General features: G+C 43.1%; 2 protein-coding genes across 5 annotated transcripts; one reads left to right on the top strand and one right to left on the bottom strand.

Moving 5' to 3' along the window:
- The first annotated feature begins 31,810 nt into the window (after positions 1-31,810).
- CRH (corticotropin releasing hormone) lies at positions 31,811-33,711 on the top strand. 2 transcript variants are annotated; one of them, XM_032126739.1, is made up of 2 exons: positions 31,811-32,140; positions 32,688-33,711. In XM_032126739.1, exon 2 carries the CDS (start codon positions 32,703-32,705, stop codon positions 33,228-33,230), a length of 528 nt encoding a protein of 175 aa, XP_031982630.1. In that variant the 5' UTR covers positions 31,811-32,140; positions 32,688-32,702; the 3' UTR covers positions 33,231-33,711. The 2 variants fall into 2 exon arrangements, with proteins under 2 accessions (XP_031982630.1, XP_031982621.1); XM_032126730.1 differs by lacking the exon at positions 31,811-32,140 and adding an exon at positions 32,147-32,509.
- Positions 33,712-34,849: 1,138 nt separating this feature from the next.
- TRIM55 (tripartite motif containing 55) lies at positions 34,850-71,154 on the bottom strand. 3 transcript variants are annotated; one of them, XM_032126706.1, is made up of 11 exons: positions 70,661-71,154; positions 70,089-70,261; positions 61,701-61,866; positions 59,905-60,000; positions 55,836-56,069; positions 54,723-54,745; positions 54,502-54,626; positions 53,465-53,688; positions 51,310-51,597; positions 48,925-49,015; positions 35,876-35,962 (listed from the first exon to the last, which is right to left on the bottom strand). In XM_032126706.1, exons 1-11 carry the CDS (start codon positions 70,847-70,849, stop codon positions 35,952-35,954), a joined length of 1,620 nt encoding a protein of 539 aa, XP_031982597.1. In that variant the 5' UTR covers positions 70,850-71,154; the 3' UTR covers positions 35,876-35,951. The 3 variants fall into 3 exon arrangements, with proteins under 3 accessions (XP_031982588.1, XP_031982606.1, XP_031982597.1); XM_032126697.1 differs by lacking the exon at positions 48,925-49,015 and having other exon boundaries at positions 34,850-35,962; positions 70,661-71,141; XM_032126715.1 differs by lacking the exons at positions 48,925-49,015; positions 51,310-51,597 and having other exon boundaries at positions 34,850-35,962; positions 70,661-71,146.
- Positions 71,155-71,395: the final 241 nt, after the last annotated feature.

Raw genomic sequence — 71,395 nt, 5'->3', positions numbered from 1 at the left:
ATTTTGGGTACCAGCTTTCTTTGCAAAACCCAGTTTCCGGTCATTTCTTTGGCAAGCTTTGAAACATCCTGGTGTTTGGAGTAATTTTAATTGAGCATTCCAATAACATTAGACACATGAACAGAAACTAGCCCCTGTGAGTAAAGGTGTTTGGCTCTGATGTTCAACGAGGCAAAAATTTTTGAAAAAGCTGGTGAAGCCTTTAGTAAATATTGCATATCTTAACACTGGCCAGGGACCCATCAAATAATCAAATAATCTGAACAAGTTGCAGACCTATTTTTCTGTAAAGTGCTGTGTGCTGGAAGTCTGTAAATACACTACTGTTGTTCAAATATCAGGAAGCATTCCTGAACATCATGATGATGGGTCAGGAAGAAATGGGAAACTGGGTCTGAATAAGGAGTCAGCTAGGGAGGGAGTCCTAGAGGATTCATTAACTTCAGGACATGCTGAGTCACCTGCTTGATTTCTGTGGGTATAAGTGAGAATAAAGTCTTCCCAGTATCTTAAAAGGCAGATCAGTGCTGAATGTGCCCAAGGAATCTGGGAAACTTTGTGTTTGGGTTGGGAGAAAAACAGTAAGGACTTGCACAGTCTACAACACATAGGTAAGTTCTTCACCCCTCTAACCCTAGATGGGAAAGAGAAAACCATTAGACCACTGCAAGATGTTCCAGATATATTTAAAGTAAAGGTCATTGATTTGATTTACTTCTGTTGAGGACTGAGACCCCTTCCTTTCAGAAGTAGGTACTGTAAAAATCAGCTTGAGCCTTTCAGGTATAGGCTCATTCTGAGAAAAGGTCAGGGCAAGCAACAGTTCCTCTCCTTGAAAGGTATCAAGAAAGAAATAGGCTTCTATTAAAACTTGTTCTGCAAAGTTTTGCCTAGAATTTGAGCAGAGTATTCTTAGATGTAAACAGGAAGTTTTCCTCATGGGAAAATTCTGTCTTTCAGGTGTTCTAAGGTATGGTGACCCAGCCTGTTAAACAAGAGCTGTCTGATGATAAACCAGAGCTAAACCATTTTAAAATGAGAACCTAATAGTATTACTTACTAAAGTTACATTTATTTTTCCACCAGCAAATGGCCATGAAAGTTTTAAAAATTTTTTTAAATCCAGATGGAGCCATGAAAATTAAGGATTAACGGTGCAGTTTATTTTCAATTTGATGCAGCTGGCAGAGTTTTTTTTACTTCTGCTGTAGACTAAATAAATATTTATTAATGAAATTCATGAAGTATTGGAGTACTTTCTATGTCAGTGGTTACTCTGTTCATTTAAAGTCATAATTCCACTACTGCCATTTTGTAACATTAAAAGTAATGAGTGATATTAAAATGGTAATCTGGAAGCGTGCCCACAATTTGGTATAAGCACATAAAAAAATGATGAGAATGTGATTCAGAGGTACAAAAAACAGTCTGAGAGAAGGGTATCTGTCAACCTGTGCTTTTTTATATATAGATTAGGAAATTTTGTACACAACATACAGAACCGAGTATTGTGAACTGGTTGTTGTTAACTAGATTTCTATGTTAAATACAAATGATATTCAAGGTCAAATTTGGAATCTTTCAGGGACATAATTTATAGCCATACACCAGTAGGTTTTGAGTGCATCAGACCTCATTTGCTGGGTAACTGTGGAGACTATTGCAAAGGAATAGGGTGCAAGATTCTAACTAATCTTGTACAGATATTTACATCAGATGGAATATCTATATCTATATCTGTATCTATAAATATAAATATAAATATAAATATAAATACAGAATTATGGCCCAATAATCTCCTGTTTTAGTCCACCATCAAGGAGTAAAATCACATGCTATTATCACTGGACTGTTGAGGCAGAGAATCCAGCATTTTTCCTGTTTACATTGGGTTCAAACACAACATTTCTGGCAATATGGACCATAAGGACTCTATGATTTGCTGATGATCAGGTTATGCCAAAACTAACAAAGAACTAGTCTGGTTATGACTTTTAACTGAAAGAAGAGCAAGAAATCCCTGCAAGCATGTTTGTTACTTGATGGTCAATCTCTTGTCTCAGTGGAGTTGATTTTACTAAAGCTGAGTTTCCTTTTTGTCACATCCTTCTTTTTGCTTCAGACTAATACACTCTCTGAATGAATGATGTCCAGATGTGCCATCAGAGCCTGCCCAAAGGCAGTTGTTCTGGTGCAATATTTATTCTGGTGAGAAGTCATCCACCTTGGAAAACTGTAGCTCTTGAGTAGTAACTCACAGTAGAGTTACAGTGACAAGGTGATCCTGGCGTAGTTGCAGGTGGGCTGATGGAGACATGCAGGTGACTGGAGAGCTTGTCCTGAATCTGGAATAGAAGTAGGTGGCATTTGGACCAGGTATCTTGAGTAAAGCCAGCCTGTATCCAGTCATTTGCATCACTTAATGGGTGTCCCATGATTTGCTGCTGAGCTCTTCTGTCATGCCAGCTCTTTGGCACCTTGTTCCATCACTTACAGCTTGTCTGAGGGATTGGGTTAATCCAGTCCATTTACTTGGCAATCAGTGGGCACGGGTTCTGAAGGAGCTTTGAGATACCCAAATCCTACAGAATTTCCTTGGAGGTTGGGCGTCTGCCTCCCACAGGCTCTTTTGAATATCACTGCCATAACTTCTCAGTCAGATATAAGGGTGGAAGGAGTGGAGCCCAGAATTGGCTAAGAACTGTGGTAATAACTTAAGTAACTTCAAGTGAGGTAAATACTAAATATAAATTTCCAGTTTGACACAGAATCCACTGACAGCACCATAATCTCAGATCCTTCCATCATGCATGATTATAAGCACTCATTGGCATGAGGCACCTATCTGTCACATTTATAGTTAGAAGCAGTGGAGGCAGCTGACATCTGACAGGGATGAGGCAGACCTGACAGGCACCCCCATCTTGGCTTGCTGCTCCTCTGCCTTTCATTCCTGTCTTTCAGATGCTGGTATGGCATCTCCCTATGGCACAGGCTCTGCTTGCCTGGGTCTCACTGCCACTGGAGGGAAACATGCTTTTATGGGGTTATTTCACAGCCTTGCTGCTGTTCTGATGGCAGCCATCAGGGCACGGGTCTTTGAAATGGGCAAGTAAGTTCTGCCCACATTCTGTTTACTCATGGTCAGGGACTTCTCTGTTTACCCTTTCAAAACTCAGCAGTAGGGGATTCTTCCTGAGCACAGGCTTGGGAATGGAGATTGTTTCAGTCTTGTGTATTTACCAGCTCAAGAATGCCATAATCCTTCCAGACCCAGCTTGGTGCCAGATGCCTGCTATGAGGAGCATGCAGTCTCTGAGCTGGTTAGCACTAAAAAAATCAGTCCTACATTATTGTAGAATAACTGAATAATGACTAAAGAAGTGCTTTAGGCACTGCTTCTTTTTTCCTTCCTTGAAGAGGATAGTATCTGCCTGCCCTTTTCCTGGCAAAGCTCACCTCTTCCCTCACACTTATTTACTGCTCGAAGTATCACCTTGGTGGAGGTCATTGTCCATCCACACCCACTCTCATGATTCACACAATTCTCATCAGCAAACCGAGAAAAGAATCAGAAGCTGGTAGTATCCTGCTCCCTGAACACAATTAATATAATTGTAGGAGTTTCTAACTTTGCTCAACATACATATAAAATTGTCTGTAAAATAACTTCAACAAATCAAGGGAACACAGTGAATGCAGTCGGTGGGTGGATGAATCAATATTCAAATCAACATTCATCTTATTTCTAGGATATCCTTTAATTTTTTGCTAAAATTTGCTGTGAAAATGACCAGGAATTTCTAACAGTTTATCTCACTGTATTAGACTGACGTCTATAGCTGAGAATTGTCAGTAAATTTTGTCTTTGATACCTAACAGGCAACAGTCTTATTTATTCTCTGAACTATGCCACAACCATGACACTTTTATGGTCTTCCCATTGCTGAAACAAGGAAATATATTCCTCTTACTTTCTTACACCAGCATAAATCTAAAATAACACTACCATTGAAACCAGTGGCAGAATTTGGCCTGTCAACATTTTATGAGTTTTAAAAACAGCAAGGAATAGAAAAGAAGTCTGTTGCCTCCAACTTTAGTAGAGGAACTTTATCTATCAGGCAGCTTCTGTAGTCTACCTGCAGTTGATTGATGTTAGCTTAATAATGATGATCGATTAGATCATCAGTGTCATCCTTAGAAAGAATGTACTTTAGCTAATGACATCAGTTGACTAATAGATTCCTCTTTAAATGTCAAGGGGCCAGAGAAAGACACTCTGCTAAGTACTTACATTATACCTATTGAAAAAAATCACATCAACTCTACCTTACAAAGGACTTTTGTGCTATAGTTGTAAGTCTTCTATTTCCTCTACTACCCACAAGCAAATGCTGCTCTAAGTTACAACAGTGTAAATCTGAGAGTCACTCCATTTATCTTTAAGGTTTGGATCAGTCTTTCTAGACACCACAAGTATAAATCACTAAGCTGTCACCTGAACACTTCTTTCCCTGCTGTCATTACAGAGGGCACATATCCAGCCCTGAAACCAGAGGTGTGGAACCTGGCTCCTTTGTCCACTGTTTCCTCAGAAAAAAAATATTTCGGCTTAAATTTTTCTCTTCCAGTCTGCTTGCTTTTGGATAAATTCAAATTCCCTTCCACAAATTATATACAATTCCTATGAGCATCTAGAGACTATCTTCCATCACTGTTGCTGTAAACAAACTGCTTTTCTCCTTCGCCTCAAGCAGAAGATTCCAGATGGATTTTACATTAATGTTATGCACAAGTTAATGACTCCAGTCAGCTATATTATGCAATGAAATTTCCAAACATAACATCCAATTGATTGAAAATTAGCATTCAAGGAAATAGTTGCTTAATGCGATTAAGAACACGTAAATATGAATGGGAATGCCATTCAATTAATACCTAATTTATGGATTTCTTATGGAGAGGTACAATTTATGACAAGACATGGCTAACTTTCAGCTAATACAAGGAGGTGGTTGAATAAAGGGCATACTATTCAACATGGAGATGTGTAATTGCACAGTAGAAGAAAAATTTGTACTTTGAGCTTGAATTAAAATCTACAGAACTGTGAGCAAACCACTTTATTTTGATGGTATGCCTAAAAGCTTTCTTATCCTGAAATTTATATAGCAGACAGATTTATTCCTTTTCAGAAAATCACTGCCAGTGTAAAAGTAAGGTGCAAAGCTGATAGAGGCAGCGTTACAGATACATATGTAGATTTCATTGTTCCCTAACATGTATGCATTAAATTTAGTTGCCCACCCGGCAACAGTTGTCTTTTTATAACTGGAATTTGAATGTGCTTAAGTGAATGTATTATTTTCACAGCTCTGGCTCCTCACTTGAGTCAAAAAACTTCATCAAAAGTTGACTAAAGATACTTCCTGAGAGAAACAAACAAACGAAAATTACTGAGCAAGGATATTTGCTTAGAGATCATCACAAATTTAATTGCTGCTGACATTCAGTTCACTTGACCATGTTCCTTCTGGAGCAGGCTGATTTGAGAGGACTGTTGTAGGCAGTGGCAAGGAAAAAGTGAATTAGCAGTGCTCATTCCCCAGAGAATTAGAGGAGAGTCTCTGCCTGAAGCATAATCTTTAACTGCCACTGAGCTCTCAGGGAGGTGGAGCGGGGTGAGAGCTTTGTAGAGGAGAGACACTCTTCCTTGTTCATGACTGACCAGGGCAGGGGAGGAAGGATTCCAGGGAAATAAATATGCAGGACTATATTCCATCATGCCAGCAAAAATCAGGAGGATGAAACACAGAGGATGGTGTGAGTAGTCACAGCATTTAATTTTACTTAAATAACCTTATAATAACTTAAGTTGATAAGGTTATTCAATGCAGGCTCGCCCCAAAAGTCTTTTATTGGACTGCACCCTGACCAACAATGCACAATCTGCTACCTCCTGAATTTACTCCAAGGTTTTTCAACTGGCGTCTTTGGCCCTCAGTCATGCTCCATCACAATGTATGAGCATTACAGATTGGTGCCAATTTTTCTTTTCTTGCATCAAACTATCTTGCACTGCTGAGAAGGCAAAGACAAAGGCAATCCAGGGACTAATGCAGCCACAAACTTCCTGGATGCTGAGGAGGAATTTTTTTTGTGGAGGTGTGTCCTCTTCACAGTGCTATGTAACCTGGAGAGACCTGAGAAAGTTTTGAATGAGCTAGAAAAGCTCCTTTCCACTCCCAGAAAAGCTTAGGTACAGCAGTATGACACTCAGTAAAAAGGTTGTGGGAAATTTGTCCAGGATGTGACTCTGCCAGTAGAAGATGTATTGCCCCAGCTTTTCAGTGCTACCCACTCAGAGGCTATGGCTGTGATCTGCTTACCCAACTAGCTGTGCAAGAGCTCCCACCTCAGTGAAACTGAGCAAAACAAATCCAAACCTGATGTTTAAATGCGCTTTTTTCATTGACTTGCCTAACACAAGCAGCTCTGTGGGCAGCAACACAGAAGCCTTTTCCATGACCTCCCGGTCTCTGTAAGCTGGGCAGTCATGGAAAGTGGTGAGCTGTACTCACAGCAGTGGGCTGCAAGGAACTTTGTGTCTCTGGCTCCAGCATCCCCCCCCACACAGACACTGCTGTGCTTTCTGTCAGAGAAGGGCTGCAGCTCTCTAAAGGTACTTCATCGTAGGCTGGAAGAGTTCAGAGACTTATTTGTAAGAGTATAATGTATGGTTTGTACGTGTCTGACTTCAGCGGACATTGAGCTGAACCAAAATCCAGCTAGTTTTGATTCCAAGGTGCTGCGATGCTCCACAACACTAAACTGCTAGAAAAAACAGCTGTGTACTTGATGCTGCTCAGGCTCTGCTGTGACCCAGAAGAGTTCAGAGAGGAGATAAAATACTGCTATGAAGGTAACAACTCAATAAGTGTTGTGGGTTTGAAATTCAACCAGCTATCATTATGAAAGTGATACAATATGGCTTAAAAGACCTAGCAAAGAGCTGTTCTCTTTGCAATTTCAGGATAAGGAGATGCATTCATTGGCTCATTGAATGTTGCAGTTTGCTCAATTTCACCTTTATCTTGCCTAGGAAATAAAGATATACTCAGAATGTCTTTTTGCAAGAAGAAAAACAACTTGAAAAGAACATTTCTCTTGCTATCTAACTATCTGTTAATTTAAGTCTTTAAAAGAAAATCCTACATTGCAACCACCAATCTAGACCTACATAACATATGAAGAAGAATTTGGCATATTTAGAAGGTTTTTTTAATTACTATTTTTTTAGCATTTTATTTCCCGAGTTGAAAAATTAACTCTTAATAGTGGATTTTGCAAAAGCGTTATATGCAGGTTTCCTGCTCAACGCCTCATGCTGTGACTCACAGTGTGCAGTTGTATAGGTCACATCAGACTCCTTTCTTTAAGGAAAACATGATGTCACATGTATGGCCCAGTGGGATGTGTCAGAACACATGAGGGGTCATGCCTGAAATGTGACAGAATTAATTCTCAAATTCGTTTAAAATCTAGGGACAAACAGCAAAGTGCTAGACAAAGCTGTCACATGATGTTAATAGTACTAATTCTTATGCTTTTCTATAGCACCTTTAATCCTGAAGTGTGACCAACTCTGAACAAAGAAATTATTTTCTGTTTTAGGTATGGTATATTTCTTCAGGATTTTTTTTCCTGAAGAAATAATGAGTGAAATTGAATCTCTGTTTTAGTGACCTGTGTAGATTTAGTCTAAAACATAAAAACTTGTGAGCTTAGTTTAGCATAAACCTTAGGTTTATGTATGGTTTTCATTTCACTTGATGTGGTACTGTCACGCCGAGTTCTGCTTCAGTAATAACACAAAAAGGAAGGTGCCACCTATGAATCTCTCTCCTTGAAGATGTTCAAAAGTTGCCTGGACACATTACTGGGCAACTGACTCTAAGTGGCCCTCCTGAGCAGGGGGGTTGGACCAAATGCCTTCCAGAGGTCCCTTCCAGCCTCGACCATTCTCTGCTTCTGTGAAATCAGCAGCAGTACATTGACCCACAGCTACAAACATATCCTGAATCCACAACTAAAGACACTTTAAAATATTTTTTGGGTTTAGACTCTGTTTGGTGACCACCAGCCCTGTGCAATTCTTGGGCCAGGTGTTAAATACCTTTTACTGTGGCTTCCCAAGCACTTTGAGCAATGTGTTTGTCTGCTTGCAGGTTGATTTTCTACAGAGTAGCACAGTGACAAGAAAGAGATTTGGGTTAAAATAGGCTGACAATAACAATATTTAAATTATTCTCCCTCTGAAACTATGAGCACATGTATATACATGCATTTCATGAATTAATAAAAAATTTACTTTTCTTTTCCTAAGTATACTCACATAGTTCTCCATAATATGCCTTATGAAAGTGGTTGCTGACATCATCTCAATGAGAGTTTATGATTAATATTTAATCCCAAAGCTTCTTACAAAAGAAATGAATCCATTTTACAATATGCCATTCTGATAAATCTTTGACCAGATCTGCTCAAAAGTCTGGACAACATTTGTCTTTGCTTGAGTCCAGGCCTGCCCTGTTGCATGCATGCTATAGATTAGTTTCTGTATGTGGTAATTAACTGTTTCTAATTACTCATCTATATAAACCACTGCAGCTCTGTTTTGTCTCTGTTGTGTTGCATTGGTGCAATATTTTTTCCTCTGTGCTTGCACCATGACAACAAAATTACGTATTGTGCCCATTTCGTGAGTACATCCAACAATACAGCATTATTGTCTTCATCTTTAAAAATTTCACCCAGGATTTCTAAATATTCCTTAACACAGCAGCTCTTAATGGGAGCAGTTGTCAGATGAAAACTATTATCTCTAAGTTCTGTGCTTATTAGCATTTAGCGGCCTCTTTGGAGTAATTAATTGTCCTTTCCTATTGAAAATCTCCATTGTTTGGTAAAACTGCCAGGTTTTTTGAAGTATGGGACCAAAATTCATTTGATCTTGTTGCCTAAAAAAAAAATCTTTAATTTCCTGACTCTTCTGTGAGAACAAGTGTGGTTAAAAAGGGCTGATTGCTCTTTTCTAGTACTGCCATTGGAGTTATGTTCAGGGAGATGCAAGTCATCATTTCTTCTTCTCCTAAGCTCTTCTAAAATGTCACTCTTGACATATACTGTATATACACTGCAAAGTGTGCCCAGATCCCAGATCCAGGCTTTTATCCAAACCTCTGGTCTGGCCAAGTTTTTGGGGTTTTTTGCACACTATCCACATTCTTTGCTTCTATTCTGGCACATTAATTCAGAGAGAGTTTGGTGCAAAGGAGTTATAGAAACATATCCCAGAGTCCTTAATACTCCTTCAGTAGAGCCACTTGAAGGACTAGCTGATGGGAGAACCTGTCTGCCTATCAGCCACCTCAGCCTGAGCCTGCCTCTCGTGTGTCCCAGGCTGAACTCGGGCAGGCACGTGTTTCCCATGGGAGGCGACTGGCTTTACCGGGCTCCCAGCTGTCTCCTGCTTGCTGAGACAAGGAGGTGGTGTTCTGGTTCTATTTCACTCTAATGACATCCAGGTTTGCTCCAGTTAAATCAGAAAAGGTGCAGAAAGGGAAAGCCAGGCTCTGCAGAGGCACAGGGGTGGGTAGGCTGTGGCACAGCTGATGGTGAGGCTGAGAACGAGAGTGGGACTTGTCTCCTCTGCTTCCTGGGTATTGCACAGAAAACATTGCATATCTAGGTGTTAACAAATAGATGTGTTCATACAGCACAGGCTCAGTGAGAAACCACCTGGGCCCATGCCCAAGGAGCAGCAGCCAGAGCCATACCCCAGTTTATAGGTGAGGAAGGACCAGTGCAGGCACATTTGGCCAGGAGACAGGGAGTTCTTGGGCTACAGACTGAGTCACCAACAGGTTCCCCTCTGACCAGTCTGGCTGCTGTGGGCTTTGTAGTTTTATAAAGCCAGGTTACAGAGTCAAGGAAGGTTAAATCCCAAGCAGAATACATTCCCTCCTTTTCAGAAGTACATCAGCCTTCCTGAAAAACATGCCTTCCTGAACAACATGCCTTCCCAAACCCTTGTTTCTGTTTGTTCCCTGCTCCTATCTATATTCAGAAGAAAGGGGAAGCTAGCTCCTTAAAATATTTATAAAGCATTTTGTGCATCTAGTCTAAGTTCTAAATTTAATTTTCCCCCTAAAGCCACAAGACACTTTTGGTAATAAATTCGCTCTTTTTTTCCTATTTGGGAAGGAAAAAAAAATTGTTTATTTTTAACAATTCAGTTCAGAGGAAAAATTATAGCATAGTGAATAGCAAGTAAATTAGTAATTGTCTCTATTATCCAGACCAGCAGGTCTTCTATTAACAAGGGCAATTTGTGGCCCCTGGATTATAAGATCAATCAGGCAGTTCATTTTTCTTTAATTTCAGGGAATTAAGTAATTATAAATGAGTCAAACGCTGCATGTAGGACTTGTATTTACCTGTGCTGCATTGATTTGGCTGATTTAATACCACTTTCTTGCTCTTTATGATTTATTTTTTGAAGCTGGGGTTGTTGACTTTGTGTAATTTATACCAAATTAAGGACAGTTATTAAAGACTCTCTCCAGCAAATCTGATGCAGACACCACCTTCATTCTTGCTTTAAGAAATGTGCTTAGACAGCCTGACACTCAGCCAAACTGGGAACACAGGCTGGCAACTACTGCATCTATTCTGTTTTGTCTGCAGATTTAATGGAAGACTTCTGGTTTTTTAATCAGGCATGTATGTTGGCACATGGAACAGCTGGTGGGTCAGCTGGACAAGGCAGCTCAAATGAAACTTAAATATAGGAGTTAAGTTTCATGTCCTGTTTCTCAGTCTAGATTTTATTCAATTGTAGTAGAAAGGTTTAAGTAGTACACAGCAGAGGCTACCACTGTGCACCAGCTGGGATTGAGGAGGAAATATCCGTATCCATATTTTGCCTTTCTAAAAGAAAGAGACACAACTGAGTTTTTCTTTACCAGTAGGTTATTACTGTCTGATGGCCATACACAGGAAGCAAGAAACCTTGCATTTGATTTCTCCTAGGTCTCTTGACTACCAATAAATATTTGCTGCATGTCAGCCTCCAACTTTGTGATCCAAAGACAGGAGCAGCTACACGTGTACCTGCACCTCAAGATCTTGTTCTGAGTTGGTGCTATTAAGTGGAGTCAGATTCAAACCAGTCAGTGCTAGGAAGACAAGAGTCTGAGCCAAGGAGAAGAGGAGCATGAAGAGATGATATTACAGCCCTTGGCTTTACCAGCTCCCGCAGCCCTAGAGGCACACAGAGCCCCACAGATTTCAAAACTGGCTTGAATTGTGCCATGGTCTAAACCAGTTTCTTGGAGACATAGGAAAACTGAGTAAGTGTGAAGGTATGTTGGTAAGCTCTAGGGTAATTGAAGGTCTGTTTTATGACATAGGTGCAGGACTATAACTCTTCCTCATAAATTCAAACAGCAGTCAATGGTGCTGTTGCATTGTGTCGTTCTGCCTTTGAAGATTAAAAGAATTGGGTGGCTGAGATTAAAGTATACTTTTACTGTGTGAAGGCATACAATCCACCTACTCAAAGAATTAGATGAGTCATTCAAAAATTCAGTGCATCAATACATTACTTTTTAAACACAAACAAATTCTGGATTAACCATGGCAGTGAGTTCAAAAAGACTCTAAATGGGCAAATGCTTATGAGCATTTTGTTGAAAACATTTTTGGTGAAGTTGACTCGGTATCATCAAGGACAAAAAAATTATGAAGAGGGGTGTGAAAATGGGGAATGAAGATGGGTTAATGAAGATGATAGGAAAATAGTCTGAAGATTTAAAGCCAGAAAACACTTTTAGATCATCTAGCCTGAAACCCTTTGTCATCACATGCAGGTGCACGACATGCAGGTCATCATCACCTCGAAGTTGAATTCAGTAACAAGTTTAATGAAAGACCTTCCAGAAATACACTGAGTCCTGTTTTGAAAGCACTTGAGAATTTGGGAGCCTTGCTCTTGACTAGTCAGTCTAGGACAATGGATACCTGGTTTCATGACAAGAAGAGTGTGTCTCTGCTCTGACTGGGAGTAGTGTGGCCCATGTTTTCCTCCAGTGCCAGCTCTCAGCAAGGCGAGCACATGGGGGTGTAGTGCGTGCGCTGCTGCCTGTTCCCAAACGCGCTCAGTAAGCACCATCCCAGGGGGCTACATACCCTCAACAAAGCATCTAAATTACAGGTGTACAAAAACCGGTGCTCAAGCTTTTGGTCTTGTAAATGTCAGCAGTCTGCTGTTTCTGTGATGAGACGTGTTGATTTGGAGACCTCTCCTAGCCTGTTCTCTTTAAGACACTGCATACATGGACTACATTGCCTGGGCCTCATCTGGAAAAGAAGAAATTCAGTTGCACACGTTCCAGTGCTCCTTCAGCTCTGCTGCCTCATCCCTGGGATGACACACATTGCAGGTGATATAATGTTTTCTTCCAGACCTCAGGAGCAGACTTGTTAGTCACTGGAGAACTCAGCACAACTCAATTAAATTTCTTCCACTACTTAATTGACATTTAGTCAGCTGGGAAGCAAACAACACCAACAGAAAACAGTCCTTCCCTTCAGTTAAGATGTTATGAAACTTCATAACATTCCAACTGGCCAAATGTGAGGAAGAAATGAGGAAAATCTAATTAGACATTGCATGGCCTCTCCTTCACGATTAAATGTAATGAATTTGTGGTTACAGCTTCCCTGAGGATCCTCCTACTCATGTCAGGCATGCAGAAGTGTTAAAACATCTGTGACAGAATGGTGCACAACATAATATGTAATCTGTGGTCACAAGATTGGGGTTAACTCTTCCAGCTAAAGAAGGTGATTTGTCTGCTGAAGGCTTGAGGCTCGGAGCATCTGTGATAACCTTAATCTCTGAAAGTGAGATGGGCATGCACAGCCATTGCCACAGTAATGCAAGGCACACCTTGGCTTTGGCTGTCATAGGAGATTGGTCTTGAGAGTGATGCAGGGCACTGTGCCTGTCTTTGGGAGCAACACCTTCTTATAAACAGTTTCCAGCATGTAGCAAATAACACCGTTCTTTGAGCCATTGTGTTTTATTTCCCAACAGCCCCTGAAATCATGCAAACTTAAGAAAGCATATAGTTATCAGGATCCTACTGCCTCTTAGCCAAAGTACCGTGATGTTGGGACACAAAAAGTATGAAATCTCCCTTTTCTCCAGAACACGGAGAGGGACTTAATCAGGAAACAATAGACGAAATTTGACTCCAACATACTTTTAATACTCTCTCAGGGGTGTTTGTCTTAAGCAGTGTAGAGGAACTTGGTCTAGTGCAAGTTTCTTTCTGGTAGTCTGTGGACTGATCTGTAGCCTTTTGTAATGTACCAGAGGTGAGTTGCAAAATGGATGCTAACAACAGTTAAAAAGAAATGTGTGCACACTGCTTGTTTGTTGGGAATGCAACACAACAAGGGAGGACAAAAATGCTTTCACCCAGTTTTCACCACACCTAACTCTCATGTGGTGTCATTGCACAAGATGGTCCATGGATTTTTATTTTATTTTATTTTTCAGAAGGCTTGACTGGTTAAATTAGGTTGAAGAAGATTGCTCTAAATGAAAATGCGACACAGAGAGTGCAAATCTGGTTTTAAAAATCTTGTTCAGAGAGATGTTATGATTACCTTTCCAAATGAGAAGATGCATTCAAGGACTTAAAACCTGGGCTTGATATTAAGTATGTCATTAGTAGTTTGGATGATGGAATAGAGAACCTACCTGTTAAACCTGCATATGACTCCTATCTGGGAGGGGCAGCATGAACAACAAAGGACTGAAGTGTTCTTAAGAAAATTTTAAAAAAGCCCCACACTGGGCTAAAAAGCTACAGCCCAATAAGCAAAATTTTATTTGTAGGAAGAAAAGACACAAACCTAAAATGAGAGTCTTCAGTAGATATATATCTACTGAAAGAAGCCTAGGAATTACACCAGATCTCTACGGAACTTGTGTGACAGTTTTTTGGATTAAAAAAAGCAGATATCATGCTGGGATGTGTGACAAGGAGTGTTTTACTCACTCATGATAAGGTGTCACTTTCGTCTTGTGTCCAGTCCCGTGTCCACCATCCTGCGAGAGAGATGTAGAGTCTAGAGGAGAATAGTATGGGGGATGCAGTCCTAGGAAACTGTCTGTGGGTAGATGAAAGCAACCTAGAGGGGTTAATACAAAGAAGACTGAGTGAAACACAGTCACAGTCTGCAGGTAATGTTTTGATAGGATGAAGACTCATGGGCTGTGTTGATGTTGTGGTTAGGTCTTGGGAAACCCTGGCGATGGTAAGGAAAGATTAATGTGAGAGGCTGCAGAGTGTCAGTGATCCTTCCTTGATGCAAGACAATGGTCTGGTGTTTCTCAGCCATCAGACAGGTGAGGCTGTGTGGATGCACAGCTGCCAGCAGCATAGGTGTCCTGCCCACCTTCTGCTTCACCACAGTCAACAAGGAATGATTGGTGATTTATTTCGTATATTCTACCTTCCATTTTCACTTGGGTTGAGCTTCCAATATCCAAGGCACTGAGTTTTCCATCTCACACTTCCACTGCTTGCCTCTATTTTAATTGCTAATAATCTGTTTGAGAACACTTTTCTGTACAAATTCTTTATGGTTTCATACCAAATAGGACTTTTGAACTCAGTTTCTGAGGCTGAATTAGCAGCAGCAGCAGCAAGGAAAAAAAAATCTGTCTTTCACCTCATGGTTTAGAAAGCACAGAAGGAGAAGGCCTCTGCCACTCAGGTATTAGAGGGCATAGTAAGCATTACTGACAGAACTGAGATTCACAGTGCCTGTAAATCAGGTAGGACTCCTGAGTATGTAGGAATCAATAATGAAGCCAAGTTGCACTATGCAGGAAGTGGCAGTAGTCCCTTGAGATAAGTACATTTATGGTGGTGTGAGCCAGGTCTGGCTGAGGGGAGAAACAGGCCCAAAGAAACTTGACTCATATTACATTATCATAACATCAGCTTCAGCCCCAATGATCTTCAGCTTCTCACACTGATATTGATTAAACTCTTGTCACATGAAATATCGATTTCAATTGAATTATTTTTGTTCAGACAATATGAAGGAGGCGATCTGTCCCTATGAGTATAGAAGGTCTGTGTGTCCTTTGGAAAATATATAGAAGTAGCCTGCCCTTCCAGCATTGATTATTGTTTCAATACATGCACGAACAGGAAAGCATTATGCGTGTGCATTTCCCAATGGCTAGTTTCAGCACTAAAGGGAGAAGTAACATTTGCATTCCTTAAAGAACTGATTGAGATTCTAAAAACAGATTGGAAACTTAATGGTAAGAAAGGCACAGCTTGAAAGTCTTTACTTTTTGGCATGAAAGTGTGGACCAGATTGACACAATCTGTGACGTAGTTTCTAATGAAGCATTTGTAATGAGACATTTAAAGCAACTCAAGAGGCCTCTCTATCCTGTTAGGGAAAGAACACAAGGAGCACATATTTGAAATTCATTCAGCAGTGAATACATAAGCTGATCTTGACATGAATTTAGAGTAGGATTCAATTGTAGATAGGTGCTTGGGGAAGAAGTTGCTTGTAGAAAAAAAGAGAAGAAAAAAGAGAGAGATACAAATTAAGGGCTAAAACAGTTGGAGGAAACTCTTGGGAAAATTACCAAGAAGAGAGAGAGAGGTGTTTCTGCTCATTGAACTGTTGAATCATGGAACTGATTTCAGTTGGAAAACTTTGTGCTGAAATTTCATGCAGAGACAAATTTGGTTGTCTTAGTAGGTAGGTGGGAAGGGTGAGACCTTCTGATTTCTGTTTCTCATTCACGTCTTGTTTACCCCAGGCAGGGAGATGTCTTTGATGTTCACTAACACACTGTAACAAGCCCTTTTAAAACTTCTGATGTAGCTGGGATGAGTATGATCTACAGACTTTTTTCCTTGGTGTTTAAATGTTTATTAATTAGGCAACTCAAAGCATCCCCCTAGGTCTGACCTTGACCCACTAACATCTGTTAAAATCATAGCTTACCTTATTTCCCTACTGAAAAACACCTGTTTCCCTACAGAACACCTCAACAAATGAATGGCTGTGCTCTAGCGATCTGACCTCGATTCTGTAGCTCTGCTTTCTGATCCTAAAATATTGTTATTGCTTGCTTCCTTTGCTAATTAGTTAGGGATTAATTTTCCACCTAATCTGCTTCTGTAGCTTTTTGAATATAAAGTGCTTATAAATGCCAAATATTGCTGTTACTGCTGATTAGGTTATTAGGTAATAATCAGTAGCTGAAATAGGACTTCCCAGGATAAGAAGCAAGCATGGCACTCTTCCATCTTCTTTCCCATCTGTGGAACGGCTGACTCGCTCTGACACACCCCCACAACACTCTTGTGAACACCTTGCTGAGGTGTCTGTAGCTAAGTGACACAGATGAATTCACAGGTGCATTTTAATACCCCATCACAAAATTAACTTTTGGATGCAGTGGCAGCTATGGCTTTCAGTGACTAGTCACATGTGCCACTCTATAGCTGTCCTTTAGGACAATAATCCAGACATGTGAGAGCCCGAAAAGGGTTTGGTTCACATGGCCTGACTTTTGACCCACTTTCTGTGCCCAATATTTCCTTTTGGCTGGCTGTAGGGCTTCAGAGGTGCTAATTGAAAACACCAGGCAGGAGGAATTAGGTGGAAGCTGGACCAAGTGAACCCGGGCATGGGCTGTCTCCAGTAGCATGTGAACGTCAGAGAAATGTCTAATTACAAAAGCTGTCATCTTCCTCAGTAGTGATGGGCTGACAACTAGCATGGGCATGAGGGGAAATTCTTGTTCTGGATACATTTTGTATTGATTTTTCTGTCAGGATCTAAGTCAGGAAGTCATCCCCAACTCTACCCTTCAAGACTGGGTCTGCAGCCTCTTTTATATCTGGGCTGATGTTACTCTGCTGAGCCGCGTGAGAGAAGGAGCTGGCTTTATGTTGTCAAGTGTAATAAACCCAAATGTTAGTATGAATTTGCTAACAAATGAAGGTAATTGGGCTCTTTAGGAGGGAATGAGATGACAGCTTTTACTGTACTTCAAATATCAGTCCCAATTACTGTAAATACGATCATGATGCAAAACATTAATTAGGAAAATCTGAACTGTTTGAAAAGTAGAGTCCCATATGAATGATTAACTACATGCAAAATATTGTGCCTGATTAGAGGCATTCTACTGAGACATCCATCTGTGAGCTCAGACAAACCTGGTAGAAGGCGAGGAGAGATCACAGTGCTCAGGGACTGCCATGGGTGAGATGACCTAGGAAGGGACTGTACCACATGTATCTCATGTAGGGTCATCAGGTTTCTGGGACAGGAATATCTGTGTACCCTCTATTCTTCACTGTAAGCATCTTCAGAAAGAATATTTCAGATTTAAATAAGGCACTGAAAGAGCACATGGCTTGCTCACTGTCACTTAGGACAACAGGACCAGAGAGGAAATGAGCATTGATCTTCTAAGTCTTAGCCTGAATCTGGTTCTTATCCCTTACACAAGAGTTGAAGTGGCTGTCCACAAAAAGGTGGGAAATAAAACTTCTCAAAAAACACAATGGTGAGCAGAAAGCCCAGGAACTACAAAATTTCCCCTAGATCACCCCAAGTGCTCTTTCTGGAGCTGGTGGTTGGTTCTTGGGATCGTGCGTTGCAAGCATGCATCAATTGCTGGTTAAAGAACTCACCTGGAAATGCTAGCTGAGGCATTTGTGATAGAATAAACACATCCACCAGTTGTCTCCACTTAGTCATGGGCAAACCCTAAATGGTGAAGGACAGTCTACTGTAATAATACCTTCTATATCTATATCTATATTTATATCAATATCATCTATATCTATATCTATGGCCTTTCAGACATAGCTCAGTAACAGAATTAATTTAGGGAAAAAAAAGAAAGAAATAATCTCCTAATCTTGTGACTTAGTTTTATTCATGTGTTCTTTGGCAGAGAGAGGGACCGTGAGAGCTCAAAACACTTTATCTGTTGTTTTGTGTCTTATTTGAAATGCATTGGTCTTCTCAGTTAATTAAAAATACTAAATAACTATGCTATTGCTGTTTTATTATGAAACTTGGGTGTATGTTGCCAGATGGGCTATTTTAAGCAAAATATTCAGTTGTAGTCTAAATGTACTATTGTTCCCCATTTGGACAAGAGTCCATATCCAATGAAACATAAAAGCTGACAAAATGGTGTTTCTTTGTCAAAACCTTGGTGAAAGAATAAAGCAACAAAGGATAATTGTTCGTACTTTGGACTCCTTTTTCAGGCAGTTCTCAGTCTGAAAGTCCCCTCTCTTTTTTTGGTGATGGTGCCACATTTATTGCTGGTAGGACTGCTCACCACCAGATCACCCACTGATCCAGCTGGAGCATGAATATACGCTCCCATTTCTGTCAAATTACTCACATCACGTGCCTTGGTATTTATACTGCCTCCATATTCTGTGCCAGCTTTTGGGGGAACAGATGATACCCAGTGCAGCACAAACCCCGCTGGTACAAAATTAACTTGCTTTTGAAGAATTTTGATCCAGCAGCACTTTGCACCAGGTGGCTGCGGCACTTTTGATCCAACACTGGCAGGCGCCAGGTCAGATTTGCAGTACTTGGAGCTGGGTGCCCAGAGCTTGCTCTGATCATGGCATGGGCTTTTCTGCTTTTCTTTCTGAGCAGCTTTAGTCTTCTCAGCCTCTTTCAGAAGGATAGCCTTCCAAAACCAATGTCCAGTAAATTTCCCTTGCTTGTTATACTGATGTACAGCATTATTGGTGAGCATTTTTGGGGACAGAAAATAGTATCACTCATTGCCTGGTTCCCTAGAATACGATAAATGATGCTTACATTTATCCCAAAATGGAAGGTGGGCATTTGTCCCAAAGAAAATGGGTCTAGTGCATAACAATGCAATATTGTACAAATGATATAAGACTATAATAATGACAAACTATGTAATTTCCTAGCATTTGGATTTGTATCTCAGTATGCTCTTTGTATGATGAAATGAAACCAGGTTTATTCATGAGCAGCTTATGAAAATTTCACTTCAAGTGTTCTATCAGCTAATTGTTTAGGAGCTCTTCAAGAAATTCCCTAACCATTGACCACGATACTATATTTTATTAGCTACCTCTTGTTGATTCAGAAGTAACAGTCCTCTGTGGTCTATTTTCGTAGATTAAAGTTGATGAAGGAGGCATAATTACCCAGATTTTAATGGAATTAAATAATGAAAACACACTGTGAGCTGCAAGAAGAGGGTTCTTTTGGGGGCCTTTTAAAATCAGTTGCTAAAGGGTGGTCCAGGTAACAAGTCATAAGTACTGTAAGTTGATAATAAAAGTAGTCGTTCACTGCTCTCGTGGTCTCTTTGTTTGATTTGGAGAGGTCTGCGCTATGAACCTGCCACTGAAACCTCATTCTGTGGTTCTCTCAGCCAAGATGTTCCTGCTCTTCCTGTCATTGCTCAGATTTCCACCACAGCACAGAAGTTTCCCTTTGAGGATGGTGCATAGAGGGGCCAATTCCCAGAGGATTGATTTCTCAGTTCAGCCATTCACCAGCAGGTCAAGAAAAGCCTCAGCTGTGGCAGATGCTCCCGTCAGTGATGCAGTAACTCACTCTGGCATTGTTCTTGCCATCTTACTCAAGGTCCTTATCCTGAAATATAGTGCAGTTCACTGTCACTGAAAGAACTTCTGGTACTTCATCCCTAAAGTAGGACATTGTCACTGATGAAAGGCCTGGTGTTAGTTTTAGGCGCTATTTGACTCATGCATATTTGGTAGTGTGTGGCTCTAGTGCTCAGTTTAGGGACAATGAGATGAGATTAACTCATGAATATTTGAATTTTGAGGTAGTTGTTCTCATTATATTGATAATGAGTGCTTCTGGATGTGCAGCTTCAAGAACTTTTAGAAATGAGGAGGAAGAATTGAGGGTGATGGCTTTCCAGAGTAGCTAGCCCCCAAAACTACAAAACAGGTCGTAGTCTTCCTAAAAGCACAGATAGCTGACAGAGACTAAAGCACAAGGACTCCAGCCATCTTTTACCTGAAAACCAGATGGAATAGATGTTTGCTGGGTACAAGACAGCTGAGTTCTAGCACCACCTCTTGGCTCCCACCTGTAGGTATGGGATGGTTCCAGCTAAATTAATGAAGAATGGGAAATCATGAAGCTTAGCCTTTTTTTTTTTTTGATAAAAAGAATTCCATTCCTCTCTTTTTGGAGAGATGTTATTTCCTCAGCTAGAGGCACAAAACAAGTAACCTACCAGCCTACAAACACTGCTGGAATTTCTGGTATTTTCATTGGAAAGCTGAGCTGTGGATGATTGTCTGTATTGTTTATGTTATGGAAGAATCAAGACTTCTACAATCACTTACAAAATCAGTTCCTTCCTTTTTCAATGTAAGGGCAGCAATGTCAGATGCAAAGATATCTTTCCTAGGAAAAAAAGGATCTTGCCAGTTTTACAGATGGGTTGTATAGTTTCAGTTCTCTTTTTCCTATCACAGTCATGTACATGTTAGAATCTGGGGCTTGTTTATTTTTAATGCAGATGTCATTCACAGACAGAGCACTTCTCAATCAATCTTTGTTCACACAGGTTCACAAAACAAAATTCTATACTATCCTATTAAAATTCTATTGTATTAAACACAAAACGTGTCTCTGGATTACCAAGTCCCTAAGCCGCAGACTGCTTCCCATCTGAGCCCCTGAGCACAGAGCTGCCTGATCAGGCCCTAGGACATGGAGTAGGAGGCAGAGAGAGATGTTTGATGGAAGGCTCTGGCAAGTAAATGACAGACCCGTGCTGTATTTGTGAGATATGGTAAGCACTGTAATAGCTGTTATTTCTTCAGCACTCAGAAGCATGGTATACTTGAAGACACATCTAGTTTATGGCTATTAAATGAAGCATCTGTTAGTTCCTGAGAGAAAATGCACTTGGGAGAGACAGTCTGACACTGGCATCCTGGGTAGTGAGTGGCATGATACCGAAGCTGTGCTTGGCACACTGGAGAGGGCCAGGTTATTTAGAGTTATTTAAAATCTGTATGTGCCCCATCTGAAACTGTGCTATCAAAATATTTCTTTATTTCTCCAAAACCACTAGGAATATACATGTCATGGTATCACAGCATTTACTGTCAGAAGAGAGAAGTCACTGGAAGATTTACTTCAGCTTAGATTCTTGAAAACATCTTAGTCTGTCTCAACCTACACCCTAGCCATAACTGGAGAATGAAGGATAAGTAGATAATTTGGTTTTGTTATTGAACAGAGGCAGGTTATCAGTAGGTGTCAATGGGCATGAAGAGATTCACCAGACTGTTGTCTGCAGCTCCTTTGCAGTTGGCATCATTGCTGTCCAAATCTTGGAAGACTGAAGTCAAACTGAACAGGACCTTTGGGATGCTGTGGTGGAAGTATATGCAAAAAAATAGGAAAACCTATTTCTCATGGCTCCAGTCATAATGACAGATAGTGTGTAAAGATATCTAAGCTATGGCATTTGTTCTTTGGAGCATGAGGCACCCTCAAGCTCCATGTGTTATCTCAAGCAGAGTCATGCAGAGAGACAAGGTTGCACTTCAGGATGGTATTCAAGATTTAAAATCTGGCCTTGATCCCAAACTGGGATTTCGTTTTCATTCTCTACAAAAGAAGACTCAGATAATGCCTTGTTTTCCATCAGCACATTTGATTCTGCTAGGTGTTGACTTTAATGGATTTATTAAGGGGCTATCATGTAGCTCATTTTTTGAAAAGAGGACCTGTTATGAGGGCACAAAAATGGGATATCTACCCCTTAGATAGGGGTAGATAGTATGTAGGACATGGTTTTTATTAGAAGTTTGGCCTCACATGTTGCTAAACAGCTGAAGGAGGGAGGATAGTCCTGCGTCTGCAGCAAGAGACATTATACCCAGTTATAACACAAAAAATCCCCCATGTGGAACAATTCCTTCTGTCTCAGAGTGGATAAACACCTTCTTTCCTTGCTCCCTGGAGGACCTACTTGAGTGTTTCCTGGGTCTAAATAGAGCTATGCTGGAAATGTCGGTTGGTTGTGAATCTCACAATATTTCATCTTGTTCATTTCTTAAATTTGAGATTTATTTGTTAATAGAAATAGCAAAAGGATCCAGAGAGAAATCCTGCCTTTTAGACACAGTCACTGTAGTAGCGAAATTGGAGGGTATAGTGAATCACAGCTATGAGCCTACTGCATTGCTCCTGCTGACATGATAAAGACATGATGATGCAGTTCAATCACCTGTTGCCATTTAGAAGCCAGTTCATTTACTGCGGCCCTTGTTTTCCAGTTCACCAGTTTCTTCTTATTGGCATCTCCTTCCCATTGCTATTCTGCAACAGTCAGCCAGCCTCCATCACACAGCTCTGCCAAAAGCTCTGCCAAGACAAATAGGAGGAGAGCGTGTGCTTTTCACTTTGAGGCCAAAAAAAGTTTAATTACAGTCAGTGTCAAACCCCTAGGTTTCAGGATGCAAAATTTCACCCCATCTGAGTCAAAACCAGTACCATTTTCCCTTCAGGATCATTAATACAGACAAACAAGGAACTGAGATGAACTCCCTATACTATACCCAGGGATCCTGTTCCTTCCCCTACCAGCAAAGAGAGAGACCCTTCTCACTCTCAAGCCTAAGAGCAATCCTGACTAAGCTCCAAGTGCTTTTGTGACAACACTTTTACTGGATGTGTTTCCAGGTTCCTCGGAATCCAAGTCTCATGGCAGAGACATAGCTGAGCCCCGTCCTGGGGTGGCATCCCTTGGAGATTCAGACAAGCTGTCTGGTTGAACCACAAACTTTTTAAATGTTCTCTGGGGACAAGATGCTCATAGAAAACTGAAGAGAGACAACCTTAGGGAGTTTATTATTGTTATTCACGCTGCTGTCTTACAGCAACACTCAAAGGTCAATGGCACTCACTGTTAACACCTTAAATTTGGCTCCTCTAAAATTACTTTTCACATAGCTTTCACTAAAGGAACTGAAAAAGCCTTATAGGGAGATTCCCAACCTTTGTATGCCCATATATGTGACTGACTCAAAAGATATACTATAAACTCAAGTATTGCCTAAAATTAGACTTTATTTACTGATACAGTTCTGAAGTTATTTTTTAAGTTTAAAAAAAGCTTTGGGCCCTCTGGTAGCAGTTATCTTCTCCCGTTTGAAAGCATCCTAGGAGGAGCTGTGAACTTGTAGCTCCTAATGTCTTTGAGGTCAACCTGTGACTCTCCCCTTTAGTAACTAACTCAAAGATTTCATCCTTTCTCTGTCCTTTAGGACGAGCTAGGTTGTGTCAGAGATGGGTGTTGAAGAGCTCTTGGCATTTACCCCGATAGTTTTAGCCAAGTTTCAGTTTAACTGGTGATCCCAGGGCATTACAGTGAGAGAGTGCTGAGCCACTGCTGCTCCAAACCCATGTACTTGCTCTTGCACAGAAATGTGAGGAGCCACCAGCCTTCAGCAAGACTCTTACACGAGATGCAGCACTACATTGTCAGAGCAGTGTGAAACAAACTTAGATAGTCCAAGCATCTCTGTGCCCATTACCTGGGCTAGGCTTGCCTGTAACACCCCTATCCTGCAGCCTTGCTTGGATGCAGGATTCAAACGTGTCCTGGTGCTAGTTCTAGCCCAGTCTGTGGGCCTAGATTCTGGGTAGTGCTGGACTGTCTCAGTACAGAAGGCATTTCAGTGCTACACAAAATCTGTTGTATATGGCTATTCATTAACTTCAGTGGTAGTATTTGCAAAGCAGTTTGAGATCTGCTACTTATCAAGTGGCTGGATATCAGGCCTGATGTCAGGCCACTGGCACCACTGTATTCAGGTGAAAAAGAAGCCAAAAACTTAGCGCTTAGGAATATTAATAATCTATCTTACTTGATTTTCATATCCACTAGGATAGAACAGGAGGGTTTTTCATGACATCCTCAGGTCAAAGATATGCCTGCTTCTAAGCTTCTTGGAAAGTCCTAGTTGTAAAGAGGCAGCTACAACACCTCATTGCTACATGCCTTTGCTGTTCCAGTATCAGGAGTTAAGAATAAAGTCAGTATTTCCCTTCAGACTAAAACAATCCTGTGATACTGACAGAATAATATATGGTGATGTGTGTGTGGCAGTGCCACCCATAGCCCCTGTCACGACATCTGTAATGATGAAAAAGCAGAAGAAAGATGAAGGAAACCATCCAGTAAATAAATTCATTAAGTGCATGCTTTGCAATTACAGCAACCCACAGTGAGATGGGGAATGGCTGAGAAATCTGGGTATTTTGTCTGGTGGAGACTCATAATTTCTTCATTTATTGGCTGGCAGGATTTACATTTTTATTCTGTACTTTGTTTCCTTCACCCAGTCTTTCATCTTGGCTGTATGAAAACCTACTCCAGACACTGCAGCCCTGAATTAGAGGGACCAGACAAAAAGTTCTGCCAAAATCCTAAGAGTAAACTGTAGCTTTGTATTAGCATTGTCTCCTCATAAAAATGGAGTGTTTTCAAATAAACTCCGTTGGCCTCTGGCTTAGAGAAATGTTTGTTGATCCTGTACACCAGAGATGCTGATGAAAACCAACTTCATGTTCCCAGCTAATTTAATACTACTATTTACTATAATGTACTGCTTGAATTGCAGTAGCACTTAGGATTCCTAGTCACAGATTAGGGCGCTGCTGTGCTAGACACCAGGCAGGCATGGTACAAAAAAGAAAGTCCCTTCCCTAAAGAATTTGCAGTCTCTGGTGTGAGTATGGTCATTATAAAGACAACAATCTTTTTTCCAAGAAACGCCTCATCTTGTTCATTATCCCTTGCAATTAGTCTCATGGGGCTCCACTTCCAGCAACATGCACCTGTTAAGTGCAGCCTAGTCAGAGCTTAAAGAGACTTTGATTCTTCTTTTTAATGAACAACAAATGGTGCATTAGAGATGTTTGCTACTTCAAATATTCAGACATCTGAATTTCTAATTGTTTAGCATTAGTCATAACTTAAGTAGGACAGAGCAGGTTCTATATATAGCTCGTTGCCCAGTCATTCAAGATAGATAATGTTTGTATTTCTTCCCATATTTCCTCACTTGAAAGGAGCGAGAAGGCAGTTGCAACATCTCAAGTACTCCAAAATTGTTCTGCCCTCATCTCCTTTCCCCCCAGATATTGAGATGTTTTCAGAATCAGAAGGTTTTAAAAGAAGATTAATTCTCAGTTCTTCTGGTGTTTATTTGGGGATTCTCAGCCCTGATGATATGGCTGGATGATATCTTCAAGCTTGAAAATTAATTTTTATTTTTTTTAGCAACAGTTGAAGTCATAACAAGATTCCAGGAGCAGGAGTTGCCCTTGGTATCACAGAAGTCCTTTAGTTTCTCTGATCATTTCCCCCCTCTACTCAGTTTTCATTTTTCAGTCTCATTCCCATGTTGTATGTACTCTTACGTGTGAATATATAAAGTGTTTTACATTGCTGCATCCAGCTCTGGAGTCCTCAGCACAGGAAAGATATGGACCTGTTGGAGTGGGTCCAGAGGAGGGACACAAAGACGATTGAAGGGCTGCAACAGCCCTCCTCTGAGGAAAGGCTGAGAGAGTTGGGGTTGTTCAGCTTGGAGAAGAGAACGCTCTGGGGAAACCTTAGGGCACCTTCCAGTATCTAAAGGGGGCTGATGAGAAAGATGGGGAAAAACTTCTTCGCAGGGCCCGTTGCAATAGGACAAGGGGTAGTGGTTTTAAACTAAAAGAGGGTTGATTTAGATTAGATATATGGAAGAATTATATTATGATGAGGGTGGTAAAACTGGAACAGGTTGCCCAGAGAGATGGATGCCCCCTCCCTGGAAAACTTCAAGATCAGTTTGGATGGGGCTCTGATTCAGCTGAAGGTGTCCCTGCTTGTTGTGGGGCGGCTGGACTAGGTGACCTTTAAAGGTCCCTTCCAACCCAAACTATTCTGTGATTCTATGACTATGAAGAAGATCTTGGCTCACAATGAGCACACATGGTGGATGTTTTGCAGCTGAATGAGGGTTTCATTTCCTGCAAATTAAAACTTGAGCATTTATTTCATTACTTTCTTCTCCAACAGGAAAACAGTGGGTTGGCCATTGAAAAGAACATTGATCCAGCAGTTTGCTCAAATGTCTTCTGCCTGGATGCTGGAAAATGCCACACCAGCCCAGCTGTGCTCAAATGTTTCTCTTGAATTTTCTGGTAGTGCTCAGATCTGTTACCCTGGCTGCCTGGTTCCCCCATGCTTGTGACACAGCTACAACTTCAGAGCAAACAGCACTAAATCTTGCTGCTGACACTAATGGCTGATGACAGGCCTGGTGCTGCACATGATAAGATCAAGGCAGGGTCCCTGGTGTCAGTGGTGTGTCTGAAGGCTGAATCCATCGCTGGCCCAGTGGTCTTTCCCATAGGGACATCCTAGCTGGGCAGACAGGCTCTCATCTGCTCCTGGCCTTTGTGGACAGTTCCTCACAGACTTCCTGGAACAAAGCTGCCAACAGCCATCCATAATACGGTTACAGCACTCTTGGCTCCCCTCTGTGCCCCTCTCCCAGCACCAAGTTAAGGGTCAGTTCTGGGCTCTAACCTCTCAGGACAGAGATGTTCCTGGTGAGAGGCACTGTGGAATTGCCCCCCTGCCCTTCCCTGAAGGTCCACCCTGATTTCCTCTACTTCCCCTTGGCCAGTGGTGTGCCCAGTGCCTGCCTTCCCCTGGCTCAGCATCCCCTGTTTTGCTCACTGCAGCCATACCCTGCTGTCCATCGTGTCTGCGTGTGTCCATATCTCTGCCGCTCTGAACTAGGGTGAACATGGCTATCTCAGCAGCTTGTTCCAGATGCATGCCAGATGCAAACCCAAATCCTTGTCCTTGCCTCAGTCTGTGCCAAGGACAGACAGGCAAATTGGATACTCAGCTAACCAGCAAAATTTCTTTCATGGCCAAATGTACCCAGACACCAAGACAACCAGGAACACCAATCGCTCGGCACTCCTGGGGCATGCCTGCTTGATGGATTTCCTTGTTGCTACCAATAACTGCGAGATTAGTTCCTGCAGCTTTATCATTAGCAGCATAGAGGGCTCATGCACGTGCCTGTGCAGCCTTCTCCAGCCCTTGTTTGAAAGCAAGAATAGCAGCTGACAAGTCTTGTGAGGTATATATAAAGGTCAGCTGTTGTGTCCCTGAATGAGGGCTGTCAGGAGGAGAGAGGCGCAGCACTTTGCTGCCTGCACACTTCTCCCAGCTTCTGCAACTCCCTTCCCTGCTCAGAAGAGAGCAATGCTGCGAGGCCTCCAGAAGTGCTTTTTGGTGTTGTCCAAGAGGGTATAGGAGCAGCTCCTCCCTGTGTTACACTTGCTGGTGGGAATATCCCCATGAACAGGCAGGGATTTGGGCAAAGGGAAGGCTCTGGCTGGGGCAGTAGGTCCATGCTTGGGATTCCTGAGCAGAGCACACTGGGCCCTGCTCAACTGGGGATCAGGCTTTGGGATGAAAACTGTCCCTGCAAATCCACCTGTGTGTGAGCTGCTGGGAATGGCTGTGTTCTTCCCAGACATGGTGGAACAAAGAGGATATTCCTCAGGAATTTTTCCTTCTGCTGGGACCCCCAAACCCATAAAATTATGTCTTGTGGGCAGATGTCTGGGATCAAGAGTATGAATATGAAGTGGTGAATGAAAATAGTCCTCTGGTCAAGCTAATGAACTTGGCCTCACATGGTGCAAGATTCACTCCTGCTTCTTACACAATTCCTGGAGGGATACCTGATAAATTTCTTCACCCTCTCATGCTGTTTTCCGCACTAGAAAGTTTGGGAAATTAAGATGCTTTCCTTTCTCTCTCACAGGACTGTAGGAAAATCTGTTACAAGTTATAGGTGGAGCTCTGCTATAAGATTGAAGTGTACCACAGAAGGTCTCTGTGACAGGAGCATGCGACTTCCTTCCTGGAGGGAGGTGATTGAAAAATGAAAGAGAAATTAAAAGTGAATGAGAGAATTTTGAAGACTTCTGCGGTCAGAAGCAAGGACAGATAGCTGAAATCCTTATCAGTTTTGTTTTTCGTCCTGACCTACAGCATACATTTTTGTATTTAATTGATTAATTTTGATTGATTTTTATAACTCACTTTAATTGAGGTTCTCTATGTGTATTCTAGCAAATTCAGTCTGCTGAGGAATAATAGGAAAAGGTAGTTTGTTCTTGAAGTGATTTATCACCTTCAGGCATAGTAAGATACCCTGATTTTTTCTTTACTTTTTCTCTCAGTGGTCCTAGAACCCATAATATTTATGACTATCAGATACAAAGTTCTTTGTATCAGGACTACAAAAAGGTGAAATGGAAGTGTGACATATACATGTGTCAGTGCATGACTGCTGGCATCTCAGAGTGGGTGAGATGAGCTGAGTTCACCTGAAATAGTCACTAACTGCAAGATCCCGTGTTAGAGAGCTGATCACAGGGATCAAGAATGATGGGGATAACGTGAAGGGTGTGGAGTACTGTGAGATGTGGAAATGTTTGCTGAACTCAGCAATGCAAAAAATCCTTACTGCCTTCTGACAAAGGCTGGAGGGGTAACGAAATATTGCACTGTGGTAGAAAGTTGATCTACATCTAGTGTGTGTCCTTCTATGTGTGTAGTTGGACATCTTCAAAAATACCTGGGGTAAGAGCCATGCCCTCAGTTTAACATCACCCTCTCTGTATCACTATATTTAGAACTGTGTGATCTCTCTGCTATGGTCAATCAGTGGGGACGGGATTCTTCTCGCCTCACATTGCTGTCTAAGGATTCAGTGACCAGGCAAAGGTGGTTGTCTGCACTCCCTTTATAGACAAGGGAACAAGGTGAACTTCTCCAGAAACCTGAAGGTGCTCTTTTGCTGTGGGGTGCATCAGGCTCTGGGCACGCTTTTTCTTTCCCTTAGCTACCTCAGAGTAGCTGTAATTGCTTTTCAGTAGGTGCCTGAGTTTGAGATCACCAAGGCTAAAGGGCAGAAACACTCAACCCAAGTCAGAGGAGAGGAAATGGGCTTCAATAGTGCTTTTTGTTTCTAGACAATGTTATTTTGTGATTCACTAAAAATTCTGTTTGCTCCTGATGTTTGCAAAGTGAGTCAAATATGAACACTTTTCTTAAGAAGGGTATGCTAATCTCAAACTATATCACAAAACAAAAATCTCTAATCCAGATGTACCTGATATCCTCCTAGTCTTTCACCCCTCTGGTGAGAAGCCAAGACTTCTTCTGTTGCAATCTCCTTCAGGAGTGACAGCTGAGATTTCACTCAAAAACTAGTGATTCTGGAGAAAGGACTTTTATATTCCTAGGCAGTCAGTTCTGCATTTGAACTGCTGAGGGAAGTACTTTTTGGTTTATGTACCTGTGATATTTTGTATTCCTCATTATCAAGAGATCCAACTGTCTCACAGTCTTCCCTGCACTGCTGCAAGCCCTCTCACACATCACTCAGGAGCTATGAGGAAAGTGGGGTAATAAGACCATGTTGGCCTAGAAACAAGCTTGTGTGAGACACTGCAGACCCTGCTCAGAGCCAAGGTGAGGAATAAAAAGGAGGAGAGGAAACTGGCAGGTTGTACAGCTCTTGTGAAAGCTTGAGGACCCTAGCCTGCTTCTATGTTGCATTTGCTATACCCGGATTTCCTCAAGGGACAAAACTATCTGCCTAAAGAGATCTAATTTAAATTTAATTTAAATTATTAAAAACATAACATAACCTGGGCCAGTTCTCACTGGCATCAATCTTTTGAAGAAAGGCAGCTCTGTCTTATCCAGATCTCAGCCCTAGCACCAAAAAATATATATATTATTTGGATCAAAATTCTTCCTTCTTTACATTTATGGTCACATTATTTTAAGAGGTTTCTGTGTCTTTAAAGAGTATGTTAAACCTAAAAATGGAGACACTGTGATAAAATCCACCCCAGAGTGCATCTGAAGGGTTTGAGTTTAATAAGTGCCTCTTACATTTTCCATCAAATGATTGAATTTAGCTCCTGTTTCTTTGAACCTCTTGTTCTCACTGAAAGCTGTGCTGACATGCTTTAAAAGCATACAAATAGCTGCTGCTGTGACTAGCTACACAACATATTCTGTTCTGTAATACACATTTCAGTTCATGAATGCCTGAGCAAAAAGTGGTATTGAAGAGCTAAATCTCTGGTTTTATTATTTATTTTTCCATGTGTTCCTTCATGCTACACAAGATCTGATTTTTTGGCACGTTGCCAAAAGCATCTGAGGCTGGAGCTAGGTATAACTAAAATTGAAGTGTAGAGCATCTCTAAGGAGATACTCAGAACTGGACTGTGGCCAACCTCATACATTAAGTGGGTTTAACTTTGTTATTTTATTAAGGAAATGGATTTCAGATTTATCACTTACTTCACCTCAATAGCATATGACCACCTGTTCTGTCCCAACTCCTCATTATGATGGGAGACACTCAGGTGCATGACCCCAGCAGTTTCTTGTCTAGGCAAGATAAAACCAGCAGGTTTTCTGTAAAGTTCTCCATTTTAAGGGGAGGGATATAACTGATGCTGCAACTGAGGCAGTGGAGAAGGAGGACTGAGAGGCAAAGATGATGGGATGCAAAAATGGAAGAACACACATTACACGTGGAATGGGTATTGGGCAGAAGTTATTTCTATAGCCAGCACTACCTCTTGAAGAGATCAAAGGGCAAGAAACCCAGGTGAAGACATTGGTGTAGTATGGTCTGGAGCCGGAAGACATAATGGTCATGGGAGAACACTTGGGAAAAAGCTCCACGTGGGATTGGGACAGGCTGGAGGGGAGTGCCTTAGCTGGGGAGGGCACAGGGAAAGCACACGGCCACGGCGTTGAAGAGGTGGGAACGATCAGCTAGTGGAGTCGAGAAGGAGAAAAAAGAGCAGTTGTTGCCTCCTCGGAAACAGTGGGAAAGCAATGGAGAGGAGCACGGGCCGGACCGGGGGAGCGGGTGCCGGCAGCGCGGAGCCAGGGCCGGGGCGAGCAGCGGGGGCAGGGGAGAAGGAGCGGGCGGAGCGCTGCCCGGGCGACGCTCCCTGCCCCGGCGACGCTCCCTGCCCCGGCAGATGCTCCCGAGCGGCCCCGGCGGCTTCCCCGCCACCCCCGGGGGCTTTGCGCCCCCTCTCCCGCTGGCGGGGTCCCTGGCAGCGCCGGTGCCAGCGCTGCCGTGGGTCCCTCCCGGCAGTGGCACCTGCTCCGCCTCTTCCCCGCGGGCTCGGCTCGGTCGCGGAGCAAAGACGGGACCCACGCAAAACACGCGTCCTGCGGAGCCTCCTGCGCCGACCCGCCACTGTCGCCCCGTGCGGGCGGGCTCGGAGGCGGCGGAGGCCGGGGGGCCGGGAAAGAGCGGGGATAGAGGAGATCGCTCGGGATAGCAGTCCCGACCCCGCTCGGGTCGGGTCCCTCCCCGCGGGCCGGCCCGTGAGTGGAAAGTTTCCCCGGAGTGACCTCTCATAGTACGCGCCCGCTAGGAAATCTCATTCAAGTATTTTTGTCAATGGGGTGGGGGGGGCATCCTGCTCCCCGGCCCCCGGCCCGGCTGACGTCACTGCAGAGGCGATAAATATCTGTTGATATAATTGGACGTGAGATTTGGGGTTGCGATAGCGAAACTCGGCCCATCGCCGCTCCGACGGGCCCCCATGATTTATTCAGCAGTAGATCGGGGCACGCAATCGGGCTGTCAGGAGAGCGTCAGCTTATTAGGCAAGTTCTGCGTGATTCCAGGAGAGGGTCTAAGCTATAAAAATCCCGCGCCCCGGCTCTGATTACTACCAAATCTGATCCCAAGTTCGCCAGGAGCCGGCTCCGAGGGAGAGCGAGAGGAAGGGACGCCGGGCACCGCCGAGTCCCGCCGCCGCCCGCCCTGCCCCACCGCCGCCACCGCCGCCCCAGGTAGGTGCGGGGCCGCGCCCGGGTGCGCAGCGGATGCGCTGCCCTGCGCTGAGCGGGGCTGAGCGCGGTGTCCCGCGGGATATGGGGAACTGTCCTGGCCGGACAAGGAGTGGGGAGGTGGGGAACGGGCGCTCGAACCCCGCAGCTCGTGGGGAGAGCCGCCCCGCCAAAGGCCCCCCACGTTCCCCCTCGCCCCGGGTCGGTGAAGAGGCGCGGGTCGAGAACACGCGTGGACTCTCCGCAGGGGCTCAGCCCAGCCTGGTCCCCGGGAGCCGCTGCCGGCGCAGCCCGGAGCCGCCCCGCGGGGCTGTTCCGCGGGCTTGTTCTGCGGGGAGCGGCCGCCTCGACGGCGCGGGTGGACGGGCCGGGGTGAGCGTGGCCGGGGGTGGTGTGCGGAACGCGGAGCGGCGCCGAGGGGCGCGGAGCGGCGCGTTTCAGCACCGGGACAGCGGCGGCGGGGACGCCCCCTCCCCGGCTGCTCGCTGCCCTCCCCGCCGCCGCGGCTCGGCTTTGTAACCCAAACCCCGTCTCCCGTCTGCCCCCGCAGGTTTGGGCCCCGATCATGAAGATCCCGCTGCTGGTCTCCACGGGAATCCTGCTGGTCGCCCTCCTGCCCTGCCAGGAGTGCAGAGCTCTCAGCAAGAGCCCGGCACCCGCCCCCGGGGCTCTGCACCAGCCAGATTTCTTCCAGCAACAACAGCAGCAGCAGCAGCAGCAAACTCTGCCCGTCCTGCTCCGCATGGGAGAAGAGTATTTCCTGCGCCTGGGCAACCTTCACAAGAGACCCGTTGGCTCTTTCTCCGCCTCCTCCAGCAGCACCAGCCACCTACACCCCGAAGCCTCCGCCAGCAACTTTTTCCGGGCGGCGGTTCAACAGCTGCAGCAGCTGCCCGAGCGCTCGCCGGGAAGCCGAGAGGAGGGCGAAGCCGAGGGTGAGGCCGTGGAAAGGGAGAAGCGATCCGAGGAGCCCCCTATTTCTCTGGATCTGACTTTCCACCTCCTGCGAGAAGTCTTGGAGATGGCCCGAGCCGAGCAGTTAGCGCAGCAAGCTCACAGCAACAGGAAACTGATGGAGATAATCGGGAAGTGAAACGGCCCCTCCCCGCCTTGCCAAAGAGATTCCGCAGTTAGCACAAGAATAATTACACCGTCCGATGTACCATAGTGCTGCTCTGATGTCATCTCTTTATTTTTATATAGCTTTAAACCTAGAAGGGTGTACTCCGAACAGCCTCTGTCCCTTGACTAGCATGCACAACCGTGTACCAAGTGCAGAAACACGAGTGTCGTTCGTAACCTCCCCTACCTTTATTTATTTCTCCATTTCCCAGTTATTCTAGTGCCATCGCTACGTAGGGATGTGTGAGCATTGGAAGAAATGGTGCCAAGAAGACAGAAAACTTTTCTGCTGGGGGCAGGGAGGTGGGAGGGGGAATCTCTGTAAGCTACTTTCAATCCACTTTTTTTCCTGTAAACATTTTCACAATAAAACATCTTTTCAGCGCTCGGTCGATTTGGTTGTGTAAGAGAATGTTTAATATTTATATTTTTAATAAAAGCTGCAAAGTAAAGATGACTTGATAGACTTTCTTGCCTAGACGCCTGAGGGCTGCTCCGCCTCCCTCAGCGCTTACCAGGGCGGGGAGGGCACCCGCGGCCGTGGGCACCCAGAGCCGCGGGGAGCCCTGTATCTCCCCAGGGATGTTCCCCCCCCCTGCCCCGGGGAGCCCGGTCTCCGCGGGCACTCCCACAGGCGCGCCTCGACGCCGCCGGCCCTGCACGGGGGCTGCCCCACGCCGCGGCCCTCGGCGCAGGCTGCTCCCGGGAACGGGCTGTCGAGGTCAAATCGGTGCCCCCCAGCGCTGCCGAATCCCACCTCAGCAGCCCCCCGAAGGGGCTTCCTGGCTCCTGCCGCTGTGGCCGGGATCGGGCAGCCTCCTCCCGCCGGGGAGCGGCAATGGGGAAGCGGTGAGGCGCTCCGGCATCTCTTTTGCGTTTTCGTTCTGGCTCTGCGTATCCTCCCCGCACCCCAAAAGGGCAGGTTCCTCCCTGCATCGGCTTCCCCCGTCCCGACGGCGGTGCCCAAGCGGGGTCCCCCCCAGGGGCTCTAGGGAAGCGGCAGTGGGTGTGGAAAAACTTCCCGGGAGGAGCTGGGGGAAATCTCCAGGACGACTGGGAGAAAATAGTAAATCCCTCACCCCGAACCAAAATCCCAGGGAAAAGCTGCTCCAGCAGCCGGAGGCGATGCGGTGGCGGTGCTGGGAGGCGCTCGTTCTGGGCTGTGGGAGTTCCAAAGCTTTGCGCGGAGCTTGCCTGTGCAGCCCTCCAAAACTCTCGCAGGAGAGTTTTCCAGGGAACGTTCTCCAGGGAAAACAGATACCAGTGAGGGTTGATGTCACTCGGGCCGGTAGCGACGGGTGTCCAGGACGGGGGCTGACCCCACACAGCCTGCTAACCAGTCTGCACTGCCAGCTCACCAGTCCTGCTGGGGCACAGCGCAGCCTTATGGCCCCACGCAGGCTCCTGCCAAAACAGTGCATTGAGGGCCTGGCTCGGGGATTTGGGAAAGATCCACACGTAACCCTAGTGCAGAGCTTGACACCTGGTCCCCTATGGCACCAAGCACTCCCGGCAGCCTGCCAGTCTCTCTTAAACACTACTGAGTGTTGACACCCTGCTCCCAGTGACAAAAAATCACAGAGTGTCGCCTTCAGTACAACTTGTAAATCTTCTTTTAAGACACAAATTTGATTTCATTTGATGGCTCAACATCTGCAATGCACACGGAACAGGACAGACAGCATCTGCCTTTTCTACAGCACAGCACAGGGGCTTCAGATTAAACCTTGAGTGAGTACCTGTGACCACCTAATCACACTCTGGTTTCATGTAAGAACATGTCCCCTTTTGTACACACACTGATGGCTGAGAAGACACAGACACAGGTTACAGCTGGACAGACTGGGCAGCACTTCAGCAACTGCCCGAGAGCCCTACTCAGAGCTGTGTGGGGGTCTTGGCCAGTGCTTTTGATGTGTGCATCTTCCTCATTCCTGCCACTGGGAATCTTCCTTACAAATAACATGTTTCTGTAAGTGTCATCTGTTGTGGTTTAGTAGGAAGAGCAAGTGCAAAGGAAGAAATGGCAGCTTCCTTCTTCCCTCCCGTGTTCAGCCTCCGCAGCCTGGGAGGCACCAGTACTGTTAGACACAACCCTGACTCGGGGCTGCCAAGGACATGATAGTGTCACTGAAGTCACCAGCACCGACAAGCAAGGATGCAGGAGGATACTGAGGAGAAGCACTCTTCTGGCAAAGGATGCTACTAGAGAATATCATACCAGCATTTTAGCTAAGAACATTGGTGAAGTGTTTACACCTACATGGGGATGTGCCATCAAGTGAGTTACAAAACACTAGCAGTGCTCAGCCTAAAGCTGTAGTGATGCTTCTTTCCCCTTGGAAGCAAGAAATTATTGGAAAACACTCTGACTACAATACATATAGTAATCTGTCCCCATGCTCCCCTCCCTCTCAGGTCTGTCATCTCAAGGGTACGATGTGGAGGTTAGCTGAGTTCCTAGGAATGAAACCTGCTTGGATGTCCCTTTCCAGGCCAGTTTCTTTGCTGACTGCAGCCAGGCTGCCTGTGCTCACGGTCTTTCCGAGGAGAAGCACACCAGAAGCCAGCCAGAGTGAGTCATCATTCATTCAGTGAGTTCAACCAGGAGAAGGAGAAGACATGACGAGCTGGCTCGTCACCCCTCTCACTGCTCACGGGAGCTTCCTCCACTCGTCCTTGAGGGTATGGTTCAGAACCAGTCTGCAAAGGAAGGAAAGGTTGATAAATGGAAGAAGAAAATATGCATTGCATTAAGATCCGTAAGATTTCACAACATGCAGGGAAACAGAATGAAGTGGGAAAGAAGGCAAAAGGCAGGGAGCATGGAAATTTGGGAAGCTAAGACGGACTTTTAACGCCAAAGAAGCCAGAGGGATTTTTGCCATGATCAGTGGCTGAGTAGGATTATGCTGGGTGAGTGTGTTGCATCTGTGGAAAGGGTTTAGTCCTGAATTGACCTCTGGAATATTATTGCACCGAAGGTGATAAATGCCGGTTCAGAAGGGATCCTGAGCCAGTTTGGCTCGTGTAGCTGGGCCTCCAGATTGATGTGAACCAGAGCCAAATGCTATTGCCAGTGCATTGCCACTCAAAATGATACTTGTTCTGCTGTTATGAAATCTGCCTTGGAAGTGTTTTCTTTTTTTTTTTTCTTTAAAGTCTTCTAATATTTATTTCACTTCAATTTAACTCAGATGAGGAACAGGAAATAAATAATACAGAGATATAAACTTCCGTTTATATCCCTCTTTTGTTTGCATAGGTATCCTACACTTAGAGTAGAAAAAGGAATCTGGACATGATATACTGTAGCTGCTAATAAAAGGAATTTCTAAAATTAATTGAATATTTAACAGACCAGTGTAATAGGCAGAAATATTTTACTAGTTCCAGATCCCTTTGGCAAAGAATGAAGACTGCTTTGTGATAGTATCAGAAATCCTATTAAAGATAAAATATATAAAAATGGGTGATTTGCTAGCTAAGGAAAGCCTCGTGTCTTCATCATTAAAACCACAATTTAACTTGCAATATACAGGATATTTTTGCCCTCTATGCTCCTAGATGCACACGCATTATTGTACATTCTTAAAATTAAACCAGTCTTGATGCCAGTCTTCTTTGTGCAGGGTTTTAGCTTACTTTGGAAACTTCAGCATGATCTCAGGTGAACTATTTGATGTCAACAGACTACTCAATAGAGGGAAAATGACAAAGTAGTATACTCTGAATTTTAACATCTTGATCATTTGTAGAATTGTCCTAAAGCAGAAAGTTACCAAAGCAGCGTTGCTAATAGACACATCCAGCAACAAACATCGAAGCAGGGTTGCCTGTGAGGAACTGAAGCATGGGATGGATGATTTTCCTAAGCATTTTTGTAAGTACTTACTGTTAAATTGTACTACAGGAATAAGTAAGAACTAGTGGTGTGCTAAGCATAAATTGGCTATTGGGCTTCATTCCAGTTACTACCTATTTAAGTGTCACCAACAAACAAGACAGCATGAAGGTATGAAGAGAAATAGATCCCAATTTCTTTATTTATATCTAATTAGAGTTCACAGTACCATTTTAATCAAGATCCTTGGTTGCTCTAAATTGAAACAGCCCTATTTATTTCAGTGAAATATTACCTGAGAAATTGCTTTACTATTTGAAATGTGGACCAATCTTTGACTTAGATTCTTTGCTACTCACTGCAACATACGGGACCCAGAAAAAATTTTTATGGAGAGGGATCTTGCAGACAAAAATAGCTTTTGCTTGCTAACTTTATAATGTACTTTATTGAGAGCACAAGCATGGTGAAAATCATGGGAGAAACAGCTGCCTACTTGAATGCAAAAGTCCATTTCCAGCAATGCTGGTGAGAAGGGCTGTCTCCTAGGCTTATGCAAAAGTATGGTAAAGAATTGGGCCCAGGGGGCCAGATCTTCAGCTGAAAGGCAGGTAGCTAATTGAGTCCTGATTATAGAAGATCTGCCTCTCAGCCCTGGAAAGTGCTGATTGCAAATCTTTCAACCTGATTACAAAAGTCAGGTATCAGCAGTAAATACACAGCCAGACTTTCTGAGTTATAAGGCATTTGGCACTCTCTTGATCTTGGTAGATGCAGGAGCGTAGGTGGTTTATTAGCCTTTTGTGATGCTGAAAATTTTGCCTTTATTTTTGGAAGGGCAGTCAGAGTGCCTGGACTAGCTTAGAGTAATTTTGAAACTGGTTGTGCAATTTTGTGCACCAAGCCCTCAGCAGTGTGTGTAAGCAGGCATGGGAAAACCCTCCTCACTTCTCACCCTGTAAAGGACTAGGACTGGCAAGAGGTTTAAAACACAATTCCTGCTTTTTTTTTTTTCTTTTTTTTCTTTAACCCACACTGGTACCTTGTAATTTCTCTTCCGATGCAAGGCAGGCTTCCTTCTGCACTTCCACCTGCTCTTCCAACCAGCCACTATCCAGAAATTTACATTAAATCAAGATTAACTTTGAAGCAAAGAACTACCTACGAGTTTAAAGTTATGCTGGGTGCTTCATAGGATTTGGAGCCAATATATAAGAAGAAAGAAAGCACAATGTAATGAGTTAGACTGGCAAGCTGACTACATTACCCTGTTAACCAGTGCTGCTGGTACTGCACTTCAAGCACAACAATCTTTGTCTGCATCACTGCCAAAACTGTATTTCATAATGTGTTAACTCCTTCATATTTTGTTGTGATGACATCTTTCTGTGTCAGCAAAACAATGCTGGAACTCCAACGCATTCCCACTGGGTTTGGCTGGATGAAGCATTTGCTCCTTGCACCTTGCTGGACTCAGCAGGCTGCCAGTCTGCAATACCTTGATGTGCCTTTCCACGACCAATCATTTTCCATCACACCCAGCCAGGAGTGAAGCAAGCACAAAACTGACAGTAGGGCCATTACTTGGCTCTTAGCCTTGTGTTTTCACACCTGTGACACTTTAGTGTTTGTCTCTGAATCATACAGTGACTGAGGTATGCTCTCTTCATGTAAGACAAGAAACCATCAAAAGGCGCCAGCAACAACTTTGTCCAGGTTATTAAATCCATTCTTCCCTTCCAACAGCAGCCCACACAACTCAGAGTTATACAGTGTGCTGGAATTGTCTGAGACAAAGATTTCAGCTGTAGATTTTACAGAAAAAGACCTGTTTGGAACCAGGCTGTGATTGTGAAAGACAGAATGCAGAAGCAGGTCTACTCAGTGTCACTGGGATTCAGGCATCTGACCGCTCTGTAGGTCCTCATAATCTCATGCTGGATTATCTTGATTTCCCTGTTACTGCAACCCTACTCTGCTGCCAGAGGAAAGCTCTGTGCTGAGCATGGCACAACCCTTGCCACATGCCTGTAAGACAGTCCAGATTCAACACCTTATTGTGTTTGTCCATTGCTATTAGGTAACTGTTGTCAAGCTTCTACCTGAGCTTTATCTTTGCCTTGGAGATCTCACGGATAGGGCTCGGTTTTCACATTACCTAAAATAACAAGTCCCAACCCTTTGGGTCCCTAAAAGTAATAAGGAATAACTAAACTGTTTACCTCAGATTACATTAATTACATTAGGCCAATGCTGAGAGAGTGCTGAATACTTACACTTTGATTTATGTTTTCCCCTGTGGTGTTGAGTGACATCAGATGGTGCTTTCAATAAGCACCAGGAATTTTCACCAGGCCAGCTCATGAAGTGGGGAGGGAAGCACACTGTGCATGACTGATGGCTGGTTTTGTTTTTCCCATAAGCAAAGTCCAGGCTGGAGTTTACATGCCAATTATTTGGAGGTGCTGAGTAACCACAACTCCCACTGAGCAGCCATTCAGCACTCCTCAGCATCTGGCACACTAGAATTTGCATGAATAAGTAGTATAAGGATCTCAGAGTTGAGCCTGATGAGTCGTTTCAAAGTTGCAGATATTCAGCATCTTTCATTTGCTTCCTTAAGCAGGGCTCTGCTTAAATCTGTATAAAGTTCTTGTAAAAAGGTGTGGAAACAAGGAAAGAGGTGAATGGGATGGTTTATCATAACATTTTCATTTATTAGGTCCCAGAAGTTATTCTATTTATGCTGCGGAAAAATAGGCAGTCTAGGCCCTTTAGGTATTTGAAATACAATGAAGTCTACACATTGTTTTCTGCTTTACCAGCACGAATCTCCATAGCTTTTAGGTACCAAGGCTGAGATCTATACTGATAAACTTTAGTCATCCAGAAACCAGATATCCACTCAAGCAAACTCTATTCATCCCCTCTAATGGGAGTGATTAGAGAAAGGCACAACCAGAGGGTGATTCGTGCCATCCTCAAAGAAGTGGATTGCCCTCTGGAGGTACCTGTTTCTTTCTACTGACTCTAGAGACACTCCGGGTGACTGGGTTAGACTAGATCTGGCTTTTAAGCAATTACACGAGAAAGATTCCAGCCAAGTATTTCAGGATATCAGAAAACTCCTGGATAGGAATTCAGAACTTTGCACTATTACTTTTACAAGATCACAAACTCTTAAATTTAGGAAGTGGGGAGGAAAGGTGAAGGGCTGAATGGCTTCATAATCTACTTTAACGCAGATGGATGAAGCGGTTACTATTTATATGAATGTTTTCTGGAGCAATAATGCTAACCAAAGCAGGTTCTGCCCCTTGGGTCCCCATTTACCTCTTCCTGCTTTGGTTCCATGGTTCACTGCCCATTTGCATTGCTACAGCTCTTTGAAGGGCTGTGCTAAGAATGGGAATGTCACTGGAATGACACTAATTTTTTTGTTGGTTTTTTTGAGGTGAAGGAAGATATTTTTAAACCTGGATCATTTGAATGATTTGATTTCAGCACAGCTCAACAAACAGCTGCCTCAGCACAAATGCCCTGTAAGTGGTGGCATCTGGGAAGCAATAAGAAGCAGGGCCATTTGGCCAGAAACTCCTGAATCACCTTTGCTTCCAGAGGAAAAAATTGATCCCCACCCTTAGAGGCACACGAACTACCCAGTGCCTTCACTGCCTCCTCTTGATCCGGCAGGAGAGCAAGGGTGTGAATTTGTTAGGAAGTGTGGGTCTTGGAGAGAGAAGCTGTGAAAATACAGGTTCCTTGCTTCTAGGGTTTCTGTAGCCTCAGAAAATGAGCAAGAAATTAAATTTAATTCCCATTTTTAGCTGGCTTGTTTAGAAACAACCCCCAGTGTTGACAAGAACAGGCATGATTAAAAAATGCTAGCTGGTTGCAAAGCAATCACAGAATCTGTAGGCTATGTTTGTCTGCCTCAAATGTCAAGTGTTACACTTCTGGCACTCAACACTTCCAGGCAGCGGAAACAAAGGGAGCACAACAGGTTATTTTTAAATGGTTTAAACTTTAGTTCAAGCATTTTGTTTTCATATTTTTATGCAGTCTAGCTCCTTCAGCATAACACCTGGCAGCTGTCACGTATATCACAACAATATTGTGTCAAAGCTAAGAGGCTGCTTATTTTGCATGGATCTTTTTTATCAGTGGGAATCAACAGAGCATTCTCCAAAATAATTGCTACAATTACCTGCCACAGAAATACATAAGGTAGCAGACAAAATTATATGCACAGACAAGCTCCATCAGTCACAGAACGAGATATATCACTCTCTTAATAGTGGTCAGTAATGAACTTTAAAAGTCCCTAGGGAAGAAATGCCTTTCTTCAATAGATCATCATTATACTACAATTAACATTATGCGGATAATGCCTAATGCAGAGTCTCTTACATAACGATCTCAAAGACATCAAATATATTTCAGAGGAAAACAGCACAACTGGCTTATTTTGGTATAGGTTCCACACACCTCCGATGGGACATGGAGGTCCAGACACTTGAACCTGTGGTGGAAACTGCATTAGAGTATGGTGTGGGAAAGCAGCTTTCTCCTCAATATTACTTGGGACAAATGAAATACAGTTCCCTTATGTAAGTCACCTATTTTTTTCATGACTCGAAGAAAAGGCAGAAATAACATACTTGTGTAATATTTGACTGATTGCTGCACATCATTGGTCCAACTTTTTGTTGAGAGTAATTAACTACACATTTGCATAAAACCTAGTCCTGCCACTGTCCTGGAAAATGAAGGAAACCCAAGAGGAGAGTCTTAAAAACACGTGAATGTTAGGGCTGCATGATCAGACAGTCTGTCCTGCATCTATCCACATCATTCTTCATTCCTCTTGGAATGAAGGTTTTTTGGGTCCTCCTGATCAATCAGCCTTCTACCCTTCTGCTCGCTCCCAGCCCTGCTGGAGAACTGTCTAGCAAAGGAAGGATCATATTGAGAGGCTGCAGGAGTAAGTGCTGGTCACGTGGTACCCGCTGGTCACCAGTGCCACTCATGGCTACCAGTTCTTCCCTCTTCCTCCTACTGCTGCTTTGTCAGACAAATAGATATGACTTCAGATTAACAAGTTAAATGTGAAGTAAAGACCTTCCAAGAACTTCTCCATGGCAGTAACCAATCTAATCCATGTTCTAGAAAATTTGGTATTAGCTTTCAGGGAGAAGTGGCAAAAATAGTAATGGTTTAATGTCCTGTCTGTCTCTGTCAGGCAGTCTTTCCTTTGACTAATATGGACTTTTGTATATCAAAGCTTTTTCTTCCTCTGCAAATGGCACTTTTGTAAATCTAATGAATGACACAGAGTGATAGTTCAGACTGTGATTCACACTGGAGCTCCATTCATGGGATCAGATAACAGAGCCAGCATAGCTTTGAGGTGTGTAGACATGCACATCCCATGCTTGGAGGCTCATCCTGTGCCGCTCACATTGTGAGTGAGTGACTGACTCGGGCTCTTGTAAGTGTGCAGGGGGTGAGAGTGGTGTACGTGAGCTGTGGGCACAGCACAGCTCCTCTGAGAGACAAATCCAGTGGAGGTGCAGGACAAAAAGCTGGATTGTCAGCTAAAGCAACCTGGTGCCATTCCTTAAAGCCACCACATAACAGAAAAAGAAAGTCTCGGCCACAGTTACAACATTTTTTCTCTCATCAGCTGTTGCTGCTACCACTTTTCCTTTGTGTGCTCATTTTTCCATGTCTCCAGTTGCCTGAATCTTCTCCTTACTGCAACCACAGCAACTGAAGCTGTTATCCAAGCTACAACTCTGCTCCAAAACTCCAAGATTGCTCAGTGAGTAGCCCCGTGACTTCCCAGATGGATGTCTGTCACATCAAATCTCACACTGTAATCTCTGCTTGCCTGTTAGCAGTGCCTGCCTGCTTGCACAGCACTCAGCCAAGTGATGGGCAAGATATTAATTCAATCTTTCTTCTGTCCATCTCACACTGTTCCCAGGTGAAGTCCAAGGAAGCTGTGATAAATTCTGCTTTTAGAGCTTTGGGTTCAATTACAGTTATTGACCAGGTATTGACAGGGTATAGAGTACAGATTGTGGTCACTGTCACCAGAAGCAAGCTTGGAACTGACCTGCATTTTGGCAGGCACCAGCTCAATTTTTTAAAAAATAAAATTATTTATTTTATCAAATTAAATTTTGAAATTCTGCATAAATATAAAAATGAATTTATTTTAAAAACAAATCTTTGCCAGACGTTGAAGAGGCTCATCAGCAGTGATGGGGGAAATGACAGCTGTATTTTCTGGGTAAGGCATTTTGTAATAGAATAAGTCATACAGCAAGTGTTTCATCATGAACAAAAACCACTTCTGTGTACAGAAGTGCTGAGCCAGGAGTGCTCTGAGTGACTGATCTGTATTTCAATCACCACCTTCAGTGGCTGAGATAGACTCAGGCAGATTTTATAGGGTGCTCTCTAAATTGAAAAGGGCGATGAGAAATTCAGATCACTTATCCTTCAGGATTATGAGATCCCCATTCTCTGCTCAGTCAAAGGCATGATGTCTGTGTTGGACATCTGTAGCATGGTTTGAACATCGCAGCACCTCTTGGCTGGCAGCCAGGGATAACAGGCTTTTTAAATTAGTCACCGGTCTCTTACTTAATGACCTGAAGATTATTGCAAAGATGCCAGGAATACATATCACCTGGAAAGAGATATAAGACTGAATCATCATCATTTGATATGTCTGTCTCCCTTTTTTCCATTTAATTTTGGTTGCGCATGCAGCCCCCCTGGTCTTTATCTCCGTTTTAAATGTGTGGTAGGTGGGCACCGCAGGGTGCTGCAGTCCAGCCCCTCATCTGCTCACAAGCCTGGAAGGCCTGCAAGTGGAATGATACACTATCCAAACATAGGGGCTCAGGCCCAGTTAACTAATTACCACCACTGGGATTTTCAGTCAGATAGGCTGGCATTTAAATATTGATCCATCTCTAATGGTTACAGGACTACCAGTGCTGCTTTCCAGAGGGGAGTGAATGGCTACCCTGAAAGCCTGGGCTGTCTCAAAGCAGTAAGATAACTAACCAAATATTCCACAAACAGATGGTTTGTGTAGTTATGACATACATCTATTGTAATGTGATCTAAACCAGCAACAGTTCATCCGTGATTAAGAAATATTTTTTGTTTACATTCTATTTTCCTTTCCAAACACCTTAACAATGAGCAGATGCTTGAAGGAGGAGGTTGAATGGAGGTAAAAGTCAGTATTTAAATGAGCTAGTAACAGAAAGACAATGTCTAGGTGAGCCTGGCTTTGTATTAATTTCAACAGGAAAAATAATTTTGTCCAAACTGTCATTGTGGAGATCCTTTTACTAGTAATAGACTGAAAAAAAAGAAATATCCATAAATCAGATGGTATCTATGACTCACCAGACAAATAGCAGAGCAGACTATTTGAGGTAAAACTTCAGGTGAAGTATTTGCCACTCATATTAATTATGAGAAACTATTGTCTGAAAGCTGGTCTTAATGCATTGCCCTCACGACTCATCACTGCTGCCTCTGAATCACCCAGATAATTCTCAGAATTAAGGGAGACAGAGGTGTTAAAAAGGGAACAATCAAGACTTTCCTGATTTCCTCTGCATGTATTGCCAAACCAAGGGGAAAAAATGCACCTGAAGCACAAAGTCAAGATACAAAATGGAAATTTACAGGCAAAATTTGCCACCAACTGAACATCAGCCAGTGGCCACTGACGTAGCTGCTATCACTGAGTCCCAACTCTCTGACTACAGAGAAGCAAAGGCAGAATTTCTTGACTGTTAACTGAGTTTCTTACATCTACTGTTTGCCCTATAGTTCAGGTACAGGCTGAATGCCTTTTTTTCCCCCAGGTGAAATTTAAGGGATGTTTAGGAAGAAGATTGAAACAGAGCTTGATTTGGGCTTCTGCACCAGCTGATTCAATGGTCTCCTACAAAAAGCTCAGCTTCATGAAGAATAGATGACCCATTTTCATTCAGTCAAACCTTGCAGATCTTTTAATGGTACAGAAATAAACCTATCACTTTTCTATCTAAGGAAAGGTAAAATACAGGTATATCAAGACCTAGATTGCAAATATCAAGCTGATTTTTGCTGTCTACATTTCTGGATCCTTCATTAGCACTAAACACGCTTGTTGCAGGGAGCAGTGAGCCTTTGGAGCAGCAGCTGGTGTCTTGGAAGAGAGCTACCTGGGCCATGCCTGTGGCTGATGCTAACTTCCTGTTCTGCCCTGCGGGAAACTGAGGGAAGGCTGAGTCGGATGCGCCAGAGGGAATGAAGACCCTTTCTTAGCACCATTCCTTCAAGATCCAGTCTTGAAAGACTGCCTTCTCTTGAGCAAGAAATCCCTCTTGGAACATCTGGCTTAAAGTGGGTACTTGTCTTCCTTACCTGAGCAGATTGGCAATACTGAGTTTCCAATTTGGTGAAGAGAAAATTATTCATTTGTGTTCTGGTGCCATGCCTGTGCAAACATTCCAGAGCAGTACTGTGCTAAAATGTGGGACCATGCCTTTTATACCCTGATGGAAAAGTGGAGGTATGTGGGCAAAGAGGACAGTGTAATCTCTTGGCCTTCCTTTGGTTTTCAATGATCTTATTTTGTCCATGTTGTCTGCATATGGACATGAAAACCAATCAGCTAAAACTTAGCTAAATACTGACCTCTCTGATACGATTTAAAGCTGTCTTGTGGAAAAAAATTTGAAGGATCACCAGCTGAAATTAAAGTATTCAGCAGCAGGGCAAAGTGAACTACAGTACATGAATACAGAGAGGACTATCCTTATGGTAATTCTGGCAGATGGCATAAGGTTGCAAGCAAATAATAGAAAATTTTAAAACTAATGATACAAGATTAGCATAGGCCATTCCATTAGTATTTCTCCTCCCAAACAGTTCAGTCCTGATTATATTTTATATCCTAATGGAATTAAAGCACTGTACTTACTGGCTGCAAAGGGAAATTAGATCAGGCTACTGTTTGTGGATGATTAACTCGCACTTCCTTTTGGACTAAATGTATGCACTGGAGTCCTCTGGAGCCACAGACTGACTCTTTTCTTGTGGGGAATTTGAGCAATGGAATACAGGGTCCAGTACTTCATCTTAGGTGAAATAAACTGGGTAACTGCAGACACAGACAAACCAAGACTTTGATGAACTCTCACAAATTTATATGGTTTCGCTGTATGAGAGATGTTGCCAACAAAACATGATTAGGGAAAGTTGTGGGACTCCAAGACCTGTTTCTCCCATGCACTGGAAAGGCCTGCTTGCTAATGTCTGTGTCACCCTCCACTAATACATCCCTCCCCATGGTGACAAGGCAGTTCATTGACACTATTCCTGCTCCCCGTGTTGTAATCATTTGCTGCTGGTTGTCATCTCCAGAGGCTCAGATGCCCCCAGCTTTAGACACCGAACAGAGGCAGTTGGGTTGGGAACAATGTCACCTCACACTCAGCAGGCAGGTGGAAGAGGTGCCAAGTGAGAAGCAGCAGCAGCTGCTGAACTCTCTCTTGCTGGAGATGCCTCTCGTTCTCCGTCAGAGGCAGAAGCTGCCCGTGGTGACCACACTTCTGACTTAGGCACTCCCCGAAGAAGGATGAGGCTCTCTAATGCAGAGTTATCTATTTTGTTCATGCTGAATCATCTTCTTCTGTCCCTTCTTACAGTAAGCAATCTGTATACCTGTGGGCTGCAACTCCTGTTGCCTTATCCCTGCTGCTACACCTTCCTGCACTCTGCAGGAAATTTATAGATGCATCAATACAATTTCTTAGAGTGAAACAACCCTTAAATAAAGGAAATATTTAGAATTAATAGGGGAACTTATCTCTTTTTGCTGCTGAAAAACAAGGAAATCCCTATTGGGGAATTCTATTAAAACAGCCTGAAAATAAATTATATGCTGCTCTTATTATGACAGTCATGCAGATTTATACTATTATTGTAAATAATTATATGGTTATTCAGAGTAATTTTGTTATTTGACTTTCAGGGGCTTATCACACAAAGGAACAAGGGCAGTGACCTGAGATCTCCCATGAAAGATAAAGACACATAAACTGTCTAACCAGCCAGTTCACTATGCATGGAGAATAAAACCATTTTTATGCAAATAGAATCTGAGACCAAAATGTCTTTTTCCTTCACCTCCTTTCTACTTCATTATTAAATAAATCATAAAGATGTCACTGGAGACCACATAGAGTAGAAATAAGAGCTTTCTGCATTTGTCTATTTTTAATTTCAAAAGGTATTCTGAATTAAAAACAAAAAGAGAGGGGGAAAAAAGCACAGTGCTCTTCAGATGCCTGATTTCCCAGGAGTACAAACAACCTCTATGTCTTATTGTAATAATACAACAAATCTTCAAAAACAAACACAAATAAATGAAAATTAAACCATGATCCATAAACTTAATTGAGATTCACAGTGTCCAGTGCTCTTCAAATTCAAATTACTGCCAGATAGTGAATCTTTTTGCCTAATTTATTCAACTAAAGTGTAGATGATAACTTCTTCCCTCTCCCTTTTTATTCTTTTAATGGAGAGATATTCTTCAGTCATAGTGCTGGAAGTTCTGCACATAAAAGCTGAATAATAATTTGCCATTTTTCATAGATGCTCCATATCATGTACAGTGCTGAGAGTACAGTGCAGGAAGTGAGCAGGGAAAACCAAGCATTTTTGTGTTGAGGAATACATCAAAATTGAATTTGTCTGTCATTTGAGCAAATACCCAAAGGTAACTACAGTTGTTTTGTGTCACAAGTTTTTAGTCTTCAGTAAATAACATTAAACATCCCAGTCGTAATACAGAATTCTCTGTAGGTCAGTCATATCACACTGAAAATTGAACACACATGTATGTCTTACCTAAGAGGAGCATGAATTCAGAGCTGGAAGAACTAAGTCATGGATCTTGTCTACCAAGAAAGGGGTTACTCCAGAAGAGATGTTGTGGAATAGTTAAGGTTTAGATTACAGAGTTTGTATTTGGGACAACTTCACTTGGTAGTGAAGTTCTTAGTCCTTGATCTTGTGGATATTTCAGCTCTTAATGTGACCTAAGGAAAAAAGCCTTTGTCTAAACCAGTTGGGATTCCTGCAAATGCTGAATTTTAATGGCCGTTATTGGTACTCCATGCTCACTGGGAATGTGGGAGGGATAGTTTTGAATGCCTGTGGGGACCTGAAGGGAATGTGGGGTGTGCTGTGTGAGCTGGGGTGTGAGGGGACCCCTTTCCACTATCTCTGTGGGGACCTCTGGGGAGTGGGGCTTGAGCCATCCACCCAAGGGGGCACAGCTGATTTGCTTGCCATAACAATCCTGGCAGCAGGATTATTCAATGGATTTGTTTTCCTGACCTTTACCCATCTGATGGCAATAATTACTCTCCAGCTCTTCCTCCCCTGCTTGTTGGACTGAACAAGCTTGGTGTTCTTCACATCTGTCAACCAACAGGTTCTCCATCCTGCTGGTCATCTGAACAGCAACTGAAATAAGAGCCCATATGTCTGCAAGAGTAAATGTCTCTTTTCATTTTGAACCAGGGAGATGCAATATTTAACCATGCAGGAGTAAGCTGAAGGGTGGCATTTGTGAGGAGGAGGAAATGTTTTAGGCAGCTCATATTGTGAACTAGCATGATGTTTTTGGATGGGAAGAAAGGAAAAAAAATCCTTTAAAGCTATGTATGAACATCACCAGATGCACAATTTGAACTGTTAGTTAATGGTAAAATGAAGTATTTCCTACCCATGAAAGTACAAATCATGTATTGAATCAGATTCCAAAGACGGTGTAGTATGATAAGAAATGCCAAAAGTGTTAGGCAGAATGCTAACTCCTGTGAGAAAATAAGAAGAGTGCTTCACCAGTGTTGTCATCACATGAACTAGTCATTATCACTATGTTCTGTGAAAAAGCTCTGTTTCCACAGCACTTTTCCATGATATACTTTAATTAGAGGAAGGGAGTAAATACAGTGGTGTGAAGAACATCAGCTGGGGTTTAAAAAAAGGTAAGGGAATACAGCATTTCAGAGTGGGTTGTGTAAAACCACATGCAGGAAAAAGACAAAGTTGAAGTTCACAGAGTTGAAAATAATCACTGCCACACAACAGCAGCCATTTCCTTTGTGACATAGACACAGCTCAGATCCTTAAACCTGACTACAGCATCATCTCATGGCATCGCCCTCACTTGGTCACTCTGCTTTTCCTATTCTTCTGCAATTTACTGCTTCTTGAGCTTTCCTATCCTTTGCCCTGTCTCCAGCCCAGCAGCAATCCCATCCTCAGCTGTTTCCCCTGCTGCATTCTCCCACATCACCAGAACCATGAGCTATTCTTCTTGACAGCCTCCTCCTCCTCCCAAAATGTCAGTGTCACCTGTGATCTGGGAAAATACCAAGATGCAGCACCCCCAAACTCACATGCCAACAGGAACTGACATCTTTTCTATGTGCCTGTTTTTGCTCCTAGTACTCAATGAAGAAAGCTGGGTACCCAACTGCTGTTGTTTTTCAGACAGCTGCCCACATCAAATGCAAGTTTTGTTCCTTTTCTTGTTGTTGGGGCTGAGGGATGCAGACCACACTTAGGCAAGCTCCCAGGAAGTAAACCTAGTACAGAATTTACCTACCTATGGTGAAGTTAGGCTGCCTGGTCATCAGTGTAACTGATAAGAAGAAACAGCACCAATAAATTTCACTGTGAATTTACTTTTTGCCAGCTCATTTTGAATATACTTAAGAAGACAATGTCATAGTAGATTTGATAATTTTAAAGTACTTTGGTTTTTAATTCCACTCAAATATTCTCCAATTAAAACCCTGACTTGAAAAATAGCCACTGAAATTTGGTGGTCAAATGTTGCTTTTGTTAAGAAAGCCAGAGAAGTCAGCCACCAAACTCAAGTGTCACTGACTGAGACCTGTAGTAGAAGGTAAGTGCCCCTTTTATCACATCTCTGTGAACTCCTTCTCCTAACTTTGTGCCTGATTGTTTACCTATTGTCATACAGTCAGTAATTGTTGACTATATAGCTGCTTATGTATGCTATGTAGTCATCTCTAGACTTAAAGGAAAAAGCATGAAATACTTACTACCTCCTTGTGCTTTCTCTCTCACACACACAGACACACACACAGATAATCTCCTCTCATTGCACACATACAGGTAATTGCTTTGTTAAAACATGCAGCTGGAACCTGTGAATTATGATGGTTTTATTTATGGAGTGCTGCTCATGGGCTGATCACCAGATACTGGAGCAGGAGTTGGTATAGTATCCAAATCCTTGCACAGCTCTCTCAATTCTGTTTGTTGTATCTTTGGCCCATGTGGAGTTTGTATACACGTGCTGAAGGAGGATTATTCAAATTCAGGTTATACCAACTCTAATATTGTAACTTTAAGGAAAACATCCTCCTGTACTCAACACATCAGTATCTGTTATCCCATCATGCTGCTGAGTGTCTAACACTGAACTGAAATGTATTATCTTCATGTTCTCTTTTAATCAAGTCTCAAGAATCGTTGGGGCAAACCCTCTGCCACAGATCTGAACCCAGGAAATCACACTGCTTACTGAGAGGCAATCAAACACACAAGAGGGCTCTGGGTGTTTGCATAGCTTCATGTTCACGTGGGGAAGCACTCCAGGTGCAGCCATAGAACTGCAGAAGGCAAAGCCAAGCCACAGCTGCTCAACCAGCCATGGTAGGACAGCACAAACACAGACTTTCAGCAGGTGATGAGAGTAATCTCATGCACAGGATTTCTCTTCCACTAACGCATGCAAATATCTGATGTGCAGAGACATCACCATCCTTTCTACAACACCTCCTGTGCGTGAGTAATTTGAGTAACAGCTGGCACAAGCAAGGTACACTGGCAGGTAAGCACAAGCAACCACCAGCATGCTGCTCTGAAGCTATAGAGTCAGCCTGTCACATACTGAAACCATCCATAAATCCAGTGGCTTTGCTGAAATGAAAATTTGTGCTGTTTTCACATCTTTGAAATTATTCTTATTCTTTTGCATGCAGAGGAAAATGAAGTCACATTTTCCTTAACAATTGCTGTTCCCGCCTTGCTGCACGTCACAGCCCTCTGGGGTGACTTCGGAAGCACTGACCTTGGACGTTGCTGCAGTGGCACTGCTTTCCTTACCACTCCCTGGTGCACTCTCCTCGATTGTTGCTGCTTTCGGGGCTTCTGCCTTCTTTGCACTTGTTTCCAGAGAAACAGGAGTCCCTACTTTTCCCAGCCCACTCACTGGGGTTGAGCTCGGACTGCTTGGTTGCCGTGACTGGGACTTATACCAGCTAGGGTAAAACAAGGGATCGATGGTTTCTGCTGTGGCCGGCACTTGAGTGTCAGACTTGGGAGTCTGTTGAGAACCACTTGGTGTCACAACAACATCCTTAATCAGGACAGATAAAGAGAAGAACAAGCAGAGTGCACCACATTACCTTCCTGCTGTAGTCACATTGTGCTGCATGTTGTGTTTGTTACATATCACTGCAAGGCATAGATTTGTCCTACTATATGATCTGAAATAATTGCAATCAAAATGTGAAGCAAAAGCAACTATCCTTTGAATAACACAGACAAGAGAAAGAAAATAAATGAACCAAAAAATAGAACAGGAGGGTAGAACTAGCTGGGAAGGGAGTGTTTACTTGAGAAAGGAGTGAGCAAGGGGTTCCTTAATTCAGATAAACCCTCAATTCAATTCAATTCTAAAAACTTAAGAAAATATGCATAAGAGCCTCGTGAACCCGTATCAGCCATGAATGACAGGTGTAGGTACCTTCAAATGGCTGGTTGGATTTTAGGTTAAGAACAACGCGTTTGCCAATGAGTCTGTTGATATGAGCAGTCAGAATAAGTAGAGAAGCATTTGCCCACCAGCCTTGCCATCAATGCTGTAAGCCAAGCACTGTTGCTCTGCCAAGAAGAGGAGCAGCCAGATGAACTGCACCTCTCAACTTGCATCAAGCTCTCGGGGTTCCTACACACACAACCTCCTATCACCACAGCATTTCTGCTTTGCCTTTTTACACCAGAAAGCAAAAACTGAAATACAGGTATCCCCCACACCACAGCACCCACATGCCATGTCTGACTCCATGCCTGACTGTCTCCTAATGGCATTTTACAACTGCCAAAGCAGCATGCTGTACCTTCTCACTTTAGCCTTAGAAATTAGACAATTCATGTTGGTGGGCAGAATTGGTTATGTCTGGTTCTTGTTTGCATAAAACCCTACATCAGTTAGGGAACACAAGTTTAGTGCAAATCTTCAAACTTTGATTAAATCAATAAAGCCTGACTTAAGAACATCTTCACATGACTGGTGAAAACTCACACATGTTTTTAGATCTATAAATTTATATTTATAGATTCATAAGGAATGAATCAATAGTATTTCTTTTCACTTGTTTTATGTGGGGAGCTTGCTACAATCAAAGATCCTTTGTGTGCTTTCTTGTTTTCACATAGGCCTCCTCAAATATATTCACAGCAGCCTTAACCCCCTCAGCAACTTCATTGAGTAGATTGTGTAAGAGGAGAATTTGCTAAGTTAATGGTATGCAAGGCAAACTAAAGTAGCACATGAAATATATTTTTTAATGTACATCTTTTAGAATATGCAGCAATTATGGTCTCATTTTAATCACATTCCCTGAGAAAAGTGTTGGCCTAAAATATTCACACCCTGAGCCTATTTGCTGTTAGGTTGTAAGAGGCAGTTTCCTTTGCTGTTTGGTGTATGATATTCCTGCATCTACCTAGACATATCCAAGGATGATCAAAGCAGAAGGCAGCAAGCGCCATTCACAGAAAACAGATTAGAAGTATAATCTAAAAACTGGTGGTGGAAAGCTTCCTAAATCCAGAGGGAATACCAAATTCTCTTAGTATAAATATTTTAAGATCATCTCATTTATAACAGTTAGTCTGAGTTAAATCACAGCAAGCAGAACATTCATTTTAATGCACTTAACTCCCAAATGGAGTCTTTTTTATTTATAACTTACGTATCCCATAAATATCTTAATTTATCTAGCAGCTAATTTTTTCCTTATCAAGTGATACATGCACAGGTCAAAGTAAAGTTGCATATATGTGTACAAGGGCAATAAATAATTTTGCTCTCCAGTACATCGACTCCCTTAGCCCTTCTCCTGACTTATGGTGCCCACAGGACACAGGGGAGCATTTTCTGGCTCTGCCAGGTGCACTCAGCATAGCTGGCAGGGCAGCAGGGCAGCAGAGGCATTTACCTGACCAGCTGGGGCAGCCAGCACTGGTGCTGGAGTGGGTTCAGCCAGAGGCTCTACCCCTGCACTCTGTGCTTCAGGCTCCTGCTGAGGTGGCTGTGGTGCACTCTCTGTGCCTTCCTCTTCCACCTCTTCCTCTTCTTCCTCCTCTCCTGATGACTCTGTGTGGACTTCACCCAAGCCTTCGCCATCCTCTGTCTCCTCCTCTTCTTCTTCTCCCTCCTCCTCTGATAGGAAACGTGTAAAAGGACAGGTTGAGCACCATGTGAAGGTGGCTTCAGTCTTTACATAATTAAAAAGCCATTTGCAATCGCATATCAAACTCACTGACAATCTGCTGTCTGGCAGAGAGGGTGTTGGTGAGGAGCCTGCTCCCACCAGCCTGGACTGGGCACTACCATGGAGCAGGAGCTTTGGGGCAGGGAAGACACTGAACACACATGCTGGTTAAAATCTTAAGCTGGCCCTTTCGATGGGAAGGAGGACAGAAAGTCCTGTCAATGCAGTTACCCTCATGAGGGATGTGCAGCACAGCCCTGCACATTTTGGAGAGAGGCTACCTGGGATCTGGCACAATCTGTCATGATTCAGCTCTAGGTATTTGTTTGTTTTAATGCCGTTGAAGCTGTCATCATAATTCTTTACCAGATCAGTGCTTTGCAGTGCATGACTGGAGGCTTGAGGTACCAACACGCCTAAACCAGACTGTGAGACTTGGTCACACCATTGCTTTTGTGCCATCTGACACATCCTGTGGTCTGGAGTCGTGGACCAGGTTGTTTCCAGAGGGAGGCCTCTAGCACTGGATTTTCTTTTGTATAATCACATTAGTTATACTAAGAAATGTTGGATGTTGTTCAGGGCCATCTTAGCGCTTCAGAGAAATAAGCCTGGATTTGATTATAATTGATACATAATGCTCTGATTACATTTTGGGATAGAGAGAAATATCTGATTCAAGGTTTCCTACTCAGTATCATCATGTGAATCACACACAGCTGATATATAAGAAAGAAATTTTGGTGAAATAAATTACATACCTCTGTCAAAATCAATTTCTCGTATTATTTTTTCTTCTCTACTGAGGTTCACTGTGAATTGGTTCATATTTTCATACCCATCCTCTATTTTTTCCATTTGAAATCCTTTAGAAGCTTCAGTAATTCTAAAGTAGAGATTGGTTATTAGCATTGGATTTGAAGATAAATTTATAAATTGTAAGTGATTATAAAAAACAAGAGTCTCATGTTTAAATACTTACTTTTGTAGCAATGTTTTGGCATTCTGTGGAAACAAAAAATAAATAACTGACTTCTTAAATGATTCTATTTTTTCAGCCATTTTATGCATTGAGAAATAATTCTTACACAGGCAGCATCTAAAAGCACTAATAAGGATTTCATAAGTGACAGCCATGACATCTATGAAAGAGATGAAATTTGGATGGTAATTAGTATACAGCTGAGTAAACCTTTCAGTTCTTCAAAGATGTTTTAATTAAAACGTGAATATGATGGGAAATATACACAGTTGGTTAAAAAAACCCCGCAAATGGAAATATTTTTCCTCGTTTTTTTGGTTGTGTTTACGGTGAAAAGCATTTGGTCCGTTACCCCCTCTAGTCACAGTAATTACATCTTTGACTTTCCATAAGGGCATCCTTTTGGAGAGACAAAATTCTCTTTGTCTCGGAAGAATATTGTACTCTTCAAAGGCAATTCTTTGATGAAAGTAAGTGGGGGTTGTTTTATTTTGTTTTTATTTATTTGTGGGGTTGTTTTGTTTTGTTTGGTAGAAAATGCCCTTCCAGCCTTTAGTATAGAGGAATTGTAAACTTGCAGGACAGAAATTCTACACCAGTGAATTCATTGGAGAGGATGCTAATGGTTCCCTACTCATCTCTCTTAAATTTATAGTGAGAAAACAGAAGAAAAAAAATTAAGTAAAGGCATACAAATGTAACTTAGCACACAAATTATTGAAAAGTTAATAATTTTGTCAATTTGCAAGTGAAACCTATAATTCTCAGAAGTTCATGTATACATGAACATATTGTCCCACCATGATATTGGTGGGAAAATAAAGATTAGGTGGAATATGTTTAAATTCCTGTTTCTTCTGTGGGGACCAGAAATTCATATACAGGATAGTATATTTTGGTGCAAATAGCAAATACTCATGTTCTTGATTTGGATACTATTCACAAGAAGAGTAGTTACTTGTCTGAGTTGATTCAAGTGTTTAAAAAAAGAGTTTGTATAAATGGTCACTTGAAGATAACCAAGCTCTGAATGGGCCTACAATTGAGAAATGCTTAAATAATATATCAATAAACCCATCATTCTTTTTCTATCTCTATTTACAGACTTTATACCTGCAAAAACACAGCCATTTCTGGTTCTTCCATGAACTGGATTCCTGATTCAACCAGTTTTGACACAGCTTCCAAGTGATCCGCATACTTCTTCATCAGGGAGCGGACATGTTCCAGTTTCTCCTCTTGGGTTCTAGTGATTATTTGCGTCATCTCATTTTTTCTTTCTTCCAGTACAGAATAGAGATAGTCAAATTTTTCACACAACTGATCTTTCTGTCGTCTGCAGCATTCCTGTGAATCATTTGGTTTATGTTAAACATGTTATGTTCTTAAAAGGCTTTCTATTTTTACAGTTACTTGCAAGAATTTTCATCAAAGAAATTCCTCTTTCTGAACAGTGCAAAGGATTCTGAATGACCCCAGAGACTTTTATAATTTTCAAAGTCCAAGCTGTTGGAACAAAAGTTTAAAAACTCTTCTCAAACTCTGAGTTTCAAGCCACTGAAAGCCCCCAAACAGGTTATTGTATAACTTGTGAGTCTGCTAAAAAAAGTAAAAAGGTATTTATGATGTCTGTAGAGATACATCAAAGTCTGCAGAAAAAGTAAAAGCTCCCACCGTATTAGCAGCTGGGTTCATTTGCTTGAACAGAATGGTTTTAAAAGGAGTGAGCATCTCAAACAGCTCTGGAGAATTTTCTTTTTCTACCAGAGTACCTGGAACAATCCTGGCTGGGCTTGATTTTCACATACTCCCGCTTATACTCTATTTGGACAAGAGGTGTCCATTATATTCCACTTACTGTGCACTGAATGAGGTAGAGGTTCTGCAAAGAAAATGGTGTGTGACAGAAGCACAGAGACAAGAAGGAGGAATTAGATTCCAACCACATGTTCAGGCACTGATTTTCACGTCGTTTTTTGAGACACTGCTATTGTCCCTCCAACCAGACAACAGCATCTTTTACTGACTTAGGAGGATGGGTTTGATGACTGCTGCATTGAGCGCTCTCTAAAAAGAACAAACTGCACTTGTAAAGGAGGATTTATGGGGAGGAAATGGAAGACAGATTATATATAATGTCTGAGGTCTACCAAATAGAAGTACTTGAGTCATCTGGGTGCCCCAGGGCATAACCTTATTGTGGTTAGACCTGGTTGTGGATGGTGGTGATTATTTAAATCTCTTTCCTAGGAACTGAGGCTGAATCGATTCCTCATCTTTGTTCCTTGAGGCACAATGCTGAGATTCTGGCAGCACAGGATTATTAACAGTCCCACAGTACTTTTGGAAGTGATAAGACTTATTATTCACAGCACTTGGCCAGAGAGAATCCCACTTTTTTCTTGACTTCCAGCCAGAGCTCATTCCTATGAGTGGTGATAGTCTGCTCCGTATAATTTAAAGGAGAAAGCCTTTCAAAGGTGTACATTTGGCTAAAAATCACTGTCTACATGGGGGTGGAGAGGGGATTGAATGCACATCTCGATGCATTGACTCAAGTATCCACTTCTGCTACCCAATAAGGAGGGCTAGGCTGAACAGGCATTCCTAATTTAAATGTCCTTGCAGGGGGTGCAGGCATATCCTGCCCTTCTTGGAGTCCTTGTCAGTTCCCAGGAATTCCTGTTTAGGGCAATTACAGGGAAGTTAAGGAAGTTTTCAAACCAAGTGAGTCATGGTTTCTGGGTGTCCTTATATTTTCAGACCTCAAATAATCTTCTTCCACTCCTCTCCTAGTTTTGTCCCCATGAAATGTCACTCAGAACACTTGTAAAACAACCTTAATTTCAAGACAGGTGCGTGCTATCTTTGTCATTTGACACAGGACAAGTGTTAGGGGAAGAAGAGCAAGCAAATGATAGCAGGGTGCCCTGAGAGGTCCTTCCCCATCTTTAAGCACTCATAGATAGTATTTCCTGCCAGCAGATATTACAGAGTTGTGAATCTCAAGAGTGAGAGTGCAAAACAGGTTTCTAACTGCAAATGCTGGAATATTTCTGAAATATTCTCGTTCTGCATAAAAAGATCCCACATGAAGTCTCTGTCTGATGGAATTACTCTAATCAGATTCTGTGTAACGAAAAAGGTTAACAAATACATGACTTTGCATTCTAAAAAGATCTCAGCCTTTTTGTTTTTTAAAGCACAGCTACATCAAAAAGAAAGGAGTCCTTGCTACTGAGCATGAGTCTCATTGCTTGTTCCAAAGGACCTGTATTGACTGGCCTATGCTTTTAGCATTTGAAAAACCCCTGTAATTTTTCCTTTGTTATTAGACTCATTTACAGAGCTGAACAGAACTTAATTTTTATAGTTTTCTGGTATTTAGCATTTTATATTATTTCTCAATTTTCAGTATAATATGTGAATTAGGTCTACCTTTCAATCAGTTAAAAGCCTTTTTTTCCTTTTCTGGTTTTTAGGGTTGGATAGGAGCAGTGGCTAAACATAGAACTGTAGGCTATGACTTATTCCAGCTAAAAGGAAAATGATCACGTATTTTCTGCTAAAGCAGATATTTATTTTTCTCTGCAAAGTGTTAAGCAGAAAGAAGAGATAATCCTGGATTGTGTTATTTCCATGTGAACATTTCTGAGCTCCAGCTGTAGCTTCTCATCTTCAAGGACAAACTGATGTCAATTCACACAAAGCTATTGCATAGTAGGAAATGTGATTTGCTTGAATTGTAACACGGAAGAAGTACCAAGGTAAACTCTAAGATCTATTTTCTGCAATCTTTGACTTTAAAGGTGAAAAGCCTGATAAAACATCTGAAAGTAAAATGGCTGCACTTTCTTTGGGCTTTGACTTTAAAGGTTAGATTTTAAACTGAGTGAATGACTCTGAGAAAGCTAGTTTCAGAAAATGTTGTATTTATAAAGGTATTTTTAGCACAGTGTTTTCTCCATACTTCAGACTTGGTGTTTGAAGATGTGTTTCGGGTTCAGCTAGTTCAACTTAAATGAGTGTAAGCTTTTGCTTTTGTATAATTCAAATTTCTGCAGTTAACCTACTTGAAAGGCTTGTTTCTGTCTGCAAAGTCCTGATAGCAGACAATTTCATCCTTGTGGCATGAAGGCTTCCCAACTACGAAGTTCTGACTGCCATTAATGTGCTCTCTCTTTTACTTGGGCCAATGGTTTTGTGTTCTTTGAAACAAACTTAGACATTTTCTGTTTCTTCTTGCTCGGAATTGTGTACATAGATTGTGCAATTGTTTCTTCTTACTAATTAGAGTCTATACATCTTGGGTTAAGTTCTTTTTGCCTACCATTTCTCTTTTCTGCTCCAACTCTGAAGGGTCAATATAATTCTAATTGGGCTGAGAGGGATGCGACTCCTTCCCTAGATGCTTCATCAAACTCTGATCACAAAATCAATTCATATGAGCTCCTTTCAGCCTATTGCTCTGTGATGCTCAGATTGGTCAAAGTTGATGTTTCTATTTGCTTTGCTGATGCGAAGCTCTCAGAGGAAATGAAAGCCACTTCTACTATTGAATAACACAAAACTAATTCCAACTCTTTCAGAGCAAGGCCTTTACCAGAAAGTCCAGTAGAATCCGAAACTCTTCTCTCCCATGAGCAACAAAACTCCTTATAGGACAACATATTAAAACACTGCTTCTGTGGAGAAGGCAAACCAACCAAATACAGAGCAAATGCTGACATACCTCTGAACCATGCTGTGCCTACCTTGTGGCTAAGACTAAGACTCTATTCACCAGACCTCTCAGACTTTAGACTGATACTGGTCTTTCACAGCTCTAGAATCTGATCTTAGATGTTAAATGAGCTGGGAGTTGATGGCATTTTGGTGGATCTGCTTTTAGCTTCAGTAAGATCCTATTCCACCAAGAATATTGAGCAAGACTTGCTGATATGGATTATCCTTACTCTTTTATCCTCCACCATACAGCAAATGTCAGAGGTGCTGAGCAGGTTGTATCTTTTGGTTGAGGCAGTACATCTTGATAATGTACAAAACCACGAGGAATGGTTTAGTGAAACGATGTGGGAATGCATTTGGGTAAAGTGAGGTCTGTTAAAGAGTGATCATTACCAGAAGTTTAAAAGATGCAACATCACACTGAAATAATTGCATTTAAAGAGGTGGTACCTACCTCAACCATCTTGCAGGTCTCCTCCAGCTGTGTGACAATCCCTTGCACTCTGTCATTGCTCCCCACCAGGACTGCAATGCCATCACTCAGCTCAGACTAGGCAGTAAGAAGAGAGCAAGCAGAAGGGTGTTAGGTGCTGTCATACTTCAGGGTGACACATTTACCAGTGGGGAGCAGGAGACAAATAAGCCATACCCAGGATAATACTTCATCTTTCCACCAGAACTGAGAAAATTAGGAGCTTTATGTGCCCACAAGATTATACTTTGACATTTGTTTCCTCCTGCAACACACTATGAAAACACTGACAGTTTGGAACCCTTAATGGAGAAGAAACTGTGGTTTGGAAAGAAGGAAGCACTTTGTTCTAGGAGGTTCTTCTAGATGCTTTTGTTTGAAGTGCTGTTTCAACAGGCCCCAAATATTTCCTTTGGGTTTGTTGAGAGAAAAGACTTTGTCTCTTGAGGGGTTGTTTTTTCAGTGTCTGGGTCTAGTCACACGCTGTGGTATTTCCCTGAGGACTGTAGCTCTTGGCCTTGGAATGGAGAAGAGGTGGCCCATGGACCCGGATGGACCAAGGAGTTACAGAGTCCCTGGCATGTGGGCAGTGGGATTGTGGTTGTGGTGAGAGGGGCCAGGAGAAAAGGAGGAGATGAAGATGGAGGCTGAGCCACTGGCATGAGGGGAATGGGTGGAGGGAGAAATTACCCGACTGTGGGGATGGAGGTGATTGTGAGGTATCCCTAAGAGAGAGAAAGAAGCCAGTCCTAGGGAACTTGGGGAGGGTGCTGGGGAGTGCGAGGGGCCCTTGGCACACCGCTGTAGTAACAGAGACAACTGTGTTCATGCCTCCACAGCTCTGTACAGGATCCTTTGAGGCTTTCACAGCTCTGTAAAGGCTCCTTTGAAGCATGCATCCTGCAGCCTCCAGGTTACGCCTCCTGTCTTGAGTATGACAGCCCCTTTCCACGAGCACTCTAGGAAGGAAAACACAGTTTGCAAATCTCCATGCAAAATGAGTGATTGGGGGCATGGATTCAGTCCAAAAAACTTCTCCTCCTTCTCCCAACTTTTTTTGATTGAAAAGGATGTTTGTAACTACTTTCCTAAAGTGACTCCTCATTTGTAATTTACACACACATGCGTCTGTGTGACAAAGTTGGAGGCTGGGATTGGAAACTTGGCCTGTCTGATTGCTTGCCCCACTGGGGCCCTCCAGAAAAATGAGCTGTTTATCTCAGGAGGATAACCCAGTGAGTCAGGTTTTAAATTAATACTGTATTAAAAATAAACAAGTCTTTTACTGGTGACAGCAAGGGCAGAAGATGTTAGGTACATCCTGTGCTGCCAACTATTGAATATTCCTTCATTCACTTGCAGGAGGAGGTTTTTCACTTAACTTTTCTTAAAAATGGGATGCTTAAATGTAAAAGTGCCTGATAGATAACTACTTGATTTGAAATGGTCTATTCTCTTTCCAGTTCCTAGTGTTAGAAATCCCACTTGTTTGTCTGATCTAGAAGCACTGAAAAAAAGGGATTAGGAACTCAAAAGAGAGATCCTCAACTCCACATCAAAACTGGGACACTGTAATATCTTTCTGTGTGATCTCTCATAAATTTATTTTCCTGTGTTTCTAAACATTTCCTACAGATTTATAAGAGCCTTTCAGTCACACACACAGGCAAAGGCATCCCCAGACCCTTTTGGAAACTTGCAGGAGCCCATGGGAACACTTCCCTGTTGATGGTCCTGTCAGTTTCTTCAAGGACTTTGAGAAACAAGAAGATACTTACCTTCTGTTGCTGGTAAACATTTGTGAGAGGAGCAACCTGACAGTCCTTGTGGGCACCAAAGATTTTGCACAAGGAGCAGGTGGGCATTTCACAGTTCAAACAATAAATATTAATTCTCTCATCTTCGTGCTCCTCACACATTGGCTGGTCACACTTCCTTTCAGGTCTGCAAAAGAAAACAAGTTTAAAACAAACATGGTGCTCATGAGTTTCTGATAACAACACTTAGGGTATTAGCACGAAATATGGTACATTTGTATAGCAGCATCCAAGGCTGACTGAATACACAGCATAGACTTAAACCTGCCACATGGGAAGACTTAGAGAGACAGTGGTACAGCTGAATGTCCTGACACAGTATGAAGGGATGACAATATAGCAACATGACTTCATATGGGGATTCCCATATGAATGAGGAATGTGAGTGGGAGTGTGACGGAACCCTTGCTCATATTTAGAAATTTAAATAACCTTACTAAGCCTGGACTCAGACTACTCATGTATTTTAGTTAGCATGTTATCTAACATCTGTCTGAAATACGAAACATACGTAATTTCTTTCTGGTTCATCATGCAAATTGTTGTGCACTTGGCTTAATGCAGCAAAGCTCTTATGGAGGGGACTGATTTCAAGCAAGAGTTGTAGATACTGATGAATCTTTGAGCCTGTAACTCTAAATCTCTGCTGATGAGCTTTGTGAGGCCCTGGTCAGGACTGCCAATATTGAACAGCACTGGGTCCTTACATAAGGCCAGCAACTAAAACAAGGTGTTACACAAATTAATTTCAGTCAGGTGGCACATGTCTAACCTTACAATGTCAAACCTTTTAGCAGTAGTTTACTCAGCTGTACCCAGAAGAAAGGGCATGGGCTACACAAGTGTTCCTTTCCTGTGCTAAGCCAGGAACTGTCGCCACATTATAGCTCAGTCTGATCTCCTCTTCACCAAAATGATTTAGCTGTACACACATACGTCTACACAACCTGCTATCTTAGGAACTAATTTAGTTGTAGCTTCCTTCAAATGAGCCACTTAACTGGCATTCCCAGTGCAAGTGACAGCTCTGGTCTAGTGTGTGTGGGCAGGGTGGCACTTTCCTGAGCCCAGACTTCAGGCTTAACATCTGTGGCAAACGCATGAGTGTGTAAGGATGTGGTACAGAAGACAGGGACCAGTAGACCAATGGAAAGAGTGTGTCTGGGGTTCAAGCCTTCAAAAGCCACCACTGCTACTGTGGCAATGTTAAATATTTTCAGCATAAACCATTATCCCCTTCTGCTACTGTTTGGAAAGAGAACTATGACTTACCTGTACCAAGTGGAAAAATGGCATCATATAAACATATTTTTTCATCATTAGAAACTATAGAATTTTATGGAATTACATGGGAACCTTTTCTTAAGCCATTCTATGGAACTCTGTAGCAAGGAGGCAAACAGTCATTCTATTAAAGCTTAAAATGTATGGAAACAATCATTATTTATATTATATTACAGTGGAGTTTTTCCATACAGTTTGGTAGAGTGGATATGGCATTTATTTTTTAATGACAAAGTACAGATTTTCTCTTCTGAAGGGTATGGAATATGATCAGTCAGATGCATTTAAAAAAGAAATCTAGCAAGAAACAAAATGTCTCACACATTTGTGGTTTTTTTTTAATTCCAGAGTGCCCTGGGATTTAAAGGGTTCATAAGGAAAATCTGTAATCTGCCATATAACATGATATACCAGAATAAAACAAGACAAACACTTCTGAAGAAAGCCTGTGTTATTTGGGTCAGATTTCCAGCATTCATTAACATCAGGCACTTTGTCAAATCCAGCACTGTTTCAGTGGTAGTCAAAAGAGGTGTGTCTCCACCATAAAAAATGGTTTACATTGTTTGCAGATTACTGCAAACAGCCCCTAATATATTCATGTTGTAGTGCACCAGTGGGAGGGCCCATGCGTGAGGGCAATACAATGAATTTCAAAGCCATTAATTAAGCCTGAGATAGCAGCTCTTTCTGCAGATATTTACAAGACCAGAGCCAGAAACTACTAGAATTTTATTGGACACTGGAATGGTGCCACTTGCATGAAAGACACATTACATAGAGCAAAAAGGTGACGGTGTCAAGCAAGTTCAGCCAGAAGCAGCCAACCTTCAAAGGTGCCGCGAAGAGCTGGAAGAAACCTGGCAGAACTCCCTGAACTAGTGGGGCCTGAAGACAGTGTCAGAAGACTAGAAATAAACAGATTTACAGGCTCCTCCCCAGGCTGTGCAAAAGGAGAGATTTTTAGCACACCATTCCCTGACTGCAGAAGGGATCCTCTAGATCTGTGTTGGGGTAGCAAAGGCCAAAACACAACCTCTAAGTTTAAAATGGAGACTGCTTCTGAAACAGGAGATTAAAGAGTAGCTGATAGGAAAATAACTGCATGGCTTTAGTAACAGAAAAGATTCACCATAGCTGTGCTGGTGACCACAGAGATGTCAGGTTGCTGAAATGTCGTGATAACTTTGTGGTTTCATTCTTGGACTCTTCTCTTTGAGATGCTAAGCCTGTGTTTGACTGCTAGAGACTTATTCTTCCCCATTGAAATTGTGTTTGAATCACACCTGAAGTACAGACTGGGTCCCATTCTGGACTGCCCAGTACATGAGAGACATCAACATACTGGAGTGAGTACAGCAAAGGGTCCTGAAGATGATTAAGGACAGCAGCTCTCTTGTGAGGAAAGGCTGAGAGAGCTGGAACTTTCAGCCTGGATCAGGGGAAGTTTAAGGGGAATCTTAACAATGACCTGATCTTATCAATACCTTCAGTTATCTAAATGCCTGAATGGAGGGTGTCATGAGGATGGAGTCAGGCCCTTTTCAATGCCAGGACCAGAGGCAATGGGCAAAAACTGAAACATGGGAGGTACACTCTGAACATCAGGAAACACTTTTTTACTGTGAGAGTGACTAAGCACTAGCATAGGTTGCTCAGGATGGTTGTGGAGTTTCCATCGTTGAAGACACTCATAAGCCATCTGGACATGGTCATGGGCAACTGGCTCCAGGTGGTCCTGCTTGAGCAACAGGTGGTTGGACCAGGTGACCTTGAGAGGTTCTTTCCAATCTTAACCATTCTGTGACTGTGATTTGGTGAGGAAATGCAAAGTTTCTGGGCACATAAAGAAGCATACTTTAAATAAGAACATAGTAATACCTTACGAAAACTGCTGTTAGAAAGCATGTTTTCTGTAGGATTTTTTCAAATCCAAAAAGGTCTCTACTGAAATCCTGAATTCAATTTTGATAGTGTTTTTACTGAGGATCCTAAGACAGCTGTAACCCTTCCTGTGCTATCACATCACCTGTTGTCTGCACCTGGCCAGGGGATGGAGAGGATCTGCATGTCTCTATGAGGCACAGTCAGGTCATTAGTGAAGATATGAAACTGCATTTGCTGCAGTATCAGTCTTGGGCATACAGAGCTAATGACTGGCCTCCACTTGACTTCATGCTGCTCACCATGACTCTTTGAGTCTGGTAGTACAGCCAGTTTTTTGGTCCAGTTCACTTTCCACTGTACACTCTAGATGTTATTTCAACAATTTATGAATAAGGATGTCAGAGGAGACAGTGTCTAAGTCTAGATAAACAGTATCTACTGCTCTCCTCTCACGCACTGAGTAAGTCATCTCACTATAAAAGGCTATCAGGTTGGTGTCATGCTGATTTCCTCTTCATAAATCCATGCTGACTATTTCTAATCACCTTCTTGTTGTTTATATATTTGGAAATGGTTTCCAGGAGGGTTTGCATGAAATACTTTCTAGGGATCAGTGTGCATGACCAGCCCGTAGCTCCCTGGATTCTCCTCCTTGCATTCCTTGAAGATTGGAGGAACATTTGCTTTCTTCCAGTCCAGTCCACAGGAAACTGTTCCAATTACCACAGCCTTTCAGAGTACTGAGAGTGACCTTGCAATACTATGTCAGCTCCCTCACCACTTATGGATGCCTCCCATCAGGATGTCCAATTTTTTTTTTAATGTTCTCTGACCTGATCCCCTTCCACCAAAGGTGAGTCTTCCTTGCTCTAGACTTTCCCACTGGTCTCAGGGTACTATGATTACTTAAAACTGAACTTTCTAGTTAAGTCTGAGGTGGAGGTGGTGTTGAGCACATTGGCCTTTTCTATGTCCTGTGTTACATGAGGCCCTGCTCCATTTAGCAGTGAACTCGCACTTTCCCTAATCTTCCTTCTGCTGCTGATGCAGCTGCAGAAGCTCTCATTAGCCTTCATGTCCCTCATCAGATTCAGTTCCAGGTGGACTTTGGCTTTTCTAACTCCATCTGCACGTGTTTGGAGAGTGTCTCAAAATCTTCCTGAATCACCTGCCCATCTTCCTTGTGCTTCTTTTATAATGTTTTCTTTTTATCGGGAGCTCTCTCTTAACCAATGCAGGTATTCTGTCACCATCGCTTGAGTTCTTATATATGGGGATAGACCATTTTTGACCTTGGAGGAAGGTGGTCCTTGAAAATCAGCCACAATGAGGGACTCTCTCAAAAGCAGTGAGAAGGCCACCAACACCCAGGGTAGAAATGGGGCTTGAAAAATGAGAAGGCTATAGAAGTTCATATGGACATAAGGGTTCTTGTAGCTCTGTTACACTACTATCATGAATGCCCAGCCCAAGAACACTGTTGGTGCAGGTGAGCTTGGGGCTTTGTCTCATGGGGAGTTGGAGGAGAACCAGGTGACCTCACTCGTCATCTCTTTACTGCAGAGCCTGTGGGGCTCCTCCTTGCTTGGTGACCTGTGGCCAGGGAGCACATTTCCCTGGCCCAGCCTATCTGAGATCCCCAGACACCCCTGCACCCTGGGTTAGAGAGACACATCCTGCACTGGGAATTTGGGCTAAGACCTCAGAGGTGTCAGGGATAGAGGCTTCTGGCAGTGCTGGCTATGGGGCCCTGCAGCACGTCAGCACCATCACAGAGCCCATGCAGGCTGCTCTCAGCACAGCCTGGTCCCTGCTGCACACTCTGCTCCATCCATGCTCAGGGCTGCAGGGACAGCCTGTTCCTCAGGCTCTCCCTGGTAAGTGCAAGGCAGAAAGAGTGCTTGACCCGCCCTGATCAGGATTCAGCTGGTAACAAAGCCCAAAGCACCTTTTGATCTGGAATAGCCAGCTGAGATCATTAGAACCTGCCAGATCTTACAAAAAGTCACAACCTCCTGTTGCCACCCTTTCCTGGTGACAGCAGGCATCCCGATGTTCCTCAGATAGTTTAGGTGATCAGTGGCCTACAGATTTTCAAAGACTGGTTTAATTTTTAGCCAACTCAATTTCCACTGTTTTCAGTCCTTTGCTGTCTTTTAAAGCTTTGTATGAGCCACCTCCTGCTTGAAGAATTCTTCCCTTGTGTTGCTAGCACATTCTAAATTGGGCAACAGGCTATGCTGCCATCAGCTGGAATTTGATGAGCAATGGGATAAAAGACCATATGATGTGATACTTAGTAATAGGAGGGGCTGCATATGAGGGCTCAGGCAGACTCTCCCAACCTCATAGTCCAGCTCCTGCCCCAGTTTTTATTAAAAAAAACCCAATTCCTTAATTCAAATAGAAAATCCAATTACAAAAAACCCACCCCAATACTTTTGAAATAAGCTATTTTTGCCTAAGCAGGAGCCAAAGCTTGCTCCCTTGCTCCCTTTACTCTCCCTTTATTCTCCCTTTACTCTAAGTTCATGTGAAATGCAGATGGGAGCTGGCATCACTCTGGCACATGCAGTTACAGTGAACTATACCCACAGGAGAACTCGAGGGGAAGAGGTTCCTGTCTGGAAATCACAGGTGCTGCCAGTTTGAAGAGTTGTCTTGGGAAGAACAAGGAGGAAAAGATCACATCTCACCCTTCTTCCTATATATCTCTGCCAGACCCCTGTTGTCAGTATGGAAGAGGCTGGTACAAAAGGAAGAAGTGGGGAAGACTTGATTTCCCTTGACTTTTTGCTTTCAGTGCACAGGGAAAAGCCATGAAAGATCTGCTCACACTCTCAGGGGACCCCGAGGAATGTTAGGCAGATGGAGATAAGCAGCTGAGGCCCACAAAGGGCCAAATAGTTTAGATAATGCTGCTATGCATTGCTGCTACTGCGTAACCCTGACAATGACTTTCATTCTAAGGACATATGTGAAGGTTAAATAAGCACCTTAACAGATTAAATAAACAAATCTTTTGGGCAAATATATAGGCAAATGTATGTTCATATTTTATTTTTTTCTATTCTCCTGTTTTATTCATTATGTGTTTTACTTTCATGGAATTAAAAGAAAAATCTACTGAATCTATTACATTTCTGTTTAACCGTATTTTGTTCCAAATTCCCATGAACTACATGGGGAAAAGGAGCTTTTTTTTTTTTGAGTTAAATACAACTGTGATCTAAAAAAAAACAAAACCAAGGAAGACATGAGGCCATATATGTCCAGCTTATTTGGCCAAAAGCAAAGTCCACCATTGCAGCTTTGTTGATTCATTTCCTCTGAGATTTTCCTGACTAAAATAATATTTGAGTATCAATGACACACACAGGGGTAGCTGACCTCTACTTGGCACTGAGCGCAAAGGGCAGCAGAAAGGACAATTTTAAGCCAACTTTGTGCCCTCCAGTGCTTTGGAGCTCCAACCTATGCCCAGCTGCAGCAGTCCTCAGAGAAATTCAAACAGCCAAAGTCACTGTCAGGCTCCAAAATGTTCTCTCTGCTGGTGACTGTCCTCCTCTGCTGGAGGAGGCATCCTCAGCCATCCCAGGGACTGGGTTCTGATGGTTGTGTCCACCTGCACCAGTGATGCTACCTCACTGACCCTGGGGAACCCAGCTCCTTGTTGCAGTGGAATCAGAAGACTGTCGGGGAGCGCGGCCAGAATTACACCTTCCAGGTGAACAAAACACCTTGCCATACAAAACCAACTCTAAGGATTCATGCTGGTGACAAAAAACAGCTTCCCTGGGTGAGAGCTCCTTGCTTGGTGGCCTGGGACCAGGTTAACTTCATGATAGAATCACAGAATTATTAGAATGGTTTGGGTTGGAAAGGACCTGAGAGATCATCTAGTTCCAACGTCCCTACCTTGGGCAGGGACACGTTTCACTAGCCCAGCTTGTGTGAAGCCCCATCCATCCAGGATGCCAGGGATGGAGCATCCACAACCTCTCTGGGCAACCTGTGCAAGTGCCTCACCACCCTCAGAGTGGAGAATTTCTTTCTATATCTAATCTAAATATATTCTCTTTCAGTTTAAAGCCATTCACCCTTGTCCTATCACTACATGCCCTTGTCAAAAGTCCCTCTCTAGCTCTCTTGTAAGCCCTCTATAGGTACTAGAAGGTGCTCTAAGGTCTCTGAGAGCCTTCTCTTCTCCAGATTGAACACCCCCAACTCTTTCAGAGGAGAGATGCTCAAGCCCTCTGAGCATCTTTGCATCCCTTCTCTGGACTCACTCCAGCAGGTCCATGTCTTTCCTGCGCTAAGGACTCCAGAGCTGGATGCGGGACTCCAGGTGGGGTCTCGTAAGAGCAGGTGGAGAAGATTATTTCCTTCACTTTCCCCCCTGCTGAGTTCTCCACAGTGGTACCATGTATCCAACCCATTCCAGGGAAATAGAGATGAGAAAACATTTTTCTGTTTCTGGATCAATTACACATCAAATGCAAGAAATTACCATTTAGGGGTAATCTTACTTTTTAGAATTAACCCATTCCTCTGCCCTGAGGTCTTGATTCTTGCACACAGCCACACAGCTCTGATACATATTGTTTCTGGCTGTTCCTTCTCTTTTATGGATTCCTAAATAAAACTTGATTTCATAAGTTCACATCCCAAGCTGACAGGAATGGAGATATTTTTAACGGAATTTTCATTTGGCATTATGATACATGGTACCTTTTGTGTGAAATTCAGTTTGCTTCTTGTTTGCACTGTCTGTACCTCAGGATTTTCTAACAAGATTTGAAATCCTTTCCCTTCTTTAGCATGAGAACACAGAGGTTAAAGACAAATAAGAATTATCAGAACCGTTTTTGCAATAAATGATGTTAACTAAGATACTTTTCCCTTAATCATGCGAGTAGCTGTGCTGACCTCCAGGGCCTTGCTCGCACATGTAAGTGTTGCTTATGTGAATAAGCATGGCCCAATCCCCTGGTGTAAGTGGAAACAGGGAAGCTCAGCATCTATTTGAATACAGTTTTCTGTCCTCAGTGAGAGCTGACTTCATTGTGCAGCAGACAGTCAGGCATGGCAGCATGATCCCTTTCTGCTTTTCTGAGAGACGAAATGACTAAATCAACCTCAACTATGCCCTCTGAAATACACACATTCCCTTGTTACCTTGTGGACTCCTGCTTGTAGATGTCGATGATGTTCTCCACCAGCAGGTTCCTCTGCAGCCCGTAGACGCCGTGTCGGTCCAGGACCACCTCATGCCTGCAGGAGGGACAGCGGAAGCGGCCTCCCGACGCCACAGTTGTACCTCCCCTGGTCGGCAGATAGGGGTTGGAGGCCTGTTTTGCCAAGCAGCACAAGGAGAGGCGGGTACGGCCGTGAAAAACCATGAAAGCCTCTTCCAAAAGCACCAAATGGTAGGAAACCATTTGTCACTACACCCAGTGAGAGGGTGATTCCAAAAAGTCACCCCTGGGAAAGCACCTGGTGACTGCTGGGCGAGGGGCCAGTCCCTCAGCTCACACTTCACCATGTCACCACAGCCAACAGGTGGCACTTTCACCTGCTGTGAGCTCAGCCCTGGCCCCCGGACACATCAACTTTGGCCTTAAATCACTCCCCCCACCCTATCTCACCAACTGTGAAAATTAGTCTACCAAAACATGGAAAAAACCTACTTTGCCATTCATTCCAACCAGTGCTGCTTGGAAAGCAGACCTCTGTGGGAAGAAACCTACCTGGAAGATGTCACTGGCGCACTTCCGACAGAGGTTGTGCTGGCAGGGCAGGATCACCACTGGCTTGGTGAACATCTCCAAGCAGATGGGGCAGATCAGCTGTTTCTCCAGGTTATCCATAGTTTGCTGCTCTTTGGAGAACGACTTGTAGCTCAGGGAGGTGCTCATCCCTAGCTTTTCCTGGAGCATATGCTCAGGGCCACAGCCTTGTGGAAAGGTTTCGGGGTTAATTTCCCTTGAAATAAGTCCAAGGCTGCGCTGCGATCAGAAGCTCTCTGGGTTGCTCGGGCCGGAGGACATTGTTTGAACGAGGGGCCGAGCACAGCCGGGGCTGTTTTTAGCAGCGCTGCGTCACGAGCTGCCGTCCTGCTGTGCCCATATATGCGCGTGAGAGCAGGACAGGCTGGGACAGGTGACGGCTGCCGGGGAGGGGGGGAGGCCGCAGAGGCCCTGGTTCTCCTCACTCACACATGGCAGCCTTCACCCCTTGAGGAGTTGGGGGAGTGATAAGCAAAGGCCTTCCACTCCCTTTCCTTATCTTTGCAGGTCAATGGAGAGCGAAGGGCTGCCCCAGCCTGCTCAGCCACATCCTGCAGCCTAATAAATGCTCTGCTGTGAGCGAGCAGTGGTAGCCATGAGAGCAGGATGTAATTTTGCCCATGTGTTTTGGCAGGCTCCAAGATCCTACCTTTCCAAGGTGTGAAGTACACGTGGTTACTGGAGAAGACAATAGGA

The sequence above is a fragment of the Corvus moneduloides genome, chromosome 1, assembly GCF_009650955.1.
Source record: "Corvus moneduloides isolate bCorMon1 chromosome 1, bCorMon1.pri, whole genome shotgun sequence".
Classification (NCBI taxonomy): domain Eukaryota; kingdom Metazoa; phylum Chordata; class Aves; order Passeriformes; family Corvidae; genus Corvus; species Corvus moneduloides.
The sequence above is the reverse complement of the archived record's forward strand: the minus strand, read 5'-3'. Positions and strand labels throughout refer to the sequence as shown.

Excerpts from the sequence above, each read along its gene's own strand:
- CRH (XM_032126730.1), top strand. The coding sequence starts at position 32,174 with ATGCGCTGCCCTGCGCTGAGCGGGGCTGAGCGCGGTGTCCCGCGGGAT. Across the intron at positions 32,510-32,687 it reads GCGCGGGTGGACGGGCCGGG|GTTTGGGCCCCGATCATGAA; the intron begins GTGAGCGTGGCC and ends CTGCCCCCGCAG.
- TRIM55 (XM_032126697.1), bottom strand. The coding sequence starts at position 70,849 with ATGCTCCAGGAAAAGCTAGGGATGAGCACCTCCCTGAGCTACAAGTCG. Across the intron at positions 54,627-54,722 it reads GCCAAAACATTGCTACAAAA|AATTACTGAAGCTTCTAAAG; the intron begins GTAAGTATTTAA and ends TCTCTACTTTAG. Across the intron at positions 51,598-53,464 it reads TGGCTGCCCCAGCTGGTCAG|GATGTTGTTGTGACACCAAG; the intron begins GTAAATGCCTCT and ends GTCCTGATTAAG.